The 72089-nt window shown below is 39.0% G+C and overlaps 2 protein-coding genes and 1 pseudogene across 4 annotated transcripts; all 3 read right to left on the reverse strand.

The window, feature by feature from the left end:
• Window positions 1–3613: 3613 nt before the first annotated feature.
• On the reverse strand, window positions 3614–17982 carry rtn4a (reticulon 4a). Of its 2 annotated transcripts, none has more exons than XM_083567701.1 (8): window positions 17962–17982; window positions 16686–16973; window positions 10409–10616; window positions 10170–10308; window positions 10008–10077; window positions 6955–7001; window positions 5985–6043; window positions 3614–4085 (listed from the first exon to the last, which is right to left on the reverse strand). In XM_083567701.1, exons 2-8 carry the CDS (start codon window positions 16960–16962, stop codon window positions 4043–4045), a joined length of 843 nt encoding a protein of 280 aa, XP_083423827.1. In that variant the 5' UTR covers window positions 16963–16973; window positions 17962–17982; the 3' UTR covers window positions 3614–4042. The 2 variants fall into 2 exon arrangements, with proteins under 2 accessions (XP_083423827.1, XP_083423826.1); XM_083567700.1 differs by lacking the exon at window positions 17962–17982 and adding an exon at window positions 17060–17143.
• A 20837-nt stretch (window positions 17983–38819) lies between these two features.
• Window positions 38820–41048, reverse strand: LOC310740745 (annotated as a pseudogene). Its single transcript has one exon. The product of its transcript is annotated as an uncharacterized misc_RNA (transcript).
• A 2305-nt stretch (window positions 41049–43353) lies between these two features.
• LOC310740524 (uncharacterized protein) lies at window positions 43354–45770 on the reverse strand. The gene is made up of 2 exons (XM_083567354.1): window positions 45438–45770; window positions 43354–44986 (listed from the first exon to the last, which is right to left on the reverse strand). The coding sequence occupies exon 2, from the start codon at window positions 44978–44980 to the stop codon at window positions 43412–43414; it is 1569 nt and encodes a 522-aa protein (XP_083423480.1). The 5' UTR covers window positions 44981–44986; window positions 45438–45770; the 3' UTR covers window positions 43354–43411.
• Window positions 45771–72089: the final 26319 nt, after the last annotated feature.

Consider the following 72089-nt stretch of genomic DNA (forward strand, 5'->3'; position numbering starts at 1 on the left):
CTTCTGAGGAAAAGATGCAGGAAGCAGAGCTTTTTGGTGATATCTCCATACTACCCTTCCCTCCTCCGAGAACGAGAAGCGTGTGGCTGAAGGTCCGTCGTAAGGCCTGGTGGGATAGGGTTGGAATGGAAAATAAACTTCGGTATAAGTCGCCGGTCATTCACGTTTGTGTGGACTGGTAGAGGAATTTATGGCCCCAGGAGAAGAGACCGTCAGAAATCCAATACAACTAATTACACATGTCGTGGTTGCTTTATGCAAACTCGGAAGCTTTGCGGAATTGCGTGTTGTGGCAAATCAACTGTTTACAAGAGCACAGTTTTCACATTTACCCATACGAGATCTGCTCCCGGTGCCAGATGAAGAGGAGGCTTCGGAAATCGCACAGAGATTTAAGGAAGCACATTTTGTCCCTCAAGTAATTGGTTTTTATCAATGCCAGTAATCGGTTTAATGGGTTTACATGGCTGATTTTTTTTGTTCGTTTTATAGAAAGGTTTATCCCACCCCTCTTAAACTGAATACAATTTCATTCGAGTTGGGCATTTTTATTCCGATTCTTTTTCTTCCGGCTGCTCCCATTAGGGGTCGCCACAGGGGATCTACCATCTCCACAACCCCCTGCACTCTACATCTGCCTCTGTCACACCAACTACCTGCATGTCTTCCTTAACCACATCCATTTACCTCCTCCTTGGCCCTTCTCTTTTCCTCCATCCTGGTGGCTCCATCCTCAGTATTCTCCTACCAATATAACTCATGTCCCTCCTCTGCACATGTCCAAACTCTCAATCTTGCCTTCCTCACCTTGTCTTCAAAACGTCCTACATGCGCTGTCCCTCTAATAAACTTATTTCTAATCTTGTCCACCCCCAACGAAAACCTCAACATCTTCAACTCTGCTAACTCCAGCTCCACTTGAGGTGTTTATATGGATTCGAATTTGACTTTTAAACCAATTACAATGCTCCGTGTAAACACACCTAGTAAGAAAGTGAATGAATGAGTAAATGAAGGGGAATGACTAATTCAATAACACGGGGTGCTCCACATTTTAAAACGATTAAATTTGTCAGCAGTCTCTTTACAATATTACCTTTTGTGCCCCAATATTTTATTTTAGATTAGTTTTTAGTTCAGATTTTTCCTTACAGTATATAATGCATATCATTCTGTAGCAAATAAACCACAGAAAGACCAGAGCTGATTTCTCTCACTTTCTCAATGAATATCTACAATGATTGCCTTTATTTTAAAGGATGGATCCTCACACACACACACACACACACACACACACAAACACACACACACACACACACACACACACACACACACACACACACGTGTGATTTTCAAAAGTACAACAGCAACACCAAGTGGAAGTAACTGGGAAATCTATGAAAGTACAAAATTAGAGAGAAAGGTGAAAATGATGTAATTGAAACCACACAATGAGATTCGCTGCTATTTGTACTACACTGGTGGCATGTAAATAGATTATTATAACGGTTCTGCATACATTAGAAAAATATTAAATGCATATGTAATATTGCAAATGTAATATATGCACACACGTGATATCACCTTAATATAAATCATACAAAGTTACACTGTAGAATATGCGGTTTATATATAAATCCGCATATGCTATAATTCTGTATGATTTATATTAAGGTGATACATTTATTTTGATCATTTTTATAGTAAAAACATGTGCAGTGACTGCGGACTGGTACGGCAGATGCGCCACATAAATCCCAAAGAAAATGAGGAATTACTGTTATGCGAATGCAAAGGGATGATCTCACTTTTGTGAGCTTTTTTTTATTATAAAACAGTTATAGTAATATAAGAGGATGTGTAGATATTACCCCCTTGAGACATATCTTAACTATAGTAGTATTCACCATTCATACTCTTATAGGTGTGGAAATCTGGGGTGCAGTCAGCATTCCACTTCCTGGCAAATGTGTTCAAAAGGGTTGAGTGCTATAGCAGGCCACTCAATATCTTCCCTGAATCCCTTCTACTTAGCCTCTTCCCATGGAACAGCAGTGTACTTAGTTTATTCACACATCGTGCAATAGATCATGTGGTGTTCATCTGAGGTTGGATTTACCTCAAGACTTGCTTATGAACATCCTGTTCAGCATTCAGTCCCCGTTTATCGTAATAATAACCTCCACTCTTCTGGGAAGATGTGAGATTTTTGGATCTTGCGGAGCTTCACGTTCATTCAGCCGCAAGGGCATTCTGGGTCTCCTAGTCCAAATTATAAACAAAATGCTACAGCAGCGAAACACATAATATACAATCGTGTGTCACAACTTTGTGGTAACAGTTCAGCGTCCCAGTACTTGCCATTAGCATTTATAGGATTTGACACCCTTATCTAGAGTGATTTACTTTTATCTCATTCAAACAACTGAGCATTTGAGGGTTAGGGGCCTTGCTCAAGAGCCCAGCAGTGGCATCATAGTGGAAGTGCAATTGGAACTCATGACCTTTTGATCAGAAGTCCAACATCTTAATCACCGAGTTATACCTTCCCTGTCCATGTAGTGTATTTAATCCTTTGCAACATTTCATTTACAATGCAAATGACTTCTGATATACTTCTAACTCTTTGTGCTACTCTAGATTTGCCTCTGGAATAAAATAAAGTGGTCCATCTATCTATTTATTTCTCTTATAGAACATTAGTCAATTGCAGGGTGGTAGAAGTAACTCCATTGCATGCAAGACAGCGTTACACCACCTGGTGATTAAAAACAATGTGCCCTCTGGTGGATTTATCCCTGGGCAAATTTTGCCCTTTATACCAGCGGTCCTTTTTTGCGCCACTGACCAATTTATGTTTTCACGGACTGGCCTTTAAGGTGAGGCGGATAAATACAACAAAATAAAATGATACGACCGAGATAAAAACTGGTATTTTCCAAATATTAATAATAAACGTAAATCCACCGTGTTGTTGTTTGTTCATTTTGCTCGCTTGGGGGTTTGAATTTAGCAGTAATGTATTATGTGTTAGGGGCCGGAGCAGCTCCTTTAGGAAGGTAAAGGATGGAGGTAAGACATGTGGCATCATGACATGCATCAAGTGTGAGTCATAGACAGATGTGGCGGAGAGAATGCGGTAATTTTCCAAAATAAAACATCGTTCAGAATCAGATAATAAATAAAACGGAAATAATGTAAGTTATGTATTCTTTCTGTGCGGCTCGGTAACAATTGACCCACAGACCGGTGCTGGTCAATGCTGGTCAATGGGTTGGGGACCACTGCTCGATACTATAAATATCCATTTTGTTCCCTTTCTCAATTATGGAGCTTAAGTATGATGTCATTCATCTCGTGCTCCAAAACCTTCTTCTCTCAGGCCCTACAAAGAGGACAAAGGGTCCACAAGTTCTTTTCTGTATTTCTTTTTTGTTAAATAATCTAAAATATAATATCTGGATTGCACCAAACTATTGTTTGAAATGATCATGTGATTTCACTAGATTTAACACACACACACACACACACACACACACACACACACACACACACACACACACACACACACACACACACACACACACACACGAAAGATTCCAACAAACATCACTAAATTCATCCCTCCGATTTATTTGCATCGACTGTATTTTCACAAACAGATGTGATACAAAGGAAAAAGAGAAACAAAATGAAATACGATCCGTTCCGATCTTCACAGTCGTAATGTTCGAGATGCGCTATGACCGATGCTGTTCTCATTAACGATACGGAGGCGTGGAAAAAAATGTGCCTCTCGTTTGATTCTTACATAAACACGTTTTCATTTACAAAAAAAAAAAAAATCAATGAAATAAACACTGCAGCAACCAGAAGTAATAAAGGAGGGCGAAATGAAAATATACAATCCATTTATATTTTTTAAGTGGATTTCCGTCCTTAATACGCAATTGATTAACACACTCACGCACTCACAAACGCACACGCTTTGCATAAAGACACACACCGTTTATTCGCTTACGATCTGTAAAGATGCTGCTTTCTATTCAGCTTTATTCTTCACTCCATGAATCTTCACCTGAATCCTGCAAAATAAAGTTAGAGAAACAAAATTAACACACACACATGAACACACAATTAGCTTTCGGTGTAAGTCTTTTTCAGCTTCTTTTGCATGAATAATTAAAGTGTATTGTTTTTTTCTATATTTCTACATCTTTTTTTAAAGGTTTGATTTCCTCTGTGTGTTTTTAGAGACTGACGTATACACAGATGTATATGAAAAATAAAAGAAAGTGTTTTAGTGAGGTATTGAGATACCAGCACAGCTTCAGTGCATCTTTGCAACAAGTCTCTGGAACAGCAATGGAGCCACAAACACTTTTCCTCCACTGAATTGACTGAAGACTTTGATCATGATGATGATGATGATGATGATGATGATTTTAATTGCTGTTTAAACTTCTAAAAATCTCAAAATCAGGTGATTGGGTGACTGTATGTCCTAACATCACATTCAGTCACAGTATGCAGTTATAATAACCTCCACTCTTCAGGGAGCCTCCACTCTTCACTCTTCTTGTGGTTGTGAAGATTTGGGTTCTGATGTAGGATGAGGAGCCTTTGAGTGCAGTTGGTGTTCATCCCAAAAAAATGTTCACCAGGGTTGAAATCCAGGGCATGCCTTTCAATATCTTGAGCTCCAACCCGTGTGTAAGTGCGAACGCCATGTTTAAAAAACCAACAAAGGATTAAATAAGCTTTCATGTCTTGAGGATGGAGGTGGAGTCATCCTGAGAGAGAGACCACGCCATTGATCCCAAAACATTCAGTACGGGTAAGTCCCCCTTCTTACCCAGACGTGTTCCGATGACCTCGTCGTAACTTAAATATAACTAAAATTATTGCGAGTTGAGAGATGGACAGACGAGCGGTATGAAGCTGTAGGTGATGAGACTAAGCAACGGGCTGTGTTTCAGTGTCTGGCCACGACCATGAAAAGGAGAGTAACAGAAGCTAAAATAAATAAAAAATAAATAAATAAAAAATGCACCGTACCACCGAGGCGACTGTCGACCTCTGGCGAGAGTAATTAATCTCACAAGGCAGGAGATGTTACATCCCTCTCTCAGCGTCTCTTATACGCTGCTACTTTTAACAAAGGAGTGGCTACGGGATGACCCTGTAAATGTCCTTGAGTGGCCCAGCCGGATCTCTGTAGCAATCTTTCCCGTTGTACAAATTTTTTGATAAATAAGCAAAGATTTCATCAAAAGTCCTCCGCGTTGTCGTTATAGGGTTTTGTTTGTAGAATTTTAAGGTTTGATTAAATTTGATCCATTCAGGAGAAAAAGTGAATACTTTCTGGATGCGCTGCATACGTGAGCCATGGTAGACTATTGAAGGCACTGCTTTTCCTTTTATTTTCTCTTCTCCTTCTGTCTTGTCGTCTTCCACACGCTCTTCTGCATTATCTTCATTTTCTTGATCATCTTCCTCTTATTATGATTGGAAAATTCCATATAAGCCACATTCTTCTTCCCCCCAGTCGAACTCAACTTCAAAGAATAGAATCTTCATGGGGTTGGCAAATCTGAGAGGCTTTGACAGTCCAGTCAGTTTGTGCTTAATAAAATGATAAAATTACTTTAGGGGGTAAGGAAGCATCACGTTAATTAGAGTGTCAAGTGCCACGGAGGAGGCGCCAGCTGTCACGCTGTAGCTCTGCCCCTGCTGTTTGACATCACATGTGTCACTACGGAAAATGCTGCTGAAGATAATATAATTGAAAGTGGAGTTTTAAGTCTTTGGCAAATAATGTGAAATGCTTAACCAAATTGTTCCCCTGTCGAAACCTTTTGTTTTGTTTTTGCAAATATAGTTTCTGTTCTTTTATAAATGTGATGAAGTGAATTCTGTTTAACTGCATCAATAGGTCTTTAAATGCTTAAAAGAACAAACAAACAGAAGGTCTTCAGTCTTACTTTTGCACTACATCTTTGAAGTAGCTTTGAACCAGTCCATAGTAATGATCAAACTGCACCTACGTGAGAGGAAACACAAGGAAGAATAAAAAAAATCATCATTTCTCTCTCTCGCTCGCTCGCTCTCGCTCGCTCTCTCTCGCTCGCATATATATATATATATAAATTATAAACATGATTATTCGTTGTGTTCTTTCTCTATACTCGGATATAAAAAGGAATTAAGGAAAAAAATCAGGCGAAAAAAAAAACACATTGAATCATTAAACATTTGTTTTACTGATGCGCTCGCTCTCGAATCGAGCACCGAAATCCGGCATGGGCACATCCGGCAATTAAAACCGTCCGTGTGGAAACATGGCAAAAGTTGGTGTCCTGATGATTTACGGAATTTTAAACATAATTGATTTCAAACATTTACAAGAATATTTTCAGTTTGGTTTCACTTTTAATAAACATACATTTGCATAAAGCATCCGTATTTGTCCGTGCCAGTGTTGATTAGAGTATTAAAAACGTGAAAAGTATTTATTGAAGGTACATTTAGAACAGATAAAAATGTGCGATTGAGTTGCGATTAATCACGAGTTAAAATCATACAATTAATAGCAATTAAATATTTGAATCGATTGACAAGACATCATTTATATGTAACAGAAGAACGCTGATATGCACTATATGGATAAAAGTATTGGGACGCCCGAGTGCCCCCCCAATACCCAATGAGCCTTAGGGTTAAGTGTACACAAAACTTTCAGCCATATAACTGGCATAACAATATAAATAAGAATGTGGACCCTAAGACCAGCGCAAAAAATTGTTAAAGGTGACTATAATTGGATAAAAACACAATGCGTTAACACATTGTCTAACTGTAATACGTCCAATCAGATTGCCTCGCGCCAACATGTTTTGGACTATTTTCTTATAACAACGTGGTTCGTCGTTTTTTTTTTGTTCTCAGTCTTACCTTGTATTTTTTATAGAGGACTGGGCAGGTGAACACTGCGACGTCACCTGCAAAAGAAAAGAGAAATCAATGATCACAGGTCTAAATAACCAGTTTCTTTGGGGGGGAAACAAAAACAACAGCAAACCTGTAAACACTGAACGTTCCCTGTTTCTCAACCCTCAACTGCTTGCTGCCTCTTTCTAACCTTTGTGTCATAACATTTACCTCTTTGTCCATTCCGTTAGAGGTCTCAAGAGGAGTACGAGTCAGAACCATTTCCTTTCGCATCATACAGTTGATGCCGTATAGAAAAGAAAAAAAAGTTACTGACTATAAGATTCGTATGTCCTTTTTGAACATCCCATTCCGCTTTTACTCTCCAGATGCTGTTTGTATGAACTTCACTCTTCTGGAATGATGTAGATTTTATTGTGGTTGGAAAGATTTGAGCTTATTCAGCCACAAGGTTGTGTTGGTAAAGTCAGGTACTGATGTCCGGTAAAGTGATTACCGTAATTTCCGGACTATTAAGCACACCCAAATATAAGCCACACCCACTGAATTTTACAAAGATTTTTATTTTGAACATAAATACGCTGCACCTGTCTATAAGCCGCAGGTGTCTACACTGAAACTAATGAACAGGCTTTAACAAAAGACAGTGACTGTTACAACGGCTTGTATCTAAACAGTAGCTCACCAAGAAAGTCATTGTTCACTGTCTTCCTCCTTCCTTTCACAACAATTTCTCTCTGGAGTTTATCTCTTGGCTTCGTCGTGCGTTTAAAAATCACCATCGGTGAAGCTTTTCTCCCGATGCCGTGCAGCTCAGAACACAGGTGAAGTGCGTTTTTTCCTGCCCGGTTGTTTTCAGCGTGACGAATGATTCGCATTTCCTGTAGACAGTCCGAGTGAGCGGCAGGTCAAACATCAGAGGAACATCATCCATATTTATGATGTGGTGCGGCCCGATTCAACGGTTCACCTAAACCCGTTCAGCAATTTCATTGGTCAAATGTTATGGGGCTCAGTTTTTGGCTTGAAGTTTGTGAAACCGGGAAAAACCCAGGAAAAATCCATTAATTAGCCGCTTCATTGTTTAAGCCGCGGGGTTCAAAACGTGGGAAAAAAAAAATGCCTTTTATAGTCCGGAAAATACGGTATTCTTATTTACGTTACTCATGTTCTTTTAAACATTAGAAGACAAATTGATGCCAATTGTAAGTCATTTCTAAACATACATCTGTGCAGATTAGGGTTAAGCGCCTTGCTTTAGGGCTCATAGTGGCATCTTGGTGATTCTGGGATTTGAACTCACGATCTTCCGTGTCAGATGAACAGGCACCGTTAATGATGATTACAGTTTTCTGGTTCCATTTTTACATTGTTCCTAGAAAAATACTGCTCATTTCTGCTTTAATATGAGTAATCTTGGGTCAACGGTGCTGAAAATAGCTTTCTGAGGCTTTTGGGATTTGAAAACAAAAAAAAAACCCTCCTTTACAGCAAGTCTCAAATATGCAAGCTTGATTGTACGAGTGTAAACACTCCAAGACATCGAATGCGACAGGACTCTAAAGAGCTTAAAATGTAAGTAGCGGTAATTTGTGCTTAACGCAGGATGACCCAGCCAGCCACAGGTGTAATCTGAGCTGAGCTGAGCACTCGGGTGGCCGTGAGACGAATTTCGAATAACTTGCAGTTTATTAAGCTTTACGCCAGATGAAGCCTTACTGATTGGAAGCACTAGCAAGAGGCTTAACAGTGACACAATGGCAACAGAAAGCTTAGAGGTTCTAATAAAGCCGGGGGCTTCGGGGTTCAGGGGTAAAATTGCGGTGCTGAAATTCAGCCGCTATTCTCGATCATGTATACGTGCATTCAATTATTCAAAAGGCATTACTGCGAGTGCCGTCGTAAATCCGGGTGACGTCTTTGCGCGACAGTCGAAGACGACATCGTCAAATTGTCTGACCGGGGAGGAGGGAAGAATATATATTGTGCAAGAGAAGGACTACGATCCGAAGCATGAGGGACCCTTTGTGAAAGAGACAGTAAAGGATTTATGGTTATCAATAGATCCAAAGTGGAGTCTGCCAGAGGCAGGATGTAAACCATGCCAGAAACTTGCTGGCGAGCAAGAGAGTTTAACTCCATCAATGGCAGCACTGAGGTCTAAAAGAGGAAGAATATTGAGGGTACCCGAGTCGACTGACATGAGGAGGGCATTAGCGGCTCTAACAAGAGCTGTCTCAGTGCTGTGCAGTGAAAAGAAACCAGACTGGAAAAGCTCAAAGGGGGTGCTGTAGCAAGGTCATTCTTTACCGCTGTATAGCTGAGAGGCTACAAGCCTTTTTCCTTTTTCCGTTTCAACAGAAAAACGTGGAGATTAGAAACAAGCCCACCGTTTGAGAGATAAAAGTGGATCAAAGCCAGGGGCGTCACTTTCAAAACTGATCCCAAATTCCACCATTTTTCTACATGATATAGCATTCAGATTTCACACGAGGCTTTCTTTGTCATGTTTGAAATGTTTGGTCCACGAAGAGGACTGCTGGATCTAAATGGGCTTTGGGAAGGAAAAAGTCTAAAAGACAAACTATAGGAAAGACGCAGAAATGGAAAAAGGCCGATACATGTAGCAAGACATGGTCGTGAGTGTCAAGGTCGCGAAGATCGAGGCTCCACTGTATAAGTTTTTTTGGTCTAGGGTGCTCTCTGCGAGAGACGGGGAAAATAAGAGACACAAATGAGTTATGTGGCGGGGGATTACTGTATAATACTTTTGACTACAACACACTGAGGAAATGATCATTTAATTCCAATCCCATTATCAGTGCTTAATTCTAGTACTAAAAAACAAAACAAAAAAATAACCTGCTGAAGAGATGAAGAAATCAGCGCAATGCAATGACTTTTGCAGTTCAGTGGGATAACGTTATCGACATGTTCCTAATTAAAGTGGGAACTGTGTTTCACATTTGATCAGTGGTGTGTTTGCGTATTATGCTCGGAATCTTTCCTATGAGAAAACAAACTTCCCTTCGGACGCAGCTGAGATGTAGACTTACCGATGATGAGAAGGGTGAGGCCGTTTAAGAATGATCCGACGTAGGTCAGAACCCACAGCTGCAATGCAAACTGTTTAACACACAGATACAACAGCATTATTATCATCATCAACTTCATCTTTATTATTATTATTATTATTATTATTATTATTAGAGCAATACCTTCAGAGAGTCAACCAAATTCTCCACCAGGAAGAGATGCATCAGCCGATGAACAGTGGCATTGATTTGCTTCAGCAGCATGTCACTGTGTTTATAAAATACATCAGCTGGTAGAGTACCGTCCCGCTCCAGATAAAATCTGAACACACACAGACACACACACACAAGTCAGCATCTATCTGCTTTATAGCTGTAAATAATCTTTCCAGGTTGCCAGGGTGTAAGTGCATGTTTCTTACTCAAACGGGTGTGTGGTTTGGCTCTTATGAAAAGCATCTGTGATTCCTCGGTAGATCCGGAAGCAGATGGTGACTGACAGCAGAGCCAAAGCGATGTAGGAAGATACACTGATGATGCTGAACAGACTCAGAGAGATCAATAGGGACAGCGTCGCTCCGAACACATACGCTGTCTTCTGTACGTCGTGCCAGTACAGCAGATCCCACACTGAAACACACACACACACACATTTCACAATGTGGCACAGCAGATCTTTTACTGAAACACCTAAGCCAACATTCTACCTGATGCTTAACTATGAGGATGACTGCCCACATCCTGCATACATCCCAAAAGGTTCTCTTGTCTGTCCGTCTGTCTGTTTGTTAGAGGTCTACTTTACCTTTACTCATATGGAATGTACTTGCTGATAACCGATTGGTTAAGTAAGTATCGGTTTACAATTGTTTTTAAAATTGATACTGGATATATATTTTCAAAAATAAAAATAAAAGGTCATTTCAAAGCTCTGGCCTTTTTGAAGAAATTTTAGTTAGCCATTTTAAGTATGACAGGATTTATGTGAAATGGTAACACAGCGTAAGATTCCATTTGTAACATCAACTGAAGGTAATAAATGCTTAAAGTGATTTTAACTGAGTTCATTTTGATTTCATCTCTTCACTTTAGTTGACACGAATGAGGCAGCATGCAGTCTTGTGAGTCAAAACAAACAGCACGTGGCGCCAACGATTCGCCTCTAGAGGCCGCTCTCGTACTGTATAACGACAGCGAATCTTCTCGGCTGCTCCAGCGCAGATGCGACCTGGAAAAACTATCGGTATGGATTTTTCGCAGATAGCTGATAGTCCCGGCTGTCAACGATTGGTGCAGATTAATTGCACAAATGAATGCATTTGTCGATTTCTACTATCTGTCTTTGTATGTATGCATGTATGTATCTGTCTCAGATGCACTCTTTACCCTTGCTAAGCTGTGTCTTAAACTGCATCACACTAACCTTGTACCTAAACCAGTCATTATGCACTGATCAACAAGGCCTTTCAGGTCTAAATACAGATAAGTCATATGTTGGATTAAAACTAATACGCGGTTGTTTCAACATTTATTACATAAATATTAAACCATTAAAAAAAAATTTTCCCTCTTTCGTATTGTATTACATGATTCTGTATAGCTGAAAAATCTTTTTTTTTTTTTTTTTTTTACTAACCAGATTTACTTTTTCAGTTTCTTGAAAATCTATGACTTAATAAAGGAGCAATTCAAAGTGGGCACATAAGCTGCAGCTTTTTTAATGCATTATTTTGACATAAAATGCATCGTAACAATCAGCTCTCTAGTTCAGTAATCAGGGTACTAATCAAGAAAGTCGGACATTTTAAGGCCTGTTTCGATCACAGAACCTTTTCAGTGCACTGGAACGTTCAAGTCCCTTAAAAACATCCCAGGATCCACAGAGCGTCAATGCTTATGATTTTCCCCTTCTAGAAATGATATCTAAAACTGCGAGTTTGAAGTAGATGGAAGTCGCTTGTTATGGTTGTTGTCGCTCTCAATAGATTATATTATAGTTACATACATACACATACATACATACATATACATATACAGTGAGGAAAAGAAGTATTTGAACACCCTTCTTTTTTGCAAGTTCTCCCACTTAGAAATCATGGAGGGGTCTGAAATTGTCATCGTAGGTGCATGTCCGCTGTGAGAGACATAATCTAAAAAATAAAATCCAGAAATCACAATGTATGATTTTTTAACTATTTATTTGTATGATACAGCTGCAAATAAGTATTTGAACACCTGAGAAAGTCAATGTTAATATTTGGTACAAGAGCCTTTGTTTGCAATTACAGAGGTCAAACGTTTCCTGTAGTTTTTCACCAGGTTTACACACTGCAGGAGGGATTTTAGCCCACTCCTCCACACAGATCTTCTCTAGATCAGTCAGGTTTCTGGCCTGTCGCTGAGAAACGCGGAGTTTGAGCTCTCTCCAAAGATTCTCTATTGGGTTTAGTTCTGGAGACTGGCTGGGCCACGCCAGAACCTTGATATGCTTCTTACAGAGCCACTCCTTGGTTATCCTGGCTGTGTGCTTCGGGTCATTGTCATGTTGGAAGACCCAGCCTCGACCCATCTTCAATGCTCTAACTGAGGGAAGGAGGTTGTTCCCCAAAATCTCGCAATACATGGTCCCGGTCAGCCTCTCCTTAATACAGTGCAGTCGCCCTGTCCCATGTGCAGAAAAACACCCCCAAAGCATGATGCTACCACCCCCATGCTTCACAGCAGGGATGGTGTTCTTGGGATGGTACTCATCATTCTTCTTCCTCCAAACACGTTTAGTGGAATTATGACCCAAAAGTTATATTTTGGTCTCATCTGACCACATGACTTTCTCCCATAACTCCTCTGGTTTATCCAAATGGTCATTGGCAAACTTAAGACGTGCCTGGACATATGCTGGTTTAAGCAGGGGAACCTTCCGTGCCATGCATGATTTCAAACCATGACGTCTTAGTGTATTACAAACAGTAACCTTGGAAACGGTGGTCCCAGCTCTTTTCAGGTCATTGACCAGCTCCTCCCGTGTAGTTCTGGGCTGATTTCTCACCTTCCTTAGGATCATTGAGACCCCACAAGGTGAGATCTTGCATGGAGCCCCAGTCCGAGGGAGATTGACAGTCATGTTTAGCTTCTTCCATTTTCGAATGATTGCTCCAACAGTGGACCTTTTTTCACCAAGCTGCTTGGCAATTTCCCCGTAGCCCTTTCCAGCCTTGTGGAGGTGTACAATTTTGTCTCTAGTGTCTTTGGACAGCTCTTTGGTCTTGGCCATGTTAGTAGTTGGATTCTTACTGATTGTATGGGGTGGACAGGTGTCTTTATGCAGCTAACGACCTCAAACAGGTGCATCTAATTTAGGATAATAAATGTAGTGGAGGTGGACATTTTAAAGGCAGACTAACAGGTCTTTGAGGGTCAGAATTCTAGCTGATAGACAGGTGTTCAAATACTTATTTGCAGCTGTATCATACAAATAAATAGTTTAAAAATCATACATTGTGATTTCTGGATTTTTTTTTTTAGATTATGTCTCTCACAGTGGACATGCACCTACGATGACAATTTCAGATCCCTCCATGATTTCTAAGTGGGAGAACTTGCAAAATAGCAGTGTGTTCAAATACTTATTTTCCTCACTGTATATATATATATATATATCGTTCTTTTTATAACTATTATTATTTATTTTGCTCAAAGTGCCATGACAGAAACATGTGTGATTACCCTAAAAGGTTTATATGGCACTGTGTCAGCAAATAGTGGGCAGAGCTGGAAGAAATGAGTGGTAAGGATCAAACACCTGTGTGTGGTTTTACGAAAACGTGTTCTCTGTTGCAGTGGGTAGCAGAGAGGATAAAATGAGAGAGATAGAAGCTGAGGAAAAGAGCCAGACAGGAAGAGCTCTGTGTGGGTGTGTGTGTGTGTGTGTGTGTATTAATAAAAAATAACGCTGAAAAGTGAAACTGAAGGGACTGTGGCAAATAAAACCAGCAGTCACCTGCCTCTGTTTCCTTCTCTCCACACTTGTACCAAAACCTGGGAGAAGTTATAGGTTTCAACCAACACTTGGTTCTATTAGCCGCAGTCAGTTTCACATTTCAGAGTCTCGCTTGAACACGCTGCCACAAGCACACAAACAAATGTGTTATGTTCTGCTTTTTGCAGTGTATGACAAACTCGAAGTTTCTCCAGCGTGTTGCTGATGCCAGTGGTGGACATTAAAAGTCTTGTGTAACCGGAAATAAAGACATAACTGATCCACAGTGTAGTAAGCCAGGTCCCAGTGCCACAACTTGCTTACTAGACATACCGATTCATGAGACAACAAGCTGGAGAGCTGATTGAGACGCACACAAATGCTCAAATCCAAATGAAAGCTTATTGTGTATTGACCAGCTTCATCTTTGGCTTCAAACACGAGTGAAATGCAAACATAAAAATCTACTTTTCATATGCACTTAACATTACATCATGATTAGTGCACTCAGGACTTCTCTGTCTCTCTCTCTTTTTATGTTTTGTTTCAGTGATGTTGCATTTACACTTTGCCTAATCTTTTTTTTGACAGTTATATATGTACACACAAGCATGTACGGGCATAAACTGTATTGGATGCAAAGTTGGAGTTGAGCCACTAGATGGCAGCACAGACCAAATATCTGCAGGCAGAGACAGAAGAGTTTTTTTGTTGTTGTTGTTGTTTTTTAGAAAAATCCTCCAACCAAGAGATCTGGGGTATCTGTTACAACAGTTTTTATGATGGAAGGTTACATTTCTTACCCTCCAGTCAGGCCGAATGCAGATCCTTTTACAAAGCGTAGCTACGGGGTGAGCTTTGAACAAAAACAAAAACGCATTTTTGATACGCTTCGTCGAACCCTTTTAACCTCCTGATCAACAAGGTCACAAGTTGCTGAGAAAATCAAATATAGAGGAGAGAATGCCGGTGAAAAACAACTTGTTCAAACTAGGAGGACATGTTGAAATAAAAAAAAATAATAATAATAAAAATGCAATTACCAACATCCCAATGCAGAAAAATACTACATCATATTATATTCGCAATATAAAAAATTAAATCAACTTACGCTACTCGTTCACAGGTTGCAATATCTAGGGGTGTTAACGTATATGTACATAACACACACACACACACACACACAAAGATGAAATAACATTCTATAAAACACTCCTATCACAGAGTAAAGTTTATAAACTGTTTATAAATAAAACGTATATGTTGTAGATCCACTGCAATCCAGACTTCAACCGAGTGCAAATTAAACATGATCTATGCTGAAATGTATAAACTAGTGTTCCTTGCAAATCTAATTTGACACGCCTCCTGTATATTGTAGTACTCAAGTTATATGATGTAACCTCTTTCAATGAAGCCCTAGTAGTAAAATCAGAAATCTGTCTATAGACCGTTGCGGTGTCCACTAGAAGCTAAAGAATGTCAGAAGAACCAATGGGAAACGTGTTAAATAAATAGGGAATACGACCAAAATCTAACGTCCATTTGTGTCAATCGGAAAACCGAGCAGCAGAGTGGTGGGATTTGAACTCATGACCTTTTGATACAAAAGACTTCAGACTTAACCACTAAGCTACCACTCCCTCTATTAAATGCCATATGTACAATGGCATTCTGGTGAATTCTCTATGCAGCCTATGACATAATATACAGACATATGAGTACTCGTCTGCTAAAGCATGTGCAGAGGACGACACTCCTGGGCCCTTGTGCAAGGCCCTTAACCCCTCCATTGGGGTTAAGGGCCTTGCCTTCTGACCCCAGCTTCTGAGCAATCTGGGATATGCGAAGTACAAATTGTACGTGTGTGAAAAAGTATGCAGATGTAGTCTGCAGGCAACGTTTGCATCGTGCCATGTGTACAAGTGTGTGTAGGCGATATGGAGGTTCCTCTAATGGTGTCTATTATATGTTTGGCACATATGGTGTAAATAATATACATGTAGCTTTACTCTGATTCGTTTCCTCACTTCCTGGATGACGAACGCACGTGAGAGTGACGTTCATCAGTGAACAGATAGACCTCATCAGTGATCTTTCACACGATTGTTCAATATGATGGAACAGGAAACGGGATGGTTTTCTTTTTTCTGGGATCTTTAGGAGGTTTGTGGAAGGTTCCAAATTTTATGGGGGGTGACTGTGTTCAAGTAACAGGTTTGTTTCAATCAATGTGTACTAAAGTGTTTTAATTCGGATTTTAGTGTGAACTAATATGATTTTGGAGGGTTTTTAATGGTCATATTTTAAGGAAGTCGTGGTGAAAATGCTGGTTTCTAAGTTCTGGGTTTTTAAGTTGCTGATCTGAACTTTGCATATGGGTTTCTGTGGATGACACTTTACTTATATTTATTAATAGACATACCTTATATCTATATAAACTTTTTTTTTACTTTTCATACAGAGGTGTAAATGTAATTTGATATCAGAGGAAACAAATGTACCCCAATAGTGGAATGGAATCTTCCAGACAGCAAGGTGCCCTTTAGCTTAGAGACAGCTGCCTGGAGACCCGGATGAGAAAGAAGCCTGTGATTGGTCCGTTGGTCTACAGGACTAATTGTAGAACTTATTGTTTTTGAATTGTCATTTCTGTAATTGTTGATTAAAAAACTTCACCGTTAATGTAAAGTGTAAATATTATGTTCATGGTTTCTACTCACACTGAGATGATAGTGCTTCAGCTTCCGCAGGTGCTTCCTCTTCTTCAGGTTGAGAGCTCGTGCTGTTTTCTATCTCCATGAGCTGATCTTCTGACTTTCGGTGTCTTTCAATGGCATCTTTCGCGCCTCCGGCTAAGTCCAAAATATCATCTATGTCGAAGTTACTACAATGGGAGAAATGTGACACCTCCGCCGTGAGCTCTTTGGGGGCGAGGTTCTCATCTGCCTGCTGCAGGTTCTTCAGGTCGTCTGTAGTGGAGCTGATCTGATCATCCATAGCGCAAAGAGCTGGTACAAGTAATGGCAAGTTTAGTTAGAGATCTTTAGTAAAAATGGCCGTTTCATAGTTTCTTGAACATTGAGCGAAAACTCACCGAGCCGGGAGTAAGAAAAGCCGGAAGTTACTCAACTTTCAAAGTGAGAACGTAACACCAAGGGGCGGGGCTTAATGTTCCGCGTTTTACCCAAGAGGGCGTGGTTAGCATACAACGGCGTACATGCGTGAGGTATACCTGGGGCACTAGACGTTTTTTGTTTTGTTTTGCTATAGGAAAATAATTATTTATAATATTATTATTAATAATAATAAATCATTTATATTTTAAAGAGGGGCTTAAGGTTCCAGTCCTTCTCAAGGGGGCGTGGTTTAGTGTTCAACGGTATACATGCATGGGGTATATCAGGGGCACTACAACTTATTTCAGCTATAGAAAAGTCACTGATAATAATAATAATAATAATAATAATAATAATAATAATAATAATAATAATAATAATAATAATAATAATAATTATAATAATTATAATAATTATAAATCATTTAGTTTTAAAAAAGGAGATTAACATTCCAATCTTACTCAAGGGGGCGTGGTTAAGTGTTCAAAGGCATACATGCATGCGGTATACCAGGGGCACTACAACTTTTTTTCAGCACTGATAATAATAATAATAATAATAATAATAATAATAATAATAATAATAATAATAATAATAATAATAATAATCTAAAGAGGGGATGAATGTTCCAGTTTTAATCGAGGGGGCGTGGTTAGGTGATTAATAACATACACGTGTGAGGTATACCAGCTTTTTAGCTATAGAAATGTAATTATTTTTAGCCATAGGAAAACTAGTAAATACTACTAATAATAATTAAGTATTACTACTACTAATAAAAAATAATAATGGCTAAAATACAGCTAAAACATTGTTTATCGAAAGACCACTGAAATCATATTTAGGCAACAACTTTTCAATCATAACATTAAAAGTTTACCTTGAAGTACTGTATCCAGGCGTGTATTATTATCTAGTTGAGACCGAGTGCGTCTACACTACAGTCTGGATGCCTACTGGTACTTCCTTAGCAGAAAAGTGGTAAAAATGTTGTGGTCACACAACGTCAACGTGGTTTAGATTGTGTATGACGAAGGCTGAAGGGTCCCTCGCTTTATAAAGTGTTTAAAAAGGAGAAGACCCTCCTCTGTTTGGGTCGTTGCTATGGTAACGGGAAAGGGGGGGGGAGGTTAGGGAAAATAGAAGAACAACAACAAATACACAACAGAAAATAAGACAGGATTCTTAAAATAAACAAGTAATTTGTTTCCTGTTTTTAGAGATAGTCACATTTTATTGCTGAAACTGCATACAAAAATATCTGTGAAATCTAAACCGATTTCATTGCCATATTACATCAAAATAGAAATAAAAAAAATATATAAATACATTTGTCTGTTTAATTTGTCTGTTTAGTGTCTGTTTAATCTCATTTTTATTCAATTGTAATTCATCATGTGGTTTCAGTTTGAGATAAAAGTAGATATCCTCGAGTTGCTAGTTGATATCTAGCCTTTATTTCTGCAATCCAAGCGTCACGTTGTGTTTTGTGTTTCAGAAATTGAAACACTTTCATTTCCGACAGGAAGTTACTTGCTGGTCTGAGAGAGCATAAACAACATGTATCGATATCAGTATAACAATATCACTGTGTATCAGCCGTCTCTCTCACCAACGGTTTCATGTTAGCGTTAGCTAACCGGGAAAAGTCCTCAGACCAAAGACATCATTTCCTCACATTAACGAATTGTCGTTAAAATGGATAAAATGAATGACTTAATAATTATAATAATAATAGTAATAATAATAGTAAATCAGTCAGATGTCTGTTCCATTCCTACTGAAGTAGGAAGTGTGATTAATTGTTCAATGGCATAGTTGTGAGAGGCATACCAGGGGCTTCTATAACTAAAAATTTTTTTAGCTATGAAAAGTAATAATAATAATAATAATAATAATAATAATAATAATAATAATAATAATAATAATGATAATGATAATAATAATATTATTATTATTTTATAATAATAATAATCTCTTTTGCACAACATTTTTGTTTACATTTTTGCTACTGTTCACTTTGTCTCTTTACAACAGGTTTACTGGCGGCACTATTTTGTATTTTGTGTATTTGTCTTGCACTGTCTTGTGTTGTCTTTGCACCGTTTGCACCAGGTTGCACACATGCACTTTATGCGGCGAGGACACTTACAAGTCCTTAGCCCTGTGTTTTTCTGTTTCTGTGATTGTTGTTGTGTGTAGCACCAGGGTTCAGGAGGAACGTTGTTTCATTTCACTGTTTACCGCGTCAGCTATATATGGTTGAAATGACAATAAAAGCTTCCTGACTTGACCTGACTTGACTTGTGTGTCTGAGAATACCAGGAACTTCTATAGCTAAAGCTTTTTAAGATTAATAAATGATCAAACAAACAAATAAATTAAATAATAATCATTAAATCCTTTTAGATATTTGTTTCACTGTATTGTATGTGACTTATGCAGGACATCCTCGTATTTAACTGATTTATTAATTATTCATGTATTGCTTTTGTATTAAAAATATAGCAGGTTTTATGGGCCTATGATGAACAGAGTGCCATTTGCTAACTATGTAATTTTGCCCTTAGAAGAACAAAGAACTGTTGCTTAAATTCTACCATTAATGCTCATTCTAATTAGCAGACAAGCTCCAGTGCACTTTTGCTGGAAATTAGTCATTAGCTGACTCTCTCTCTCTCTCTCTGCTGGTATCAGACTCAGGCCCCAGGATAGAGATTTGTTGATAGGACAACTCAGTTAGTCATCAGGCTGTAGGATGCTGTGGCAGAGACCTGATGCACCACAGGGAGATCCTGCTCCGGCTCTTAAATTCCTTCCAGGGGATCACAGTTAGTTCATGTAAATTGCTTAATTAGTTAGAAAATAACTTAACAGTAAATAACCTCATTTGCAACAGAAGAGATATTAAGCTGTTTGTGGGTGCAGTCTGCATATAATACTTAATGATTACCACTAAAACAACAAAAAAAATGATCCTACTAAATCAGGTAAAGTGGTATCCCGCTTATCGACCGGCTCGGACATCGACCTTTTTTCGATTAGCAGTTCTTTGACCGAAATTTGCGCCCACTGAACGACCAAATGCCCGCTTATCGACCTTTTTTTTACCCCGACCCACGTGGAGCATTTGTTTTGTTACCTTTGTAATGTTTTTAATTTATACTTTTTACTGTATTATTGTCAGAAATCCACCTGCCACTCCCCCGGCAGCTGTCAAAACCTCCGCTTTCACTGAAGCCCCCGGCTTCAACAATGCACACCTGGGGCTAATTATTCACTCATCCCCAGCTCCTATATAAACCCCTCATTCAGCCACACTCCTTGTCAGATATTGTTGGTATGTGAAGGTGTTTGGTGCATGGTTGTCTGTGTTTTCCCTGTCACACGTATTCCTATGCGTTTCTTTCTTTCCGGACTCCACGCGCTCTTCAGGGCTGCGCTTTCTTTCCAAAGCGCACCCCGGATTACCTTTTTCCTCCCGTGCCCCTTTAGGGCGTACCACTGATATCTCTCTCTCATTTGTCGGGATTCTATGGACTCCCGTGTGTGTGTGTGTTTTTGTGTTAATCTCTCCGTGTTTTCGACCAAAGCGAACTGTGCTCCGGCTTTGCCTCCACTCATTACGCTGCATAACAATTATATACAGTATTATTTATGTACCTGTATTAAAACTGCTAAAAACAGGGCAAACATTTTTAATAAATGGGTTTCGGTGGAGGTCGGGAACGGATTTATTGGTTTTCCATTATTTCTTATGGGATAATTACATTCGCTCTTACCACTGTATTTCAATTCTAAATGCAAAAGTATAACGTGTTGTAGCTGAGGTTGTAAATTTGAATTCTTTCCAAGTCTAGAACAAATATGCATAGCTACCTTGAAGACGTTCCGCCATCACTTACCATAGAGATTGACTGGCTTCACATCTCTCCACATAAAGAATCATATCTAGATTATTTTGAACATCACAAAATTCCAATGTATTTTACAACACTGGCACCAAGTGGCAAAAAAACCTCCATAATTAAAGACTTTCCAGGATTTTGTTTATAGCAAAAATAAATCTGTACATTTGACTGTATGACTGACTGACTGTGAATACTGGCATGTATTAATTATGCTATGAAAATGCACAGAAATAAATTAATATTCTAGAACGATTGCCCCGGATTTTTGCCTGTTTGATTGTATAGGCATATACCAAGAATTATATTTTATTACATTATGTGTATATGGTGGGGTGGTGGTCCAGGGTCCAGGGTCCAGGTCCTTGCTCCAATCCTGAACTCATTTTTTTGCATGTTCTTCCAATGTACACTATATTTCCAAAAGTATTGGGTCACCTGGTCCTAAGTACGGTATGTGATTTTTGAGCATTGCATTCCACATTTGGTCCCAAATTGCTCTTATAATTTCTTCCACTCTTCAGGGAAGACAAGATTTTGGAGTGTGCTTATGGATATTTGTGTCCATCAGCCAAAAGGGTGTTACAAAAGTCAGGTACTGATGTAGGTGAGGAGACCTGGGGTGCAGTCAGCATTCACATTCGTCCCAAAGGTGTTCAGTAGGGATGAGATCTTCCTCTCCAAACCATGGAAACCACTTTGCTTACTTTGTGCACAGGGGCATTGCCATGCTGGAACAGGTTTGGGCAAAAGGCAAAATTTTATTATAGCACATCCAAAGACGTTCTGTACAATTTAGCGCCTCCAGATTTGTGGTAACTGTTTGGAAAAGAACCACATATAGCAGGAAAGGTCAGGTGACCCAATACTTTTGGCAATATAGTGTATGTGCAAGTTGTTTTTTAAGTTTGCTGGTCTCTTCACATTCACATAAATTGCCCTTAGCTGTGTAAGAGCATGGTTATGTGTGTGTGTGTATGAACAATAGATTCAACAATAGATTTGTTTGCTTTCAAAATATGACTTTATTTAAGGATGACTGTACAAGCGTTATATAGAAATCATGGTGTTATACACAAAACGGGTATTTGGCACGGTAGTGTACATTACAATATAAAATTTTATTGTAATTGTATCATAAACAAATGTACTATTTGGAATAAAATATTAACACAGTAGTGCTCATATGCTGTAAATTGTGTAGTTAGACTAAAATGTAGTAATAGCACTATATATATTTTTCCCATTTTTATCAGAGAATAAAGCTGAATGTATATGGTTAGGGTTAAGGTAAGGGTTATACTGTAATAAATGTGTGCGTCTCTTATTAACGGAGTCTCCTTAATTACCCGGAAGAAAATATTTACTGTATTTTGACTCTAAGGGACCACTGACGATGGGTCATAATAGCGAGTAGCTTAACGAATATAAAGCAATAAGAACATTGATAACATTTCCTGCGTAAATGTTGAGTAATGGTGCTTAAAAAAGATACAAAAAATAAATGACAAACGAGAAAAAAAACATCAGTGGCAGAAAGAGAACTTTCGCGGAGGCACCAAAAACACTTCCTATTGTAGTACATTACATAGAAAGTCGTCAGTGACACGAAAACAGAGGGAAATTTGCGTCTATGAACACAAATTTATAGATTAAATTTTGTATATCACGAAATGCTGTGAGACTTGGCTGGACCATGCAACACTAGTGTACACTATATGGCCTCTACAAGAGCGTTAGTGAGATCTGGTACTGATGTTGGCTGAGGAGGGTGGAGACATCATTCCAGTTTACACCAACGAGGGCTTTATGCAAGTCATTCAAATTTGTCCACCATGTATTCATTGTCTTCTTAATTCACTTGAATAGAAATCTTATACTCACAGGGTACAAATACATTCTAGATGGTTTGCGTTCCACTTTTTTCAGGGAAAAGTTTGTGGAAGGTTCAAGATTGGCTAAGTTTGCTTATAAATGTAATAAATGTATTTTAAATGTATTTATTTATTTATTTATTGTTTTACATATATTGGTTTATTTGTTTGTTATTTTATTTCACAGGGACAATGCACCAGAACAGGGGGTACCAGGTAGTCCGCAAGGACAACATGAGTAGCCCGCCTTTTCTAAAAATAGCTGTTTCCTACTCTTTTAAATCATTGTTGATAATTATTATGAGAAATCATTAACATGATCAGTGTCTTCACATAGATGAATATCATTAATTATTAATAATAACATATAATAAAAGGTAAATTGAGCAAATCTGTTATTTCAGTTCAAACTGAAAACTGGTAGCCATTCACATTAATTGGTACCCAAGAAGTAGCTCCCAGTTTAAAAAAGGTTGGTGACCCCTGCACTAGACATTGTTGCACACTGGCAACTCATGCCGTGTAAATAGGGCATATAGCATAAAGCTAGTTTGCAGCCCCCGTCTCTATTTAGGCTTTTACATACGGTCAAAACTACCAAAAAAAAAAAAAAAAACAATCATCACAAAAAACAAAATGAGTACAATTAAACAAGTGTATACAAATAACTCTAGATGTATATGTTAATAACACAATGACATACCTAAGCACATATTTGCCTGAAAAATAGCTACTTTCCCGTGGCTGTTTCTGCACTGAACAGCTGATATGGTGTTAACAATCACCACTGCACTGCCACTTTTCCAATTTTTTTCTGTGTTTTGCACTATTTTGCACCACTTTAAAATCATGCATCCTTGCAACACCCAAAAACACTTCTGTATGTCCATCCATATTTATTCTGTTTCTTCTTCTTCTTCTTTTGGCTGCTCCCATTAGGGGATCATCCGTCTCCATACGACCTTGTCCTCTACATCTGCCTCTTTCACACCAACTACCTGCATGTCTTTCCTCACCACATCCATGAACCTCCTCCTTGGCCTTCCTCTTTTCCTCCTACCTGGTGGCTCCATCTTCAGCATTTTTCTACCAATATAATTCATGTCCCTTCTCTGCACATGTCTAAACCATCTCAATCTTGCCTCCCTCACCTTGTCACCAAAACATCCTACATGTGCTGTCCCTCTATTAAACTCATTTCTAATCTTGTCCATCCTCGTCACTCCCAACGAAAACCTTAACATACTCAGCTCTGCTACCTCCAGCTCCACCTCCTGTCTTTTATTTAATGCCACTGTCTCTAATCCATACAACATCGCAGGTCTTACCACAGTCCTATAAACTTTCCCTTTCATTCTTGCAGATACCCTACTATCACAAATCACTCCTGTCACTCTTCTCCACCCACTCCACCCTGCCTGCACTCTTTTCTTTACTTCACTAACACACTCTCCATTACTTTGCACTGTTGACCCCAGGTACCTGAACTCCTCCACCTTCTCCACCACTTCTCCCTGTAACCGCACCACTCCACTGCCCTCCCTCTTATTTACTCACATGTACTTTGTCTTACTCCTACTGACTTTCATTCCCCTTCTCTCCAGCGCATATCTCCACCTCTCCAGGCTCTTCTCAACCTGCTCTCTACTCTCACCACAAATCACAATATCATCTGCAAACATCATAGTCCAGGGAGACTCCTGTCTGACCTCGTCCATCAACCTGTCCATCACCACTGCAAACAGGAAAGGGCTCAGGGCCGATCCTTGATGCAGTCCAACCTTCACCCTGAACCAGTCTGTCGTACCTACTGCACACTTCACTGCCGTCACACTGTCCTCATACATGTCCTGCACCACCCTCACATACTTCTCTGACACACCTGACTTCCTCATACAATACCACAACTCCTCTCTCGGCACCCTGTCGTACGCTTTCTCTAAATCCACAAATACACAATGCAATTCCTTCTGTCCTTCTCTATACTTCTCCATCAACATCCTCAAAGCAAATAAGGCATCTGTGGTGCTCTTCCTCGGCATGAAACCATACTGTTGCTCACAGATGGTCACCTCTTCTCTCAGCCTGGCTTCCACTACTCTTTCCCATAACTTCATGGTGTGACAGATCAACTTAATTCCCCTGTAGTTACTGCAGGTCTGCACATCTCCCTTATGCTTAAAGATCGGTATCAGCACACTCCTTCTCCATTCCTCAGGCATCCTCTCCCCTTCCAGAATCCTATTAAACAATCTGGTTAAAAACTCCACTGCCATCTCTCCTAAACATCTCCACGCTTCTACCGGTATGTCATCGACCATAGATTGACCAACCTTCTCTCTCTCTGGTTTTCCTCATTCATCAGCTGCTCAAAATACTCCCGCCACCTTCTCAACACCCTCTCTTTACTAGTCAACACATTTCCATCTCCATCCTTTATTGCTCTAACTTGCAGTACATCCTTCCCAGCTCGGTCCCTCTGCCTGGCCAATCGGTACAAATCCTTTTCTCCTCCTTTAGTGTCCAACCTCTCATACAGCTCCTCATATGCCTTTTCCTTGGCTTTCGCCACATCCCTCTTTACCTGCTGCCGCATCTCCCTGTATTCCTGTCTACTTTTCTCATCACTCTGTCGATCCCACTTCTGTTTTGCCAACCTCTTTTTCCTTATGCTCTCCTGCACGTCCTCATTCCACCACCACGTCTCCTTGTCTTGCTTTCTATTTCCAGATGTCACACCAAGTACTTTTCTAGCTGCCTCCCTCATTACTCCTGCAGTAGTTACCCAATCATCCAACACCTCTTCACCACCACCGAGCCCCTGTCTGAACTCTTCCCTGTACCTCATACTACACTCTTTCTCCTTCAGCTTCCACCATTTTATTCTTCTTTCAGTCCTCACTCTTTTCCTCTTCTTCTTCGACTCCAAAACCATCCTACAGACCACCATCCGATGCTGTCTAGCTACACTGTCCTCCGACAAACACCTTACAGTCTCCAATCTCCTTCAGGTTGCATCTCCTGCATAGAACTTAGTCCACCTGTGTGCACCTTCCTCCACTCTTATGGGTCACCCTATGATCATCCTTCTTCTTAAAATACGTATTCACCACTGCCATTTCCATCCTTTAAGCAAAATCCACCACCATCTGCCCTTCCACATTCCTCTCCTTAAGGCCATACCTACCCATCACCTCCTCATCACCTCTGTTCCCTTTACCTACATGCCCATTAAAGTCTGCCCCAATCACCAATCGTTCTTTCCTAGGTACACCATCTACCACTTCATCTAATTCACTCCAGAATCTTTTCTTCTCCTCTGTCTCACAGCCGACTTGGGGAGCATAGGCAATGATGACATCATCATCCCTTCAACTTCCAGCTTCACGATCATCAGCCTATCAGAAACTCTCTTCACCTCCACTACACTTTTACTGTACTCTTCCTTTTTTTTTCCTTGTCCTCTTTCCATCCACACCATGATAGAACAGTATAAACCCACCTCCAATGTTCCTGGCCTTACTCCCTTTCCACTTGGTCTCCTGAACACACAACATATCTACCTTTCTCCTTTCCATCATAACAGCTACCTCTCTCCCTTTACCAGTCATAGTGCCAACATTTAAAGTACCAACCCCAACCTCCACTCTCCTACACTTCTCCTTTTCTTGCCATCTCTGTAGTCGTCTTCCTCCTCTCCTTCTCCTTCTTCGGCCAACAGTAGCCCAATTTCCACAGGTACCCTGTCGGCTAACGATACCTGTGGCAGTCGTTGTTAACCCGGGCCTCGACCTATCCGGTATGAAATTCTTATTCGTGACCCACATATTCGATTTGGCACATGTTTTACGCTGGATGCCCTTCCTAACGCAACCCTCCCAATTTATCCGGGCTTGGGACCGGCACTAAGAGTGCACTGACTTGTGCCTCCCTAATGGCTGGGTTAGCCAATTACTATAGTAATAAAAGAAAAAAAGATAAATAAGCATAAAACATGCTTTATACCAGGGTTTCCCAATACATCGATAGCAACGGTAGTGTGGCTGGATCGCATAACATTAATAAACTAAATATTTATTTATGCATATTTATAGTAGGTAGGTCATGCTGACGGTTATTTTATAAGTAGCTCTCGCATGCTGAAAAAGTGTGTTCACCCCTGCTCTATCAATACGGACAAGAAGGAGGCAAAAGATACAGGTAGCCTCCGACTTACGAAATAGATAGGGGCCGGGAAAAATTTTCGTAAGTCGATTATTTATAGGTCTCGGTCGCACACTGCATGCCTGCCAAACGTTTTTCTTCTTCCTTACCCCCTTTGCGGCGTTGTCAAATCTGAATAGCGCGTCTGGATTTTGAAAGTTTTCTTGAATATATTTTGATTTCCTTTTTCTTTTTTTTTTTGGGTGGCCATGTTCGTATCTCCGAAAAATGACGGTGCTTCCAATGAAAAGTGAGAATTCTGCAGCTCAAATTAAAATAAGTTGTTTTATAAGTAAGTATACCCATATAGGCATCACCATCAGGCATCAACCCCATTCCCACTACCATGCTAGACATAACATTATATTAAAAGTTTATAACTGAGTGCTATACAGTATAACTGAATATATAACTGAACTTGGCTGATAATTGATTACAATTTATTTTGTTTTGAGATTGTACAAAAAATCCAAATTAGTAAATAATTTTATATCTAGTTTTATAAAGCCACAGTCTCAGTTTCTATGAGTGGTCTGAGTGTAACAGATTTAGTGTAGGAAAAGTGTGTGAGGCTGACAGTGCAGTAGAACTTTTCACGTTCCTGGAGCAGACAATACAGTGTGCAGAATAACTTGACAAGTACTACTGTACAAAATACTTCTATTCCCAGCAATATTGTATAGAAAATCAGCAAGGTCTTACATGAAGAAGCTCCTTTTAGTGAGGAGGAAAACACATGTGAAGAAGCATGCTGGGAGTTGGAGAAACTAGTACATACAAATGTCTTGAGCATGGTGGGGGTTGGTGTTGTTTGTCTTGTTGTATGTGTAGTAAGGAATGTTGTAGTTGTGGCCTCAGAAGTTGTAACTTCGGTAAGTAACGTTGTTAAAGCTGTAGAAGTGGTGGTTTCCTCTGTAGATGTTGGTGTGGTGGTTGCTATAGTGGTGTACACAGTAGTTGGAGTTGTGGTTGTTATAAGAGCAGTTGTGGAAGGAGAAGTGGTTGATGGTGTTGTTGTAGGCTGAGTGGTGTCTAATGGAGTGGTGAAGGTTGTTGTTGGAACAGTTGTGGAAGGAGAAGTGGTTGATGGTGTAGTTGTAGGCTGAGTGGTTTCCAATGGAGTGGTAAATGTTGTTGTTGGAACAGTTGTGGAAGGAGCAGTGGTTGACGGTGTAGTTGTAGGCTGAGTGGTTTCTAAAGGAGTGGTAAAGGTTGTTGTTGGAACAGTTGTGGAAGGAGAAGTGGTTGATGGTGTAGTTGTAGGCTGAGTGGTTTCTAACGTAGTGGTGAATGTTGTTGTTGGAACAGTTGTGGAAGGAGAAGTGGTTGATGGTGTAGTTGTAGGCTGAGTGGTTTCCAAAGGAGTGGTAAATGTTGTTGTTGGAACAGTTGTGGAAGGAGCAGTGGTTGACGGTGTAGTTGTAGGCTGAGTGGTTTCTAAAGGAGTGGTAAAGGTTGTTGTTGGAACAGTTGTGGAAGGAGAAGTGGTTGATGGTGAAGTTGTAGGCTGAGTGGTTTCTAACGTAGTGGTGAATGTTGTTGTTGGAACAGTTGCCGAAGGAAAAGTGGTTGATGGTGTAGTTGAAGTAGTGGTTGGTGATAAAGTTGTTATGGTTGGAGTTGTGGGACATATCAGTTGATCGATTTGTAATGATGTGATTGGTTGGCCTTTTAAATACTCAGGATACTCACAAACCTCTGGAAAAGTAGACTTTATCTTACTTGGATTTGACTTCATCCACGTATACATGGGCAGTAGGTTACAGTCACATTCCCATGTGTTTTTTTCCAAATATACCTTACTGAGCTTTTCTGGCAGAGATTCAATTACCTCATTTGAAATCATTCTCAGTTTATTGTTATCCAGTTTGAGGGTAGAAAGAGATCGGAGTTTAGTGAAGTCTTCAGGCTTTAGAGATTCGATGAGATTATTCTGAAGATTGAGCTCCGAAAGTTTCTCAAGTCCTTCGAAAAAGTCTCCAGATAGAGTTGAAAACTGATTTGAGGACAGGTCTAATTTCTTAAGCTGTGACAGTGACTGAAAAACCCCAGCAGGTAAAGATGTAAGGTTGTTGTTGTTCAGAAATAATTCAGACATTATATTTGCATCTTTGAAAAGATGAGTTGGGATAGTGGTGAGCTGATTGTGATTTAATGTCAACTTTTTGAGTGCAGAGAAACCCACAAATAGTTCAGCTGGAAGTTCAGTCAAGAGATTATTGTCTAACAAAATAAATGCCAATGTCTTCTTGTGTGGAAACAGATTTGGTTGTATTTGTGTGAGTCTGTTCATATGGAGGTCTATTTCCCTCAGATTAGGCAGATTATCAAAAATTCGATCAGGGAGTGAAGACAGCTGGTTCTCATACAACCTGAATATCTTCAGCTTACTGAGCTTTGAGAAAAGGGATGATGAGAAGGAAGAAAGAAGGTTCTTTGCGAGATTAAGCTCTGTGAGTTTCTCCAAGTGATCAAATGTTCCCTCGTCAATTGTTGAAATGTTGTTCTCTTGCATGCGGAGTGTTTCAAGATTCTTGGTATCATCGAACAGTCCCTTTTCAAGCTTCTGAATTTTGTTCGATTTCAGAATCAGTTTTCTAAGATTGGACAGATCCTTAAAGACATCAACATGTAGAGATGTAAGGTTGGTTTTTGAAATGTCAATGGTATGCAGATGTTCTAAACCTTCAAATGCACCTTCTTCAATAGAATATGTACTTGTCATAAAAAATTCAATTTTTGTTAATTGAGGGTTATTGGAAAATGCTCCTTTCGGTATGATATCAATCAGACTCTCGATGAAAAGGAACTCTTTGATTTCAGGCTTCAGTGTTTCTGGAATTGCTGTCACCTCTTTGCCATAAAGAGCCGATTCATTCTTCTGAGTAGCAGAGACACAGATGAAATGGAGTAGAATGCAGAGATATAGCAATTTTTCCATTATTTTACCTGCAAATAACCAATAAGCATTGATGAAGTGTCAAAGAATGCAGAATGTTGCACTGTGTGCTTCTCTGAACAGCAATTTTATTATTAGCTTAAAAAAAAAGTGAGGAAATGTACATAGATGTTATATGTATATGTACATATAACAGATGTATGTGATAATAGGAAATAACTTGTTTCACACACAATGGTTGTTTTCTTTTAAACACACATACACAACACTATATTTAATTTCACCAATAGAATGTATACTTATAAAAAAAAAACACTAAATATTAATTAATTTACCCAACCAATATAATATAAGAAGATACGCTCTAAAACACATCACTGTCACAAGATTCACAATATTAATCTTCTAATATTTGTATCAGTTTAGTAGGATAGTTAGCAATTGAAAAAAAAAGAAAGATCAAGTATTAATGAGATCTAAAAAATATTTACCTTGTACTATATTGCTCCAAAATTTTGACTTGTGTCAGCGCGTACTGCAGTGCAATGTGTTTATCTTCTTTTCCCAGCATACATGAAAACCTGAGGATGTGTGGGCGGGTCATTTTCTGTTTTTAGAGATAACAGCTGGACATTTAACTGTACTTTAAAAGAATATTAGACTTAAAAAGTACACATTTGTTTATAATAATGTTTATACATATTTTTTTTTATTCCACTATTGAATCTTTACACTGCAATACATGGAAGTAGAACATTTATTGTAAAGAGTGGTGTTTGGACTATTAAGTATATTAAGTATAAAACAGCACCTTAACTGATTCTCAACAACATATCACATTATGTTTCAAGACCTTGCAACAACATGTCCTTAAATTTTTTAGTAGTTTTCAAATGAACTGATTTTAAAACTAGAAAGGGTCTAGGTGCTGTCTAATTGGCTGCATATACAGAATCTCACAAAAGTGAGTGCACCCCTCACATTTCAGCAATCATTTTAGTATATTTTCTCAAGGGACACTACTATAGAAATGAAACGTGGATATATTATAGAGCAGTCAATTTGCAGATTGTACAGCAGTACAGATTTACTGTCAAGCAGACAAAAACATGAACATGATTATAGGACATGTGACTTTGCATGGTCACATGACACACCACTATTATCACTTCGTGCTGTGATCCCCAACCTTTTTTGCACCACGGCCTGGTTCAATGTAAGACAATATTTTCACAGGCCGGCCTTTAAGGTGTGGCGGATAAATAAAAAAAAATAAAATGATACGACCGGCATAAAAACTGGTATTTTCTAAATATAATAATAAACGTGAATCCACTGTGTTGTTTTTCCAATTTAGCGTTAATGTATTATGTGTTAGCGGCCTGAGCAGCACCTTTAAGAAGGTAGAGGATGGAGGTAAGACATGTGACAGAGGCATCTTCACATGCATCAAGAGTGAGTCATAGACAGATGTGGCGGAGAGAATCCGGGCATTTTCTAAAATAAAACATTGTTCAGAATCAGATAATAAATAAAAATAAATTAATGTAAGTTATTTATTCGGTCAGTGCAGCCCTGTACCAATTGACCCACGGACCGGTAACGGCACAGGGTTTGGGGACCACTGATTTTGTTTTCAGTTTTTTTGACCATAATGGCTGAATGTTGTTACATACTGTTACTGTCAGACGACAGTAAATCTGTACTGATATACAAGCTGCACATTAACTACTCTATAATATATCCAATTTTCATGTCTATAATAGTGTCACTTGAGAACATATACTAAAATAATTGCTGAAATGTGAGGGGTGCACTAACTTTTGTGAGATTCTGTGTAATTTTCAACATCAATAACTATAATTTGGTTGCATATTGTTTCAAATTAACTGATTAATTGTAGAAAAGTTTTAACTGATGCTCCCCAAAATTCTATTTTAAAACTAAAATTGTTAAATTTAAAAATCAACATTTTATAGACTCCTTCGATATCAAATGTGTAATGTAAATAAAAATAAAAGCATACATACTGATATAATGTAATACCTTATAATGTTAGTTCAATCCATTCCAAAGACTTTTACAAAAATAATAATACGCATCCCACATGTTTTTTTCTTTCACATAACTCTTAACAATTAACATCCACATTGAAGTAAAGACAAAATAAATGTAATGGAGCTGAATTTGCTGAATTTACATATACTCTTTAAAATATTGTGTAGAAGTTTTAGAAACATGGAGGAAGCGCAACGCGGAGGCAGCGACGGAGAGGCGTCGGAAATCCGAGGTGCGCTGGGGAAGAAAGCCGTCACCGTGGGGAAAGCGGGGAATCCGGGAACAGAAGGTGCGTAGCGGGAAAGGCTGACGCGGAGAAACACCACCGGGAACCTGCACAGACACAAACACACGAGCATAACCACGTACATGTAATAACCGACAACCCGTGTGTGTGTGTGAGGGAGTTTTATAGGTGGCCTGGGATTGATCCCAGGTGTTCGGGATGAGCCCGATTGCACTGAGCCTCATGCGGGCGGGGCATGCACGAGAACCGGAGCGAGGTGGACACAGCAGGACCCAGGACCGGAACACTTCCCAACGCTGCGGCCAGTAACAGAGCAAAACCCCCGGCGTCGACCGGAGACGGAGAGACGTCACCTACGGGGACCAGGAGCGGTGTACATTCCAGCACCGCGGCCCGAAGCGGAGCGAAACCCCCCGCGTCGACTGAAGACGGAGAGACGTCTCCTAAGGGGGCTAGGAGCTGCACGAGGCACTCAGGGGAGGCTGGAGGCAGAGCAACGCCCTCAGTGGAAGCCGGAGGCGGAGGAATGCCTTCGGCAGAGACCGGATGGAGGAGGACGTCCACCACGGAGACCTGGGGCTGACCGACGACATCCAGGAGGGCCGGGAACGGAGCCCTGTCCACCATGTGGACCTGGACACCGACTTCGGCGAGGACCGGAGGCTGAGCGACGACCACCCTAATGTCCTGGAACGGGACGACGTTGTTCCGGATGGTCTGGTTAGGCGCTCTCTCTCCCACGGAGACCTGTAAGGGAGAGACAACCCTGGTGACTGCCGGAAGCGGGGTAGAGCAGTTTGCGGGGCTTACCGGAAACGGAGCCCCGTTCTCGTCGAAGGCCGGAGGCTGAGTGAAGCCCCTGGCGGACCGCCGAGGCGGAGCCACCTCCACGGCGGGGAACCGGAACTGGACAGTGCCTTCGGTGCCGACTGGAGGTTGGAGGACGTCCCCGGCAGAGTCAGGAGGCCGAGCGACGCCCTTGAAGGCCCCCTGGAGCGCCCTATCCTCCTCTGAGGAATCTGAAGGCCTGGCGTCACCTTTAGAGGGACCGGGAGGACCGACGTCACCTCCAGCGAGTCTGTAGGGCGAAACGTCGCCGTGGGAGGAGCTCGGGAGCGGGACGTCGCCATGGGAGGAGCTCGGGAGCGGGTTGTCGCCGTGGGAGGAGCTCTGGAGCGGGTCGTCGCCGTGGGAGGAGTTGGGGAGAGGGACCTGGTTCTCTAAGTGCTCCTGGTGCAAGCCGTCACCTTCTGGGAGACTGTAGGGCGAGCCGTCGCCGGTGGAGGAAGCCAGGGGCAGCGGTTCGACCTCCCTTTCGCAGTCCCGGAGCTGAGGTGAGTGCTCTGAGGTTTCTTTAGGCAAAGAGGAGATCTGTGTCGTAGCTTCACCTTCAGAGTGCTCGTAGGGCGAGTCGTCACCTTCTGGGAGACTGTGGGGCGAGCCGTCGCCTTTGGAGGAAGCCAGGGGCAGTGGTTCGACATCCCTTTCGCAGTCTCGGAGCTGAGTTGAGAGCTCTGGGGATCCTTTGAGTGAAGCGGGGCTCTGAGAGGTAGCATCGCCTTTAGGGAGACCGTGGGGTGAGCCGTCGCCTTCGGTGGAGCCCAGAGGCATCGGGACGACTCCCCCGTTGCAGTCTCGGAGGCGAGCTGTGTACTTCGGGATCCCATTGGACAAAGAGGTGTTCTTCTTGGGATACTGGCGCGGAACCGAACGCTTCTGGAGATTCTGGAATGGAGCTTGACTTTCTCGGGAGTTCTGGGACGAAACCGAGCTCTCGGGGACTCTCTGGAGCGGAACCGGGTTCTCGGGGACTCTCTGGGACAGAGAGGAGCACACTGGGTCGCTCAGGGACAGAGAGGAGCACACTGGGTCGCTCAGGGACAGAGAGGAGCACACTGGGTCGCGCAGGGACAGAGAGGAGCACACTGGGTCGCGCAGGGACAGAGAGGAGCACACTGGGTCGCGCAGGGACAGAGAAGAGCACACTGGCGGAGCCTGGAACTGGGCGTGGCTCCCTGGCGGTGCCTGGAACAGGGCGTGGCTCTCTGGCGGTGCCTGGAACAGGGCGTGGCTCTCTGGCGGTGCCTGGAACAGGGCGTGGCTCTCTGGCGGTGCCTGGAACAGGGCGTGGCTCTCTGGCGGTGCCTGGAACAGGGCGTGGCTCTCGTCAGGGACCGGGAGCGAAGAGGATCTCGAGGGGTCGTTCGGAGGCGGAGAGGAGCTCGGCGGGAGGTCCTGGGACGGAACCGAGCTCGCGGGGTCGCTCAGGGACGGAGAGGAGCTCGCGGGGTCGCTCGGAGGCGGAGCTCTCGGGGTCGCTCGGAGGCGGAGAGGAGCTTTCGGGGTCGCTCGGAGGCAGAGAGGAGCTCTCGGGGTCGCTCGGAGGCGGAGAGGAGCTCTCGGGAGAAGCCTGGAGCGGAGAGGAGCTCTCGGGAGGAGCCTGGAGCGGAGAGGAGCTCTCGGGAGGAGCCTGGAGCTGGGCCGAGCGCTTTTGAGGGACCTGGAGCTGGGCCGAGCGTTCTTGAGGGACCTGGAGCTGGGCCGAGCTATCCTGCGGGACCTGGAGCTGGGCCGAGCTATCCGGCGGGACCTGGAGCTTGGCAGAGCTATCCGGCGGGACCTGGAGCTTGGCAGAGCTATCCGGCGGGACCTGGGGCGGAGCCGAGCTTTCCGGAGGGACCTGGGGCGGAGCCGAGCTTTCCGGAAGGTCCTGGGGCGGAGCCGAGCTTTCCGGTAGGTCCTGGGGCGGAGCCGAGCTCCCGGGACGGGCCTGGAGCGGAGCCGAGCTCCCGGGACGGGCCTGGAGCGGAGCCGAGCTCTCTGGACGGGCCTGGGGCGGAGCCGAGCTCTCTGGAAGGGCCTGGGGCGGAGCCGAGCTCTCCTCTGGAATCTGGAGCGGAACTGGGCCTTCCCGGAGATTCTGGAGCAGGACGGAGAGCTCTTGGAGGTCCTGAAGCGGAACAGAGCCGTTTCGGATGGCCTGGAGCACGGCGGAGATCCCCTGGAGAACCTGAGGCGGAGCGGAGCTTTCCTGGAGGTCTCGAAGCAGGGCGGAGATCTCTATGAGACTCAGGTGCGGAACCGTGCTCTTGGAGGTGGAGGTGAGGAGATGGAGATCAGCCGTGACCATCCCGAGTTCCCTGGTGAGAAGCTGGATTGAGAGCGATTGAGAGCGATTTCCCCGTTAGAAGAGACATGACCCACGCGACCCTGGCTCTCTCCATCGGGAAACGGGACGGATTCGTCTCCATATACTTTCTCACGCTCCGTACAAATTCGCCCCATTCATGTCTGTTGCCCGAGAAGCGGTTTGGGAGATCCGTGACGTCATCGGAGAGGTGTGGCGCCGCCGAACATGACCGCGAGCCGGCCGCGAGCTTCCGGGTTTTCCTGGAGGCGGGGCTTGGCTGCTTCGGCATCGCGGCCGAGCGAACCCACCCACCGAGGTGCGATTCGCGCCGGGAACACGGCGTTAGTCCGATCATGTCCCCTCCTCCTTCTTTGTTTCTCTTTCGTTTTAGTCCTTTTCGTTAGGTCGGTTATTCTGTCACGCGGCGAACACGGAGGCGGAGGCAGAAGTAGAAGCCGGCGTCTTTATTAAATGAAGAAGGCAGAGCCAAAACACCCGCAGAGCGGGATAAAACCGGCAAAAGGCAGTCCTTGGGTAATATCCGTGGTGAGGCGTGGAGGAAGCGCAACGCGGAGGCAGCGACGGAGAGGCGTCGGAAATCCGAGGTGCGCTGGGGAAGAAAGCCGTCACCGTGGGGAAAGCGGGGAATCCGGGAACAGAAGGTGCGTAGCGGGAAAGGCTGACGGGGAGAAACACCACCGGGAACCTGCACAGACACACACACGAGCATAACCACGTACATGTAATAACCGACAACCCGTGTGTGTGTGTGAGGGAGTTTTATAGGTGGCCTGGGATTGATCCCAGGTGTTCGGGATGAGCCCGATTGCACTGAGCCTCGTGCGGGCGGGGCATGCACGAGAACCGGAGCGAGGTGCGGCCGGGAATCCCGGGTTATGACAGCCTCCGCAGGGGGCGTGGCAGGGGGATTCCTGACACATATTTTGTCATATTTAATCTTGGTTCGCATTTAATATGCTATGGTTAGCTAACCTGTAAGGCACTTTTTATTATAATCATATTACCTCATACAAGTTTAGTTTTTCAATGTCAAAATACAGCAATATTAAAATAATACTACATTTTATATTATTATTGATAATAATAATAATAATAATAATAATAATAATAATAATAATAATAATAATACTTAGGTCAAGGGCCTTAACCCTCTATGCTCCAGGGGACCCTTACGAGAAAAATAAATCAAAGACCGTGACGTCGGAGCGACGTGGGTCCGCCTTCCCGTGGGCTCACCACCTGCAGGAGGGACCGTAAGGGACCGGTGCTGAGAGGATTGGGCAGCAGTTGAAGGCGGGGGCCTTGACAGCCCGATCCCTGGACACGGAGAAGTGTCTGAGGAATTAGCTTAGACTGCTGCCCCCGCGACCCGAATTACGGATAAGCGGGAGAAGATGAAAAATGAAATACTTAGGTCACTGTACAATTTGTGAGGCTTTTAACAAGTAAGTTATAAAATTTCTATTTCATATTCAAATCAAATCAAATTTTATTTGTCACATACACATACATACAGAGTACGACATGCAGTGAAATGCTTTATACGACTGTCCGGCATGAGGGAATAAGATGGGAAGAAAAATGTGGTGTGGCGATGGAGAGAGTGGACCAGTTTTAGATCAATTTAAATCAAATCAAATTTTATTCATCACATACACATACATACAGGGTACGACATGTAGTGAAATGTTTTGTACGATGGTCCGGCATGAGGGAATAGGATGGGGGAAAGAAAAGGAGGCAGATAAATAACTATAAGGTATAAGAAAAAAGAAAAACTATTAAAATAAAATAAAATAAATAAATAAAATAAAGTAAAAGAATATAAGGTATAAAGATATATAGATATATAGATATATAGATATATATATATATAAAAGGATAATGTATGAGCAAATATACATATAAACAGATCCTGGGTGTTTCCTGGTTCAAACTCCGAATGGCCTGCGGGATGAAGCTCCTCCTCATTCCCTCTGTGTTCGCTTTCAGGGAGATAAGGCGTTTCCCTGAACGCAACAAAGAAAAGAGTCCATTGTTGGGATGGCTGAGGTCCTACACAATCTTCCTGGCTCTGGTCCAGCACCGCGTGCTGTAGCTGTCCTGCAGATTAGGGAGCTAGGTGTGGATGGTACATTCAGCTGAACGCACCACCCTCTGGAGGGCTCGCCTGTCCTGCATGGTGCTTTTCCTGAACCAGGAAGTGATTTTACAGCTTGTGGTCTGTCTGTCAGGAAGTTAGAGATCCATTGACACAGCGACAGGCTGAGTCCCAGGACCTCCAACTTATGGTGTTGAAATGATGGTGTTAAACGCTGAACTGTAGTCCACAAACAGCATCTTTGTATAATTCCCTTTTCTGTAGTCCAGGTGGCTTATCATAGTGTGGAGGAGATGAGCAATGGCATCCTCAATAGAACGGTTCTGGCGGTACACAAACTGTAGAGGGTCCAGTGTGTCTGGTAGTGATGCAGTGATGAAGTCTATGACCAGTCTCTCAAAGCACTTCATCACTACTGAGGTCAAGGCTACAGGGTGGTAGTCGTTGAGGCAGGTGGGCTGGGGTTTCTCCGGGACAGGAACAATGGTGGACTGTTTAAAGCATGAGGGGACAACAGACTGTTCCAGTGAGAGGTTGAATATCCCCAGTGAGAGTTTGAATATTCAATACAAAGTTTTTATTTTTCAATGCATTTTAGAAACTCAACATATTGTGTAGTTGTAGGCTAAGTGGATTCTAACGTAGTGGTGAAGGTTGTTGTTGGAACATTTGTGGAAGAAGAAGTGGTTGATGGAGTAGTTGTAGGCTGAGTGGTTTCTAAAAGAGTGGTGAATGTTGTTTTTTGAACAGTTGTGGAAGGAGAAGTGGTTAATGGTGTCGTTGTAGGCTGAGTGGTTTCTAACGTAGTGGTGAATGTTGTTGTTGTTGTTGGAACAGTTGTGGAAGGAAAAGTGGTTGATGGTGTAGGGTGCAAACCCAATGGCCCAATAATGGAATCCACTGGTGTGGGTGAAGGTATGCTGCTCAATGCTTGCTCAATTATAAAGAACTATTGATTTAGTTACTTGGTCATAACTTGCTAAGTCAGTGATAGCCGCTACACATGCTCACGGACACAAACTCGCCAGACTGTCCCTTAGTCAGAGGATATAACGGTAAACTAATATTCTTTAAGTAGGCCACCCAATGCTTGCTCATGCATAAAGAATACTGTATTTAGTCACTTAGTTATAACTTGCTAAAGTCAGAGATAGTCAGAAATCAGTAGGTCCCAGACGTTGTGATCTATGCTCCATCCGTTCATGAGCCTTCAGTTTGTATTATCCTGGTCACAGATTTGCGGTAACGCCAGACTACGTAATCAATTAGATATAAATGATTTCAGGAAATTTCAGAGTTAATCAAGAATTTTTCATTTATTTGCCAGCCAATAATCAACAAAAAAATGTCACATCTAAAACAAATAATAGAAAAAAGTTACATAACATGATCAGCGTAAAACCAAATATTTTAGCAATACAGTTTACTAAGGAAATGTTAAAAATCACTATGCCTGGCAATAGAGACACACAGAGACTGTGCGGGAGGTTTTGACTATTGAATGCTTCCCTGAGTGTTTTGCCAAATTTCCTTAAATACCCAAACCATCGTAAACACTTGTAAATTCAAAGTGATAAAAGCTTTGCACACCCTTTCTTGGGACAGGATGTGACCTAAAAACCAAATGTCACCTAGACCACCTGGTAAGGATCTTCTCCGGGGCAACCCTTATGTCAGTAGGACAGAATTTCCCCAAACCTGGGGTCTGTTCTACTGATATGGGACTAAGATCATATTTCCAATTACACTGAGACCTAAAATGATACTAAACATGTAAAGGTAAAATGTATACAATACTAAATTGTAATTATTACATTATGCAAGTAAAGTAGCTTGAATTCCGGGACCTTCTCAGTCACCTTTCCATGATCTTTACCATGATCTCCCCAGGAGGGGAAGAGGGGTCTCAAGGATGGGTGACTGGGCAGCTGAACAAATGGCTTTCTTCTTCTCAGATCAAAGAGATCCTCTCCTCAGATTAGAAGGTTTATTGTTTTGTTGCATGGTAGTTCTCGGGGTCTGGCCTCATGAAGTTGCATGGCAGTTCTCGGGGTCTGGTACCATGAACAGATCTAACCATCCTTACAATGGTGTAGTTGTAGGCTGAGTGGTTTCTAATGTAGTGGTGAATGTTGTTGGAACAATTGTGGAAGGAAAAGTGATTGATGGTGTAGTTGATGGTGTAGTAGTGGTTGGTGATAAGGTTGTTATGGTTTAGTTGTGGGACATACCAGTTGATCGTTTTGTAATGATGAGATTGGTTGGCCTTTTAAATACTCAGGATACTCACAAACCTCTGGAAAAGTAGACTTTATCTTACTTGGTTGTGACTTCATCCACGTATACATGTGCAGTAGGTTACAGTCACATTCCCATGTGTTGTTTTCCAAATATACCTTACTGAGCTTTTCTGGCAGAGATTCATTTACCTCATTTGAAATAATTCTCAGTTTATTGTTATCCAGTTTGAGGGTAGAAAGAGATCGGAGTTTAGTGAAGTCTTCAGGCTTTAGAGATTCGATGAGATTATTCTGAAGATTGAGCTCTGAAAGTTTCTCAAGTCCTTCAAAAAAGTCTCCAGATAGAGTTGAAAACTGATTTGAGGACAGGTCTAATTTCTTAAGCTGTGACAGTGACTGAAAAACCCCAGCAGGTAAAGATGTAAGGTTGTTGTTGTTCAGAAATAATTCAGACATTATATTTGCATCTTTGAAAAGATGAGTTGGGATAGTGGTGAGCTGATTGTGATTTAATGTCAACTTTCGAGTGCAGAGAAACCCACAAATAGTTCAGCTGGAAGTTCAGTCAAGAGATTATTGTCTAACAAAATAAATGCGAATGTCTTCTTGTGTGGGAACAGATTTGCTTGTATTTGTGTGAGTTTGTTCATATGGAGGTCTATTTCCCTCAGATTAGGCAGATTATCAAAAATTCCATCAGGGAGTGAAGACAGCTGGTTCTCATACAACCTGAATATCTTCAACTTACTGAGCTTTGAGAAAAGGGATGATGAGAAGGAAGAAAGAAGGTTCTTTGCGAGATTAAGCTCTGTGAGTTTCTCCAAGTGATCAAATGTTCCCTCGTCAATTGTTGAAATGTTGTTCTCTTGCATGCGGAGTGTTTCAAGATTCTTGGTATCATCGAACAGTCCCTTTTCAAGCTTCTGAATTTTGTTCGATTTCAGAATCAGTTTTCTAAGATTGGACAGATCCTTAAAGACATCAACATGTAGAGATGTAAGGTTGGTTTTTGAAATGTCAATGGTATGCAGATGTTCTAAACCTTCAAATGCACCTTCTTCAATAGAATATGTACTTGTCATAAAAAATTCAATTTTTGTTAATTGAGGGTTATTGGAAAATGCTCCTTTCGGTATGATATCAATCAGACTCTCGATGAAAAGGAACTCTTTGATTTCAGGCTTCAGTGTTTCTGGAATTGCTGTCACCTCTTTGCCATAAAGAGCTGATTCATTCTTCTGAGTAGCAGAGCCACAGATGAAATGGAGTAGAATGCAGAGATATAGCAATTTTGTCCATTATTTTACCTGCAATTACCAAATAAGCATTGAGGAAATGTCAAAGAATGCAGAATGTTGCACTTTGTGCTTCTCTGAAACTGCATTTTTTATTACCTTCAAAATAAACTGAGGAAATGTATATAGATGATATAATGTATATGATAAAAGGAAATAACTTTCACACACAATAGTTAAGTTTTCTTTTAAACACACACATACACAACACTATATTTAATTTCACCAATAGAATGTATACCACTAAATATTAATACAATTACACAACCAATAAAATATAAGAAGATACGCTCTAAAACACATCACTGTCACAAGATTCACAATATTAATCTTTTAATATTTGTATCAGTTTAGTAGGATAGTTAGCAATTGAAAAAAATGGAAAGATCAGGTATTATTGAGATCTAAAAAATATTTACCGTGGACTCTATTGCTCTAAAATTTTGACTTGTGTCAGCGCGTACTGCAGTGCAATGTGTTTATCTTCTTTTCCCAGCATACATGAAAACCTGAGGATGTGTGGGCGGGTCATTTTCTGTTTTTAGAGATAACAGATGGACATTTTACTGTACTTTAAAAGAATATTAGACTTAAAAAGTACACATTTATTTCTCTTAATGTTTATACATATTTAATTATTCTACTATTTGATCTTTACATTGCAATACATAAAAGTGGAACATTTATTATAAAGAGTGGTGTTGGGACGATTAAGTATTTCTTTCTTTTCGGCTTCTCCCATTAGGGGTCGCCACAGCAGATCCTCCGCACGTTTGATTTGGCACATGTTTTCCGCTGGATGCCCTTCCTAACGCAACCCTCCCCAATTTATCCGGGCTTGGGACCGGCACTAAGAGTGGCTGGGGATGGGTCCCTGACCGGGAATCGAACCCGGGTCGCAGCGGTGGGAGCGCTGCATCTTAACCACTAGACCACCAGGGGACCGGGACGATTAAGTATATTAAGTATAAAACAGCACATTAACTTATTCTCAACAACATATTACATTATGTTTCAAGACCTTGCAACAACATGTCCTTAAATATTTTAGTAGTTTTCACATGAACTGATTTTAAAACTAGAAAGGGTCTAGGTGCTGTCTAATTGGCTGCATATACAGAATCTCACAAAAGTGAGTGATGTAGCAGCATACAGCCATGTTTTCATCTACATTACACATTTGATATTGGAAGGAGTCTTTAGAAATGTTGATTTTTAAATAAAACCATTTCAGTTTTATAATATAATTTTGGGTCACATCAGTTAAAACGTATTTCCAATTTATCAGTTAATTTGAAACAAAATGCAACCAGATTATGGTTATTGATGTTGGATATTATACAGAATCTCACAAATGTGCACTCCTCACATTTCAGCAATCATTTTAGTATATTTTCTCAAGGGACACTACTATAGACATGAAACGTGGATATATTTTAGAGTAGTCAATTTGCAGAACATCTTTAAACATTCTCTGGTTGCATATTGTTTCAAATTAACTAATAAATAAAGGAAAAGTTTTAACTGATGCTACCCTAAATTCTATTATAAAACTGAAAAGGTTTCTTTGAAAAACAACATTTTATAGACTCCGTCCGATATCAAACGTGTAATGTAAATAAAAATAAAAGCATTCATACTGATATAATTTGATACCTTCTTAATGTTCAATCCATTTCAAAGACCTTTTCAAGAATAATACGCCTCCCAAATGTATTTTCTTCCACATAATTCTTAACAATCAACATCCACATTGAAGTAAAGACAAAATAAATGTAATGGCGCTGAATTTGGATTCTTCGGAACAACACTCTAAGTAAATATTACACATACTCTTTTAAATACTGTGTAGAAGTTTTAGAAACATGTAAAGCAAAAATGGCTGATTAAGTGCAAGAAACATTAAACTGACCAGAGTCGATGTTGGGTGTGAGAAATCTTGTTCTTAAACTCAAGATCTTTGTTTTTACAGGGAATTCCTTCTTTTCTTTTCAAACAGAAAAATGGTATTTGATAATACATTCAATTCTTCGCTGACAAACATATTTTGTCATATTTAATCTTATGGTTAGCTAACCTGTAAGGCACTTTTTATTATAATCATATTACCTCATACAAGTTTAGTTTTCCAGTGTCAAAATACAGCAATATTTAAATAATAATAAAATGAATAATAATAATTATTATTTTAATAATTATTTTTATAATAATTATTATAATAATAATACTTAGGTCACTGTACAATTTGTGAGGCTTTTAACAAGTAGGTTTTTGTAAAAGGTCTATCAAAAATACAAAGTTATATTTTTCCATGACTTACATTTTTTAATGCATTTTAGAAACACAACATTATATTAAATTTTTTTTTGACTGTCCAGTTTGTTCTTCCTACAGCAGACAAAAGAAGTGATAATAATAACATTGACCATAGTGCAAACTGCTGCGACGATGATCATATCCTTTCCCCGTGCGTCGATGATGAGCTCTCTTTTCTCTAAAAGTACTGTTGTGCTATCTGTGGGAAAGTTATTCCTGGAAAGAAAGTTTATTATACTGATGTTTTTCCAGTCTAAAGGACTAGCGCACACAAGAGTGACATTTTTTACTTTATGTTGGTTTTGCTTTAACCATTTTTGAAGGGGTTCAATGCCATGGTCACACCTCCAAGGATTTTCAGTCAACACCACACTGTCAACTTTGATTAATGAGTCTAGAAATTTCTTTGGTAAAGAGAATAGAGAGTTGTTTTGTAGCTCCAGTTGGTTTAAAAAAGGAATAGCATCGAGCAGATTCTCTGGAATATACTCAAGTTTGTTGTTTTCCAATGATATTTTAACCAACTGTGGAAGCCCCATGAACACTCCTTCATCGAGCCTCGCTAGGCAGTTAGTGTGCAAAGAAATTTCTTTTAGCGCAGTCAATCCATTAAAAGCACCTGGAGAAATATGCAAGATCTTGTTTCTGCTCAGCACCAGAAGTCGTACGTGGGATAAATTGCTAAAAACGTTTTCCTCAAGCCGGGTTAACATGTTGTCATACAGCCACAGCTCCTGCAGTAGCATAGGCCCAAAGGTGTTAATAGACAGACTCTGCAGATGGTTGTCAAAAAGTGAGATCTGCTGTAGCTTCGGGAGCCTCAAGAAAATGCCTTCAGGAAGAAAAGCCAACTGATTATTAGAAAGGTAGAGTTTCTGGAGCTTCTGCTGTTGTGCAAAAAGTTGTGCTGGAAGATTTGTGATAGCATTATGCTGCAGATGCAAGGTCTCCAGATTAACCAGGTGCTCAAATGCATTGCCAGGGATCACTTTTAGTTTGTTATGTTGAAGGGATAACACTTTAAGCGTTTTAAGTCCATGGAAAGTTCCATTTTGTAGTACTCTGATGCCATTGCTATGCAGTACAATCTTCTCCAAGTTAACTAAACCCTGGAATGCATCCTCTGGGATGGAGCGAAAGTTGTTTTTGCTTAGGTCTAAGCTTTTCAGAGACCAAAGAGATGTTAGCAAAGACGAAGGAAGTTGATTTAGCTTGTTGTTGCTCAGAATCAGATTGGAGAGTGAGTATAGTTGTTGAAACAAATCCTCTGGTAGAGAAACCAGCTCAGTTCCTGAACACACTAAAGTAGTGAGTTTAATTGTTTTGTCAAATGTGTGAGGTTGCACCTCATTTATCTTTGAATTATTGATTTTGAGAATTGTTAGAGTCTCAGAAAATGCATCAAAATCAGCAGGCTGCAGGGAGTACAGGTTCGTATATAAAATGTTTATAGACTTTGTTGTTGGTGGAATAGGGGATGGAAATTCTTTAATATCATAGCCTGTGCAATCAGTATTGCCATCTTTGCACTGGCAACTCGGAGGGCAACCCCAAACAGCAGCATTTCCAGCATAGATACAAATAATTATATACCATCTCAGATCCATGGGCTCCTGAAAGGGAATAAGAAACTGTAATCAATTTGATTTCTACATGATTTTAACACATTCTCCATTGGCACTATATACGATACAAAACTATAAAGTTACAAGTTTCTATTTAAGTTTGATTTAAAAGTTTTACAATTAAAAAAAATAATAATAATAATTTTATATATATATATATATATATATATATATATATATATATATATATATATATATATATATATATATATATATATATAATTTTTTATATTTTATTTATTGCCCAATTAAATTTAATATTTTATGCTGTGTTTCTCTATATCTCTACAGACAATTCTGATGTCTACATGTAAGTGTAAAGAATAACCAGTTCACTTTCATGCTTATATATATTGCACGGATGTTCAAGTACAGTCTAAATAATCTGTTATTGTAGCTCATTATAGTCTCACTTTTATAAATGCAAACAAAACCTTACCTCAAGCAGTTGATTTTTCACAGATATGTGGATCTGCTTTTCACTCTTTGACTCCTGTTAAGGTTCCACGCTAATCTTTTAAACAGTTAAGCGTTTAAACAGCTGCGGCGCTTGTCACAAAAAAAGATAGACATAGTGCCCAGTCATCCCTTCTGACATCAGCTCCTCAGATATGGTATAGCGGACACTCGACTGCTTTAAGACTCCTCCCTTTCACATGATTGGGATCCTAGTTCTTCTTGTTAGCTCTTCAAGAATTTTTCAGTGTTATTCCGCCTTTTACACTGTTCACTATATCCCCCTCCATTTTCTTTTCTAATTTGTATGTTTAATTTGAAATGTCTCTCTCTCTCTCTCTCTCTCTCTCTCTCTCTCTCTCTCTCTCTCTCTCTCTCTCTCTCTCTCTCTCTCTCTCTCTCGCTTCGCTCTCTCTCTCACATTCCCTTATTCTATCCATTTGATCTCCTCTTCTTTTATCCATCTCACTCTTCCTTCATCCATCACCTGCTTTCCCCCCCTCATCTCTGCATCCCCTTCTTTCTTCTTCCCTCTCCCTCTTTTTTTTCCCATCTTTTATGTTTTCCATCTATATTTCATGTAGTACATCTGTGATTACCACACAGATAATAATAATACTAATACTAATACTAATAATAAAATTAATAATAATAATAATAATAATAATAATAATAATAATAATAATAATAATATTATAAACTCTTAAACATGTTCCTGTACTTACTTCAGATTTACTGAATTTTTTTTTTTTTTACACATTTTTCACAGTTGCACAGTTATGTGAAATTTTTCTTTGAATATCCCAGGGATAAAGCTGCGGTCAGAGTGCAAGGTTACCCATGATACAACAAGACTGTGGCACAGAGGGTTAAAGGCCTTGTTTAAGGGCCCAAGATTGGCAGCTTCGTGATACTGGAGCTCGTACCCTCGACCCTTCAGATCAGTAACCCAGTAATACAGAGCCTTAACCACTTAGTTAATAAAAAAATTTCTATCACTATATTATCATATTCATAATAATTACTTAGCGCTGATTGGTTGAAGAATCTTGATTATATTTCTTTAATGGAAATATAGTTTTTGTTGATGATAATGAATAATGTTTTCATTGTTATAAAAAATACAAATGGATTTGGTTTTATGATATGTTAAATAAAAACTCATTGTACCTTTGCATTTTTAAAGATATGATCTTTGGCAGTATGCTGTGATGTTTGAGGACTTGCTGTTGTTAAAAGCTAATTCATTAACGGTAGTTATTGTAAGATGCCTCATAGTAGGCTGTTCCCTGATCATTTTCCAAAAACATCACTCCATCTTATGGTTAATTCCTTACATATTATAAGAAAAAATATTGTGCTATTGATCACCATGGCCTATTATCAGTCAGTTATTTACATTATTACTAAGAAGTAATGGCAACTATATTATGCAAAATATGAATTTGATTATATAGTATTATTTGTTATATTTGCTGATTGAGGGAACAATCATGTATGATTTTTACATGTGCAGCATGTAATTCCATTGAATATTCAAAGCAATTCTGTGACAGCAATAATGTTTGGTCATCTGTAGTCTGTTTCTCCTTATCATGATTTGGCACAGTGAGGGAGGGTGAAGACTGCAAGCTGCACATTTTCTTCATATGGATTCTGTATGTGTGTGTATGTGTGAATGTGCATGTGTGTGTGTGTGTGAAGATGGGTGTGTGTACGTGTTGGCAGCGTTTATGCTGTCTTATCTATCTTATTTTGAGTGTCTTTGGCGATTAAGATAGTTGGAAGTTCCTTGTGGTGGCAAGAAGCAAACCCATCCAGTATGTGTCAAGCGTGACGAATGAACAGTAGACAACTTTTATTCCTAGCGTAGAATGTCCCTGAATTATCATCATATTTTGTTGTGTATACCGGAAAGTATTCACAGCACTTCACTTATTCCACATTTTATGTTGCAGCCTTATTCCAAAATGGATTAAATTCATTATTTTCCTCAAACCTCTATAAACAATATTCCATAATGACAACATAAAAGAAGTGTTTGAAGTCTTTGTAAATTTATAAAAAAAAAAAAAATAATAAAAAAAAAAAAAAAAAAATTGAGCCTTTGCTCAATATTTTGTTGAAGCACCTTTGGCACCAATTACAGCCTCAAGTCTTGGAACGCCTATTTTTGGGCGGTTTCTTCCGTTTCTCTTCATCAGGGTAGATGGGAAGCGTTGTTGCACAGTCATTTTCAGATCTCTCCAGAGATGTTCAATCGGGTTCAAGTCTGAGCTCTGGCTGAGCAACTCAGGACATTCACAAAGTCGTCCCATAGCCACTCCTTCGTTATCTTGGCTGTGTGCTTAGAGTCATTGTCCTGTTGGAAGATTAACCATCTTCCCAATCTCCACAGAGGTCCAGAGCACTCTGAAGCAGGTTTTTATCAAGGCTGTCTGTAAATTGCTGCATTCACCTGTAGCTCCATTCTGACTAGTCTCCCAGATCATGCTGCTGAAAACATCCCCACAGCATGATGCAGCCACCACCTTGCTTCACAGTAGGGAAGCTATTGGCCAGGTGATTAGCGGTGCCTGGTTTCCTTCAGACATGACACTTGGTATTAAGGCCAAAGAGTTCAATATTTGTTTCTCATGGTCTGAGAGTCCTTTAGGCGCCTTTTGGCAAACGCCAGACAGGCTGTCATGTGCCTTTTACTAAAGAACTCTACCATACAGGCCTGATAGGTGGAGTGCTGCAGAGATGGTTATTCTTCTGGAAGGTTCTCCTCTCTTCACAAAGAAATGCTGGAGCTCTTTTAGAGTGACCATCGAGTTTTTGGTCACCTCCCTGACTAAGGCCCTTCTCCCCAATCGCTCAGTTGGCAAAAAGGTTAATGGACAGCTCACATTGCATTCCTTATTTAGTTCCCATTTGCTGTTATAATAATTTAAACCTCTCTGGGAAGATGTTCTACTAGATTATGTAGTGTAATTGTGGAGATTTGTGGTCATTCAGCCACAAGTGCATAAGTAAGGTCAGGTACTGATTTAGGTGAAGTGAAGAGTCCTGGGGTACAGTCAGCATTCCAATTCATCCCAAAGGTGTTCAGTAGGGTTGAGATCAAAACTTTGTTGCAGGTTGTTTAAGATCTTTCACCCCAATTCATGTAAACTATTTTTTCAGGGAGCTTGTTTTTGTGTACAAGGATATTGTTGGAGCTGGTTTGGGTTTCCTAATTCAGGTAAAAGAGAGATTTAATGCTACAACCTAAAAAATACATTCTATACAGTATGTGTGCCTCCCGCTTTGTGGTAACAGTTTGTGGAAGAACCACATATGACCTGAAAAAGTCAGGTGGCCCAATAGTTGTTTAATAGTTTTTAAATATATTTTTGTCCTTTATGATCAATTTGAAACAATTATGAGGTAATTTTCTGGCAAACATTTTATCAAAAGTATGTCCTATAATTGTAGGAGAGCTTCACAGTTTCAGTCCTGAAGGAAATCTGAACTGCACATGTCAGTGGTTTATCTGTCTAGCACCTGCCTCATGAAGGGAATAATTATCAACTGATGAGTTGAAGCAGCTCCCTGCGTCTGATGAGTACATTATTAAAGAGCGATTAGGCATAATCTCACAGGAAGCAGCTGTTTTAGCAGTGCAGGCTCCGAATCTAATGAGTCAAAAGAATTAAAGCAAAACTGCTTATTGTAACATCTCTGTTTTATAATCCCACCCCCAGACACCATCTTCTGAACTTATTTTAGCACTAATTGTTTGCTTGTTTAAGCAGCAAATCTGGAACTTGTCTGTGAAGACTTGCCAAATCTGTGCATTTTGCCTATGAGCGCATTTCTGAGACTCTGTTTATAACATTTTGTAAATGTTATGACCCTGCCCCTTTTGTGCCTAATTTCAACTTGATTTATATTAGATTTTTTCACTGATATCTCTGATTGCAAATTGCAGATGCTGTGCTTATAACCAGAGTTCGGGGAGTTTCAATCCCCAGCACTGCCAAGTTGCCATTTTTGGGCCCTTAAGCAAGACTCTTAATCCTTTCTTCTATACAGGTGCTATATCAATGCTGACCTGCTCGCTGACCTCAAACCACAACAAGCTGGATTATGCAAAGAAAGAATTTGTGTGCTGTGATCTATATGTGACAAATAAATGACTTGTGTAAGCATTTATAATGGTCACAATTATAGTACATTTAATATTGCATGCATTTTAATTAATTTGTAATTTCAATACAAAAAAAAAAATAAATTTAATTGCTCCCCATTTTACTTGATTGCTGAATGTAAAAAAGTTATATTCTGATTAAAAAGTTTACAATAATGGCAATTAAAAAATTATTGAATGAAGAGAAACTTGTCAAGTATTGAGACAGAGGGTGGATGCAAGTAGAGATAGCGCAAGAGTTATAGCTTGAAGGTTATGAAGAATTTGATAAACATAGTAAAATGCTAAGAAATACCTGAAATCTGCAAACACAAGTAGAGAGAGCTGTCAGAAAGTTGCTATCAAAATAAATATGTAAGTGACCCCCATGTTATATTGTTAAATTCAATTTATATATTCTTGTACATATTATTTGGCTCTTAATATCAGAATCACCACAGGATCCACTAGAAATAAGAAATGTTCAATTTAAATATATTTGTAAATAGCTTTAACCAGTGGTGGGTATTCAGGGCCAGCAAAGGCTTCTCTGGCGGCCTAAACACTATCAGAAGCACTAACCTACATTTGCAACCTAAATTTTAATATTTGTTCCATGAAATTGTATTTATTTATTCCCAACAGTTTATTTTCTTAAGTTCGTAGCATTTCTCTTGGCTGCACTGCTTCCAGTACGTGTATGTTAGATTTTTTGTCCAATCAGATTTCAGCCTCTATGTGCTGCCATGCCAATCTAATCTGCCCAGGGCCTGCAAAGTCTATACTGCTGGCCTTTTTACCTCAGAGAATATTAGCAATGAGTCTGTTTCTTTAACCAATCAGATTTTATATTCACCTCACAGGGCCAGCTAGCTGGCACAGAATAGCATCAGCATTTTTCTGTCCTCTGATTGGTTGGTCAGAGGGAAACTGTTACAGCCAAATTCGACTGGCAAAATCAGCAGTAGAGCTGCACACATTAATACATCTGACTTCTTTATGCTTTCGAAGAAAGAGAAAATTATGTGGTTTCGGACATACTTAAAAATTTATTTTCCAGAAAAGCTAGACATCATGAGAAGAGGTCGGCCCGGGAAAGGGTTTTTTCTGCACTTCCAGACCAGTGAATATGAGCGGTACCACTGGATTACAGCCTCTGAGGAGCGGTGCAAATTATAAGTCTGCCTCTCTGGTGAGTAGGTTGTTATTTTATTTACATTTTTATGTTTTTGTCACGTTATTAGACAAAAATGGATTCTAAACTCCTACAGATAATGTAGGTGCACAGTTGCGGTTGTAGTGTAGAGGTTTGGAGTTGCATTAACTGGCTTTCTTGCTTTAGTAAAATGGTATTCACCATTCATATGTGAAATGCTTCTCTCTCTGTGCTGTTATATTGTGTTTTTGTATAGTATTGTAGGTTTCTCTAATTGGGCCGTGATAGTGGTGGTATTCAGAGGTGGATTAAATCGGGTAAGTCCCCACTGAAGGCCCAGATACCAAATGCATGGCCTGCCAATGGCTATAACAATGGACACCATCCCAAAACAGCATCACAGAAATACATACAAGAACATTCTATGAACTGGTAATCTTTTTTATTTCTTTTATTTTTTTAATATCTAGGGTCCATCAAATAAAGCAGGTAAATGGTTCCCTCACCAGAAACATTTTATCTATCCAAAGTAAACTATCAAGGTTCAGCTAAAACATCCAGTCTATCACACATCACTTGTTGAATTAAAAAAAACTCTCCATATTATTCTTGCAATGGATGCTCTTGTAAAGCTAAAAAGGACATGGCTGTGACTTCCCATATTATCTCACTTATAAAACCATGTATTAATCCTGTTACTGTGGAAAAAGCCTGCTACCAAGCAAGAGTGAGTTAATGGATCTGTTGCAATGACAGCATCTTTAGGGTGATCTTTTGAAGAACCTGGACCATTTGAAATCTTCAACAATAAAATCCAGCTAACTGAGTAATGCATGTACAGAGAAGGGGATACAACAAACGTGAACCTAAACATAAGCATGAACAACAATCAAAAGCAATAACCAGGGAAAGTAAAAGTGGGACCATGAATAAGTGCTAATGATCAAATTACATGATTCAGATGCTTTGATTCAGAAGTCATGTGACATGTTATGTTATATTATATTATATTATATTATATTATATTATATTATATTATATTATATTATATTATATTATATTATATTATATTATAAGAATTTTATACTCAATGTTTGCTTGAATATAAATATTCTGTGAGCCTGCTTGATGGACACAACAAAAGGGAAAGCTGAAGATACCATAAAGTAAAGGCACTATGGATCTATAAGCTCATTTTCTAAAAAAAGATTTAAACACAATGTAAAGTCTGAACTTTTGTACTTGGAACAATTAATCTATTGTTTTGAGAACACTTAAACATCCTAAACATGGGTTTGTGTAGCAGATGCTTGACACAACTGGTATAAAAAAATTCTAAATTGTTTATATGGTGAAATTTTCCTTTAAAAAGCCACGTAAGTGAAATATAAAATATATTAATTGATAAATGTCTTAGAATCAATGAAACAGGGAAAGTGGAAGGTTTTTGGGTAAAGCAAGGACACAAGTGTACAAATTAAGCCATTGATATACTCTAATATTAAACCAGTGTAGCCATTATCTAAAATTGAGACACAGGTATGAGTATCAAACTACTAATCTATTATTTAACAGATTTAATCAGATTTAACCTCTGGTGAGCCCATCAATGGATCCACTCCAGATTGCCTACCAACCTGGCATTGGAGACTGTGAGTCTGACATGATTGTCTGCAACACTGGAGCCCTGCAGGGAACGGTTCTGGGCCCGTTCTTCATCACCATCTACACTACAGACTTCATGTTGAGCTCAGCAACCTTTCACCTGCAGATGTCACGGATAATGATTACAGGGAGTACAGAGGACTGATCCAGAACTTTGTGGACTGGTGCCAACAGAGCTGCCACCAGATAAAAGCAGGGAAAACAAAAAAAATGGTGGTGGATTTCCGTAGGCACAAACAAACTTCATTACCACCAGTGAACATTCAGGGAAAGGACATTGTGAGAGTGGACTTTTACAAATACCTGGGTGTACATCTGAACCGCAAACTGGACTGGACAGATGATACTGAAGCAATTCACAAGAAAGATCAGAGCAAATCAAGAAACTAAAGAGACTAAGGTCTTTTGGAGTACAATGAGAGCTACTGAAGACCATTTTTGACTCTGTGGTGGCCTTAGGCAGCTTCTATAGTGTGGTCTGCTGGTGCAGCAGCATCTTTACTGCAGACAGGAAGAAACTGGACAAGCTGATCAGGAAGGCCAGCTGAGTCCTGGGGATTTCCCTGGACAATGTACAGAAGGTGGTAAAAAGGAGGACGGTAGCTAAACTATCATCATTGCTAGAGAACGTCTCTCACCCCCTGTATGGAACAGTTTCATCTCTAAACGATACAGACGGTCTTTTCTCCTTGTTGCTATTAGACTTTACAATCAGAGCTGCTCCCAGTCACCAAAAATTTATAATAACACATTTAAAGGCGTACAATATTATACATGTATGTGCAATATTACCCATGCGCAATATTTTTGGACGCGTAACTACTTATTGAAGGTCTCTTTTTTTGTATTTATATACTGAATTGTATATACTTTTAATATGTTGTCATTTCTTTTATATATTTGCACATTTCTTTTTCTTTACTGCTGTAACAGAAATTTTCCCACTGAATAAAGGTATATCTTATTTGATCTTATCTTATAATATCTTATCTTATTTGATCTTATCTTATAAAGAGCACAGAAAACAGGAAAATACAACTCAAACTTACATGAAGAAGGAAACAGAAAAAAACAGAGTGCTTGCAATAACACTTGGACTTGCATCTAAATAGAGCATTAACATAAATAGAGGTGTCTTGGATGAGCTCTGCATTAAGGTGTTTTGCTGCGTTGTTACATACAAACAAACATACAGAGATGTATTATTTTATTCGTTTTTTTAATCCTAAATTATATCATCCTGTATGCACTTTATTAGAATAAAAAAAATCACAGTGCATCAACAGCATTGTGTATGTATCAGGAATACACCAGAGATTGAATGACACATAATTACAGGGTCCCTTCCCACACATACTGTACACACATTGTCACCTAGGGGAAATTTGACAGTTCACCCACTGGCAAGGCTTATTACAAACAGCATGAAACCTAAAAGGCCCCGAAATGAACTGGAAAACTGTGGCTCATTAGGCTCATTATACACCAAACAGCATTACAATTCACTATTTAGAATAAAATTGCTGGATGCACATATGCTAACATTTGCAATATCAGCATTATAAATCTGCCCAGATGGCAGCTAGGCACAAAGTGTAAACTCAGCTAAACCTCATAAACTTCATAATCACAGCTTTGCTGACTGTCTTACATTCATTGCTTGAATGGAATGTATGTAGTGAACAAAAAAAGTCCTAAATATTCAGGTGTTTAGGAAAATCACTTAGTTTCAATTATAGCAAAAAAACAAGTTTTTATTTTTCATACTTTTTTTTGGCCAATTTGCAAATACCATGTTTTAATACTGAACCAGTTCAATTTTTTGAACCAGTTCAAGTTCAGTTTTTTGTTAAAACAGGAAATTCACACAAAAAAGAATATATATATATATATATATATATATATATATATATATATATATATATATATATATATATATATATATATATATATATATATAAAATTTAACAATTTTGCATAGTGTTTACAGTTTTGGTATCATTTATGCTGCATACTATGCGTAGGAAGGAGTGTACAGCTAGAATTGTATTTTATATACATAATTTAAGTACTAGTATGTACATGAAAAAAAAAAAACCTTGGACTTGAAACTGAAATCACACACTCACTAAAAGCCCAAGTAAAGTTTGTAATTTTAATTTGCAAATTACAGCCACTCTCAAAAACCACAACATTCAGTTTAGACATAGCACTGCAAATCCACCAGGGGGCGATACAGGTCTAATTTGTTATAATCTTTGATCTTAATTTCCTTTCTTTTATTTGCATTCTGGTGTTAATTTTGTTAATTTTGTTGTATTGTATCTATCTATCTATCTATCTATCTATCTATCTATCTATCTATCTATCTATCTATCTATCTATCTATCTATCTATCTATCTATCTATCTATCTATCTGATGTGGGGAGTAGAAAAATTAGCAGCAGGTGATTTGGACTGATGAGTCAAAATCTTAAAAATGTGACTGTAGCAAAAAAAAGTAAGTTGTTTGCCAAAGCGCTGGAGATTTGTACAATAATGACTGTTTTCAGACAACAGTGAAGCATGGTGGAGGTTTCTTGTAAGTTTGGAGCTGCATTTCTGCAAATTCTGGAATTGGAGATTTGGTCAGGATTAATGGCGTCCTTAGTGCGGAGAAATACAGGCAGATAGCTACCCATCATGCAGTACCATCAGGAAGGCATCTGTTTGCCCCTAAACATATTCTGCAGCAGAACAATGACCCCAAGCATACAGCCAATGTCATTAAGAATTATTTTCAGCATAGAGAAGAACACATGAAAGTGATGGTTTGGGCCACACAGTTTAAATCTCAACATCATCGAACTTTTAGGTCATCTGAGGCATACTCTAGTAGTGCAAGTGAACCTAGAAGAATTGATGTTTTGCAGGCAAAGGGTGGTCACACCAAATATTGATTTGATATGGATTTTTCTTCTGTTCATTTACTTGATATTTTGTTAATTGGTTAAAAATAATTATTAACACTTCTCTTTTTGAAATCATTCTTACTTTACAACATTTTTGGCACCTGCCTTTTGCTTTTGCACAGTCCTGTATATATCTAAGGTATGAGGTTGTGAGTAGAGACCAGCTCAGTACAATCTCTATATCAAACATGCAGCATATAATATTCACCACAAGAGGGCTGCATAAGACTGCACTTTGGCTACATTTCTGGTACACAGGTAAAGGAATGAGATTAGTCAATTAAATATCTCAAAGCCATCTGTCATACAAAGTACAATTATATGAATTGAGGTAAAACAAAAACCAATTTAAACCCATAAATGACACTAATACACTACAGTAAACTTCTGTACAGTAGTACAGTAAACTTCATACATTTTTTTAATACAAGTTTTTTTTTTTTTAGACTGCATGTCACACTCCTGATTCTTCTTCTTCTTCTTCTTCTTCTTCTTCTTCTTCTTCTTCTTCTTCTTCTTCTTCTTCTTCTTCCTCTTTCGGCTGCTCCCATTAGGGGTCACCACATCATTTGTCTCCATACCACCATGTCCTCTACCACTTTCAAATTAACTTCCCTCACCACATCCATAAACCTCTTCCTTGGTCTTCCTCTTTTCCTCCTTCCTGGTGGCTCCATCCTCAGCATTCTCCTACAGATATACCCCATGTCCCTTCTCTGCACATGTCCAAACCATCTCAATCTCGCCTCCCTCACCTTGTCTTCAAAACGTCCTACATGCACTTTCCTTCTTATTAACTCATTTCTAATCCTGTCCAACATCTTCAGCTCTGCTACCTCCAGCTCCACCTCCTGTCTTCTACTCAATGCCACTGTCTCTAATTCATACAACATCGCAGGTCTCACCACAGTCCTATAAACTTTCCCTTTCACTCTATCACAAATCACTCCTGTCACTCTTCTCCACCCACTCCACCCTGCCTGCACTCTTTTCTTCACTTCTCTAACACACTCTCCATTACTTTTCACTGTTGACCCCAGGTACCTGAACTCCTTCACATTCTCCACCTCTTCTCCCTGCAACCGCACCACTTTACTGCCCTCCCTCTCATTCACACACATGTACTCTGTCTTACTCCTACTGACTTTCATTCCCCTTCTCTCCAGCGTGCACCTCCACCTTTTCATGCTCTTCTCAACCTGCTCCCTACTCTCACCACAAATCACAATATCATCCGCAAACATCGCAGTCCATGAAGACTCCTGTCTGACCTCGTCCGTCAACCTGTCCATCATCACTGCAAACAGGAAAGGGCTCAGAGCCGATCTTTGATGCAGCCCCACCTCCACCTTGAACCAGTCTGTCATTCCTACTGCACACTTCACTGCTGTCACACTGTCCTTAAACATGTCCTCCAGCTTGTTGTTTAAATAAAATATTTTACAGTATAGTACTGTGCTGTTAAATGCATGACCCTTGTTCAAAAGGCATCAATCTATTGCACAACCACAGATCCGACAACATTCATGTTTATAACTGAAATGAATTATGATTTATATTAATGCAGTTCTCATCTCAATGTTATAATTTCTACATTAACAAATAATAATTAACATTGTTTCAGCATTTGACAGTTAAAAAAAGAAAAATCTCTAATTATTTGATTATGATATGATATACAATATGACATAAGTCTGTTGTCAGATTTTTTAAGAATATACCTGAGTGCATAGTCTGATGCTATCCAGAAGCTCCTGAGGCTAGTCAAACACGTAAAGTAAGACAAAAGAAGGAAAAAAGAAAAGCAAGATCAGCTCATTGTTTCTTTACGACAACAAAATGGATGTAGCACAAATATACAATGCATAGTCATCAAGTAATTATGTAAATGTTGTTTTTCATTGCAGGCCTTCATTTTTCTTTACAGACATTATTGTGTTATTGAATTAGACAGTCATGATATTTATTGCAAGCAAAGTAACGTATGGAGTTTTTTCTTTTCTTTTCTTTTCTTTTCTTTTCTTTTCTTTTCTTTTCTTTTCTTTTCTTTTCTTTTCTTTTCTTTTCTTTTCTTTTCTTTTCTTTCCGAGCCACAATACTGATTAATTCTTCATTCAGAGTAATTAAAAGGTTGATCGATTGAAACTTTTTTAATGTTAAATGATTATTCTATTATTCTATATTCTATTTATTTATTTGTATTATTTTATTTTATATTTTTATTAAGCTTACATTAAAATGCTCAACCTAATAACACCACTCCACCTCATGTCTCCTTTTTGGCACTTTTATGGTCTCTTTTAATTTGCACATTATACAATATTATTGTAATAAATATTGCACTCCCATAATATGTTTATTGTATATTTGTATACAGTGCAACCTCGAAACTCGCGGGGGTTACGTCCTATTATGTTTGCGATTAATATAAAATCTCCTTCTGATTGTTCTTTTTAAGGGGAATTGTACATGTACTGTAGAGTAAACGCAACAATAAGTGTGAATTACTTGTCAAATGTTTTATTTACTACTTTAAATGAATAATACAATAATAAAATAGTTTTTCAGATTTGTATGTAATTTATAAGTACAAACTCTGTTTTAAAATGTTACTCTGAACTTTGGAGCCACTCACGGCTTCTCGTGAACCATCAGATTTACTCTTAGTCCGGTTCCAAATGAAAAGCTGCGGTATCGAGGTTCCACTGTAAATATTCATATTAGATTTATATTTTTTTTCTATACAGTACATTGCTGATTGCAATTTTGTTAAGAAGTTAACTGCATTTTACTCGCTCTGTACTTATATTCTGCATAATGACAAAGTTTGATCGAATCTAATCTCATATAATACTGCACATTTATTTCTATAGGAAAAGATACACAAGGACATGAAGGGCGAACATACCAACAGAACTTGTGTCGCAGATATTCCAAGTGTTTGTACTGTATATATAAATTGACAAATAAATTGTGTGAATTAATGTATTATTATTTTTTTATTAAAGCCAGACATTTATTTTCAGTTGTATAGTATATACAGTGTATATGTTACAGTGAAAGATGTGCTGTAAAAGCCAAACCCACACTCCACATCTACAATTAAGTTCCATCCCCCAGTGCTATAATCATTTTTGTAGTTGAATACACATTATACAGTACATTGTTCTGGTCTAGATGACCGATGACATGGACTAAATGATAAACTTTATTGCAGTTAGTCAAATGGTTCAAATCTATTAATTAGCTAGAGCACTATGGTTTATCCTGAAAACACCAAAAGATTGCTGGAGGTAGTCAAAAAAAGAACGTCAGTGACATAATAACAAAATAAGCACTAAAGGGAAGAGATCCTGCAGCGCACAGCAAGCCTCTGCGTTGCGACTCCATTTTGGCTAAGATCACCTGCTGGGAGTGATTCATAACAGTTTGATAGAAAGTAAGCCAGAACACACTGACAGCAGCAGCAGAGTCTCTTGTATACGGACAGCGTAAAATGGACACTATTAGAGTAATCTCTCCAAAATTTCAGGGGGCTAAGCCGAATGAATGGCTTTTAGAAATGCCAAAGAAGTCTGTGGGAAGATAAGTGCTGAATTTGGGCTATTAAATCGTATGTCTGAAGAATGCCCTTCACTGAGCATGTGAAGGAATTTGCACTAAGGTCAAAGAATATTTGATTTACACATATATATATATATATATATATATATATATATATATATATATATATATATATATATATATATATATATATATATATATATATATATATATTTATATATGCAATGGTGTAAAAAGGTGTTTGCCCCCTTCCTGATTTTATTTTTTTTTTTCATGTTTGTCACACTTTAATGTTTGAAGTCATGTAGTTGTCATTCAGCCACATATATCCAATGTTGCACAATTCTTTATAGATGAGTGGACCAGAATTCCTCCACAGCGCTGTAACAGCAATCTTGATTGCAGTTGTTGATGCTAAGGGTTGCCCAACCAGGTATTAGGTTTAGGGGGCAAACACTGGATTTTTTTTCCCCCTCAATAATTAAAACCTTCATTTAAAAACTGCATGTTGCATCCACTTGTGTTATCTTTTACTAATATTTAAATTAGTTTGATGATCTGAAACATTAAAGTGTGACAAACATGCCAAAAAATAAAAAATTAGGACGGGGCAAACACTTTTACACACCACTGTATGTGTCATTCACTCATTAATTTTCTCCCGCTTATCCGTAATTCGGGTCGCGGTCCTCACAGCACCGTCCCTTACGGTCCCTCCTGCAGGTGGTGAGCCCACGGGAAGGCGGCCCCACGTCACTCCGATGTCACGGACCTTGATATTTCCCTCGTAAGGGACCCCCGGAGCATAGAGGGTTAAGAGCCTTGCTCAAGGGCCCAAGAGTGGCAGCTTGGCGATACCGGGGCTTGAACCCCAGACCTTCTGATCGGCAACCCAGCACCTTAACCGCTGGGGCCACCACTCCCCCCACTGTATGTGTATTGTACTTATTTTTGTCCTTTTTTTCTTCACAGATGGTTTGGGTTTAAGTAGTGGTTTAAATCGAAGCGTGTGCGTGACTAAAACACATTGGATGAAATTGCCTTTTAAAAGTAACAGGTTGCCACATAAAATAATTGTCTTATCTATTTAGTACTTATTTGGTTAAAGTAGCATGTTTCATTGCTAACCACACATTTCACACCACTGTATATATATATATATATATATATATATATATATATATATATATATATATATATATATATATATATATATATATATATATATATATATATATATATATAAATATATATATATATATATATTGCTGAAAGCTATTATCAAATTTGACTAAAGACCTTTTGGTAAATTTCAAGACATTCCTAAATTTCCTTCTGAGATTAATAAAATGATCTATATATCTATTAGTTTGCAGCAAGAGTTACAAAATAAAGCTGTCATCATTTAGGTAATCATTCCCTGGAAACTTAGTACAAGTCTACGCTAGATCAGTAGTAGTTTCTGAATTACATGAATTCTTTTATTCAGAGCTAATTATTCAGAGCTCTATAGTAATAGTACACAATTTTTTTTTCTGCATTTTATCCCTGTCCGAACCGACAGGGGTGGCGAGAATTACCTGGACTGGATTTCATGCCTCCAACCAATCAAACAAAAGGCAAACAACTTAGTAAAAGCTTCATATTTTTATAAATCCAAAATAAATGATGTTAAATGCTGATCATAGCACATTCAGTTACACCCACAAAATATTCAGAAAAAGCAAAGTGACAAAAGAGTGAAAGATGACCTATATATGGTGTGTGATAAATTTCCTGTAAAGCACTGCAGCAACCAGTCTACCCTGCACACACACTACAGTCTACCCTGGACACACACTACAGTCTACCCTGGACACACACTAGCATTTCCTTCTTTTAATAATCAGCTGAATTTTTGTCATTTATTAAATAATAGGTAGGTTTATTTGTCTAAAGTAAATAGAATATAAAATTGGACTTGTCACCAATTATAAATAATTAAGTTAATCATCTATTGTAAGTCTCCCTACACATACATTCACACTTAAAAGCTCTTATAAGACACATCTTCCAAACTAATATCGTCTTGAACATTTTTTTTTCCTGTATTTCCTTGTATAAAAGCTTTTATGAGTTATGTATAAAATACATCCATTCATATGCTTCCTGAAAAATGTAAAAAAGAACACGTTTCCTTGGATGACCGTGAATTGTAACCTTCTATTAAGGAGAACTTTGCTGTCCTTATTCACACTAAGTGTAGGAAATATAGATTTGCAAAGTTTGACAGAGACAGTCCTTGGCCTCAGCTAAGTCTTTTGCTGATTGTGTTGAGAAGATGTACAGAATAATAATTATAGCGCAAGATGTAGCAAGAATAAAAAATATAAACTGATTAAATACTTACTTCCCCCTTAAGCTACAAGGACCAATTAAGGACATAAAAAGATAAGGGTTTGCAATTAGGGATGACACAATGATGAAAAGTGCAATAATATGTAAGCACATAATACAAGGAAAATGAAATATAGTTATTATTTCTGCTTTGCTATGCAGGCAAAATGAAAGCAAATAAAAACGCTATATATGATTGCAAAATATACATTTTAAACAGTTGTACAAAGGAATTTCAAGATTTTTATGTCACATAGTTATATACAGTACAGAATACAACTTGCAGTAAAATGTAAACCTGCTTGCCTACTCAGAGAATTGTGCATTAAATAAAATATTATATTAATATTATATTAATGAGATATAAAATATATTAGATAAAGATGTAGTTAAAAATAGTGCAACTTTATAAACAGGACAATTTGCTTTATATTATATTTGTGATCCATCATGTTACGCTTGTTTATTGGCTAAAAGTAAATCATAACTGCTTCATTATTGCAAATTCATAATAATTAAATGAAAATTTTAATATGGTTCTATTTAGCAAAAAGGTGGGTTCCCAGTTAGCCCAATAGAAAACTGTCTCTATTGCAGTGGTAAATTTGAGTAACCCCTCTGTCCTATTTAGAGTTGTGGTAGATCTGCAGCCTATTCTGGGAAAACTGGAAGTAATGTGGGAATACACACTGGATGGGCCACAAACATAAACCATGATTCACAGCTAGCTGCGATTTATCATCATCTGCATGAAATTCGTCTAGCATAAATATATAATTTATTCATCTTCAGTAAGCGCTTTATTTTAGTCAGGGTTGTGGTAGATCCAAAGCCTGTCCCAAAAACTCTGGACACAAGGGAAGGAGTCCAATAAATGTGACATCAATCGCCAATCCGCTTACTGGCATATCTTTTGGGAAGAGGGGGGTAGAGGAAGCCAAAGACCCCAAAGGAAAATCAAACAGACATTGTAGAACATGCAAAGAACATGTATGGAAAGATCTGAACCAAGGATGGAAAAAAAATACTTACTATATATATATATAGATTTTTCTTTTTAACAAATAGCACCAGTGCATTGCGTTTAGCAAACATACCATTTCCCAGTTTGGCTTTAATCAGAGATTCCAAATATTTCAGTATTTGCCTCTAAACATGACTTTGGATTGCTATGAATAACTGTCTGGTCAGGTAATTATGGATATCTGGTGATAAATAGTATTGACCTAACTGATTTTTGAAAAAAAAAAAAAGGTTATCATAAAGCTAGAGGACTTTTCAGACATTTTAGCTAATTAAAGCAAAACCAGTATCATTTGTTGGTTTACCCATCTATTGTTAAGCACTGATAAAGAGACAATAAAGTCAAGTCAGAAATATAGTGTGCTGTGATAAACATGTAATTGCTTTGCCTTCCAGTCTTTAAAACTTATTGAAAGCGTAAAAATGCAGAACTGGTTGAATTCACTGTGACTGCAAATTTCTATCGGTGGTGTTCTCAGCTGTTTCTTCGTACAATATTTAGCCTAGTTATAGATCTGAGCAGGTGTCTAATCTTTCAGTGGTCATTTGGGAGAACAAACAAACACGCGCTGACATTACTCATGCTAATGGCTTTACATAAATCACAGTGAGGAGAGTGACACTAATCACTGAAAGATGAAATGTGCACTATGGTAACCCTGCTTCCTGTTTGTCGTTTTCCTGCAGTTTTCTTTGACGTATATCTGGGGCATTTAGAGACTAAACTCTTTTAGAAATTCTCTCTGGAAAATCTAGGAGTGTTATGCACTAGAAACCAAACGCAAATGTAGTTCATGAACCATATAAAGTTAAAAAAAGTAAAGACTGGGAAAAACTGATTCATTCCAAAGGAAATGATTGATCTTGATCAGGGTTGTTATGGATCTGGATTCTGATTCAGAAATACTTGGCTTGAGGTGGGGATACATCCTGGAAGGGATTCCAGTCTAAAAGAAGGACTCCGTCTATAAATACACAAACACAAACGTGCTCATTTAAAATAGGGCATTGTAGCATAGCCAATCCACCTACTGCCCTTATTTAAGAGGTGGAAGGTAATCGATGAAGACACGGGGTAAACACACACTATTCTATACAGACTAACAGTCAACGATCAAACTATGGATCCTGGAAAAGCTTCAGTGGTACCCAAGATAACGGTGTGTACAATTTCGTAAAATTATGAAATTATGATTCAAATAAAAATGCACATACGCTAGCGGCTAGCCATATTGTTCACCTTTCTTAGCTCTTGTAATGGTTGGATTTCTGCTTCAACGTCTGTGTCCCAGTGGCCTGCTGATGTTATATTTCCACTGTAATGATGATACTGTTAAATAGCAATACAAATCATGCTCATTGGTTTGTTTTAACGAGGCTTTTGTGAGCCATTCAAGGTAGATCTACTCTTTCTGAAATAGGATATAAACGTGTTATGACTCTGTTATCACATTTGACTCTAAGGTGATATAAACATTTTCCATCAAAGCTAAATGACTGAGAGAGAGGAAGTGAGTGGGAGATTGGATTATGACCACAGCTCATGGAGCTCTTTTTTTTTTTTTTCAAGCCGTAGTCACGTCATTATACATATTACTATACAAACAACATCATTAGCACAGGCCAACAGTGGGCAGAAGCACATTATCAAAGATTATGATGGTTGCATGTAGATGAGAGAAATACAGGAACACAAAGACCTCACATTAGCAGGGGAATTAGCTGAACTTTATGTGTTGCCAGGGTGTAAAAAAACAAACCAGGCTTTGTTCGGGTGAAACAAAGAATTATAACTGTTCTGCTTCATTATCACACGGTGCTGCTGAATTCTCTCATCTGATTGGTCAGAACTTGTTCATTACGTTTTTGGAACAGAAACTTGTACAATAGGAGCATCTTTCACAGAATGAAATCCAAATCTAAGAAAGATTGTCTTGATATTTAACAAATAAAAACTCAGTTTCAGTGTGTTGCTGAAGTTTAATTCCAAAAAAAAAAAATTTAACATTTATGCAAGAAGCCTATAGTGTTATTTTTTACTGGTCAGGACGTTTCTCAACATTAAGGTTGTTGAATGTACCTTACAAGACACTGAAATTCTTTCTTTGCATATTCCAGAAATGTTAGAAAGCTGGCGTTAGAGCGCACAGTCAGAAATGATACAGCACCCTGAAAGGGGTAAGGGCCTTGCTCAAGGGCCCCAAAGGTGGCAGCTTGGCGATACTGGGGCTTGAAACCCTGACCTTCAGATCAGCAACCCAGAACCTCAAACACTGAGCTTTCACTTATCCCTTTATTAGAAAGATCTCAGCAATGAGCTATGCAAAAAGATGGCATGGTGAGGATAGACAAGTTTATAGCTACTGTTATTTAAGTGAATTAACTGAATTTGTAGACAGTGTATAACTATAATATTAAAGATAACTATGAATGGTTATATGTAGGTTTTTTTATAAATAAAAACACAATAATTGCCAAACTTATGTAGAATAAGATTAATAAAACTACTCTATCTTTTATAATTTTTATATATTTCTCTATATTTAAATGCTCTACTATGGATTATTCCTTACTTAATCATTTAATATTCAGAAACTGCTATTAATTTTTCCCAGTGAAGCTACTAAAGATTGTATTTACTGCACGACAGTGAGAAATTGGCAGCACATGACCCTAACTAGACCAATCCTAAAGCAGTACACATAGCTGCTCTTTTTTTTCTCCTTTTGAAGCACACTGTGGAGCCTTGAAGTAGCTTAAAGGTGTTTGACCCACTTCATGGCAAACCTTTTAACAATCAATCACATTCAAGGACAAATGTAAGGAGCACAGAGGACAGAAAGTCTGTGAAAGGGTTACGAAAATGAATGATGACTAAATGAATGGCTTTGCCATGTGTGCGTGCGCGTGTGTGTGTGTGTGTGTGTGTGTGTGTGTGTGTGTGTGTGTGTGTGGACGAAGTCTATCTGCACATCTCTCTTTTACACCAGGCTTTATTCAAGATTGCAAAACAAGTTAAAACTTAAAAAAAAAAAAAAGAAGGTAACGCTTTTGGGGATCTATAATATAATTATAAATTATAGTTATATATAGTTATTAAATATAAAGATGAATTTAAAAAAAGAAGAAGAAAAACCAAAAGAAATTATTCCTATAAACAGATTTCTTCATTTTGTCTGCTTGTCTGCTTTGTTTGACCAGTTTTAAACCCCGTCCTTTATTAGAGACACCATTAGGAGGAAAAACAGAGTGATAATAGAGTTTTTTTGTTCTGAGAACTGACCCATTGTTCTGCTTCAAACTTTTACAACTAAAGCTACACTGAGAAATGCTGAATTAATAATGCAGTGGGATCCTTATTAAAAACACAATTCTATATTTGTTTCAACTGTGCGTAAAAGGTGGAAAGCTGAATTAGCCAGAGGAATAGAATAATTCATTTCCTAATTACATTTTGGAATACAGTGGGGAAACTCGAAATGAATTGTCTAGTTGTCCTTTATCTTTTCAACAGACAAAGGGATCTAGGTTATGAGCCATTATTTAACAACAATAATTTTGGTTCTTGAAAGAAATGAATTACCACCCAATAACAGACAGACAGACAGACAGACAGACAGACAGACAGACAGACAGACAGACAGACAGACAGACAGACACACTATAGTTGAGTTTGTGATTAAAAGATACATATCGCCGAATACACTATATGTATAAGGTATTGGGACACCTGACATTTTCACCCTTATGTGGTTCCTCCCCAAACCGGTACCAGAAGTCTGGAGGCATACAATTGTACAGGACGTCTTTGGTTGCAAGTGAAATATCTTGAGTGACCTGCTCAAGCCTATTGAACACCTTTGGGATGAATTGGAACGCTGACTGCACCCCAGGTCTCCTCACCTTACATTAGAACCGGACTTTACTAACAACCTTGTGGCTGAATGAGCACAAATCTCCACAACCACACTCCAGAATCTAGAGGAACATCTTCCCAGAAGAGTTGAGGTTATCATAACAGGATATGAGATGCATAAAAGCACATTTTTATGCTCATTGCCTCACACTGTTCTATAGCTGTTGTTGGGTTCCTCAGGTCTTCATGGGCAGGTTTTGTTTTCTTTGTATTAGTTATTAGGATTTCTCCTACCTTGTTACATGATACAATGCTTTACATTGAATACATTTAAGGACATTAAGACTTAAGCCACATCCCCTAAAAAAGTATAAAAACATACAAAAACATTGGGTATTATATGATGGTCTAATATTATATGATGGTTAGTTTTTATAATGGTTGCAAATAGGGACCAAATGTGGAATGAGATGTTCCATTCTATTCCATCTTCTCCCGCTTATCCGTAATTCGTGTCGCGGGGGCAGCAGTCTAAGCAGATTGTCCACTGTAAGCACTTGTCAGTGTCCAGGGATCGGGCTGTCAAGGCCCCTGCCTTCAACTGCTGCCCAATCCTCTCAGCACCGGTCCCTTACGGTCCCTCCTGCAGGTGGTGAGCCCACGGGAAGAGAATGAGATGTTCAGAAGGCTTATAGGTATCTTATGGTCAGGTGTCCATAAACATTTGTCTTTATAGTCTATATTGTGTAGATAGAAAGATAGAAATGTACACATTGAAGCTGCAAGTAACAGGATCCCCGAAGTTTAGATTAGAAAAAAGCTCACCTAATGTGATATCGATCAACTTGGATAACAAATTCTCACAAATCTGGACCATCTATGAAATATGGCATATTATAGTTTACCACAGTGTGGCACTCTGTCTCTAGCTTGTTCTAGTTTACACTATCGCTTGCTAAAATGAGGACCTGAACATTTTTCAGATCAATATCTCTTATGTAAAAGCGATGTTTCTTGAATTACTACTCTGAGAATCTCTCACTCAGGATTATGCAGCAATATCTTAAACATAACAAGGCCATGAACACTGATACTTACACTACAATGACACTTTGTGTCACTACAGAACATTGAAGAAAAACCCTACAGCCTGGCTGTAGCACTTCGTAGTTGTTGCTGTTTCATTTTCTTTTTTTTCTTTTTTATTATTATTCCGTTTTCTGTTGTTAGGCAAATCCCATGTTCAAATGAATGCACTCTAATACCCTATTGCTCCTATTTTTACATCTCATTCTCTGGCACTTAAATAAAATAAGCACATTTTTAAAAAAGATATCATTATTTACAGCCATTTCTAAAATGACTGAAAATGCAAGTTTAATTATTTTGTTTTTGCTACACAAAGACATTTGGGTTTGTAATCAAAAGCTAAATATGACAGAATACATTATACGGAGAAAACATTTTATTTAAAAACTTGCGGCCATATGTGGTTTTTCCACAAACTGTTGCCACGAAACTGTACACAATTGTATAGGATGTCATTAGGATGCAGTATAATTACTTTTTCCCTTCACTTGAACTTGGAGACTCAAACCTGTTCCAGCAGGACTATACCCCTTTGCACAAATCCAGCTTCATGAGATTTAACATGCCTAAGAAGGAAAGCTCTCAAATGTCCTGCTATAGAGCTCTGATCTCAAACGTATTGAACACCTTTGGGATGCATTGGAACACTGACTGCACCCCAGGCCTCCTCACCTCACCCTACATCAGTACCTGACTTTAATAATGAAGACTGTAAGACTTTCCCCCCAAAAGAAGAAAAAAGAAACACAAACATTGGATATTATATGACGGTCTAAAGCATTTTGTTTTCAGATAATTGAAACCCCACTGCCACCCTGAGCAGGCAGGCAATAAAAATGTGCAGTGCTGCACATTCAGGTTAATGGTCTTTCTTTGTCCCACAAGCTTCATATCTGACCGCTTGCTTGTGCCCGCATAAAAATAAAAACCTCACACTTCGATGACCTTTTTTGTTGCGTCCCAAAGGAACCTGGCATGATTCATAACTCCAGCCTTAACATGATGCCATGTGAACCAGGCAAGAATACAAATAATGGTGGGGTTTTTTTTGGGTTATAAAACTTTCGCTATTCAAATAATATATTCATATTTTAGTTCCTGACATGGGTGGGACAGCACAGAAGGGGGTGTGACATTCTAAATCTAACACACAGTGGGGTTTTCTGCTCTATTTTGGAGGAAAGTGTGTGTTTTGCAGTCTCTCAAGACCCTGGCTTAGCAGAGATGAAGGTGGGAAATGGTGTTTTCATGACCCCATGCACATTATAAGTAAAGCTGTACATTAGTGTTGCTTTCAATAACATGATTAATTGTACATTTAAATAAATTATAAGTAAATTCTAAGAAAATAAATGAATAATACATGTATGAATTCACAGGATAAACTTCTAAATGACGTGTATTCAATCCATGGCTTTTTGGTTTCTTCATGATCTTGTGGATGGCAACAGTTTGTCAACTCATTTTAATGGAACATGCTACTTTAACCAAATACTAAAGTACTAAATAGATAAGACAATTATTTAACGTGGCAACCTGTTACTTTTAAAAGCCAATTTCATCAAATGTGTTTTAGTCACGCACACGCTTCGATTTAAACCAGTGCTTAAACCCAAACCATTTGTGACTGTGAGGAAAAAAAGGAGAAAAATAAGTACAATACATATACAGTGGTGTGAAAAAGTTGATTTCTTATTTTTTATTCAGATCATCAAACTAATTTGAATATTAGTAGAAGATAACACAAATTACATGTAATTGCAATGTTATTAGAATTTAAATATAGGTCAGTTTTTCACTTCACATGAGGTCAGATCTCTCTGAAATGTACAGCTCTGTGATGTCATAACCGAGGAGTGGAAAAGACCCCAGCAACAAGCTGTGCAGTTTTGGTTTTCTTACGAAGCTTTCTAATGTGCTTTTACACTGATATGCTATGTATACTGTATTTAAAACTATTTTTTAAAAAAAACTTCTGTTGTGCTGGAGTGAAGCAGCTGATTAATAGAACTTGCCCTGAAATAAATAGATAAATATAGAATTATTCAAATAAAAAATAAAAATAATCTATTATGGTAAATGAACATGGCAGAAATAAACGTTTGCTTGATATGAAGGTTGTACACAAGAATAGACTGAGAGTAAGCATTTATTTTTGTCTTGGAGAAAAAAGTTATTAAAACAATTTATATTAAGTATATACTGCATTTAAACTTTTTTATATGCAGTGCTTAACTTTAAGTTTTCATTTAAATCAGGGTTAAGAATATCCAATGAATCCTGTCATTTATACTGTTTATAATAGGAAACCACGCAGAGAGGAAGAATATTCTCTCTGCACGTGTCTGCAATTTCCTCTTGTGAAAATTGACATTATAATCTGCAGTGTATCTAGTGCAATCTAGAGTGCAAGATTTCTTTTTAATGCCTCTTGAATTCCTCTGTGGTCTGAATTTAATTAGTACCTTACTCATGTTTTAGGCAATTGTGAATTTTGGTGTATGTGTCATGGTTATGCTGAGTTCAGCACATATTCTACACATATTCTACAGCCCCAGTGTATATTTTCCTGTTTGTCCTTAATCAGTACTAATATTTAAGTTTTTCAGTTTTACAGTGTCTTACTGTAAAGCTTTTCTTAATGTCTAGTATGATTCATTCTTTTTTGATTTTTTTCTTGCTTTGTGTTCCCACATGTTGTATGTTGCACTTGTTGTATTCCAAGGTTGTTGCCTTGTTATGTGGTTTTAGTTCATGTTCATAGGCAGGTTCATGTTTATGTTTGTCATTTATTGTACTGTGTCTTCATGTCTATGTATTTTGTATATTTCATTTATTAAAAACAAAAAAATATCCAGACTTTCCCCTTTATTACATTGTTTACAGTTTCTTGCATTTTCCTTGACTTTTAAGTTTTTTTTTTCTTTGCTTGCAGATTAGCATGGTTTTATTTATTTGCAGTATTAAATATATTTTAATATTAAATATATACTTTGCCTTAATTATACACCATCACCTTCGTTGACACTATTGCCTTTAATAGTAAAAACAAAACGTCTACATTTATTTAATTGTAAAAATTGCCTATATAGTGCTCAGGATAGAGAAAAACACATTAATGTGTCAACTGTTTGTCTGGATATTCACAAAATTGTCACGTTTTTCTGAACCTGTTTCATGTTCACTGATTACTATTGCTTAATAATCCTTATTTCTCTTTTCCTATTACACCTCTTCTCTCCTTCTTTACTTCTTCCTCTCGCTCTTCCCCTCTTTGTTGAGTTAAACATGACCCTGAGGTACCACTAACCAGTGTTCCTGTCTCTTTTCTCTCTTCGGATGTGCCGGATTCATCACGACGCCCACTGTCTGGATGGAGCTCTCTTCAATTGGAGACCACTCCAATGGTTTTATTTCAACAGCCTACAAATCTATGAAGTTACTGTAACTGAACTGTAATGAATAGAACTTCAGTGCCACTCAGATGAGGATTGGTTTCCTATTTTGAGTCTGGTTCCTCTTAAGGTTTGTTCTTCATCTCAGGGGTTCCTTTCCACAGTTACCACTGGGTTGCTAATTTGGGATAAACTTATAATTATATACATATATACATTGTTTATCCGCAGATAAAGCTGCTTTGAGACTTTGGGGTAAAAGCCTTAGTCAAATTAAAATTAATTAAACTAAATTGGATTATTAGCGCTTGTATTTAAATGAACAATTCACCGCACCCTTTGTCTCTCGTTTGTCTTTTCTTGTCATCTGTTTATCCTCGTGGTCAGGTCTCGATATTTAATCAATGTTTATGCTCGTTTTCTGCATCTTGGTGATTACTTTATTTGTTTGATTTAATCTCGACTCCATTAATACTTTTCCCGCACTCGCATCTCAAGTCAAGTCAAGAGGCTTTTATTGTCATTTCTACTATACACAGTGGTACACAGTACACAGTAAAAACAAGACAACGTTTCTCCAGAACCCTGGTGCTATACTAAACAACATAGAGCTATAGTGCAACCGAGTGCAAACAGTGCAGACAAAAAACAGTACAGACATTCAACACAAGACAACACAAGACAGTGTGGGACAAGACATATAACTCAAGATAGTGCCGACCAGAAACCTACTGTATACTCTGGATATACAGTACTGTGCAAACGGGACTATAAAAACTATAACCGAGAGTATATGTAAACAAACACAAGCGGTGCAAAAACAGCATGTAAACAGTGTAATATGGTTAAGTATAAATAATTAATAAATGATGGTGGAATGGATTGAGATGAGTAATGAGTAATGAGTGTGTGTTTAGTTCAGGTTGTCCAGTTCGGTAGCACATAGCTGAGTGAGTGAGTGTGTGTGTGTGTGTGTGTGTGTGTGTGTGTGTGTGTGTGTGTGTGTGTGTGTGTGTGTGTGTGTGTGTGTGTGTGTGTGTGTGTGTGTGTGTGAGAGTTCCAGTTCAGTTTTGTGTATAGAGGAGTCTGATGGCACACTGAACAGCTCAGTGTGGTGATGCTGGAGATGCTGTTCCCGATCCGGACTGACTCAGGTCTCCCAGTCAGGAAGTCCAGTAACCAGTTGCAGAGCGAGGTGTTAAATCCCAATAGGCTCAACTTTTCAGCTGAGGGATGATTGTGTTGAATGCTGAAGTCAATGAGCAGCATTCATACATAGGAGTCCTTGTTGTGCAGGTGGGTAAGTGCCAAATGGACGATACGCAAACTGCATGGCGTCCAGTGAGTGTGAAAGCTGTGTCTTAATAGTGCCTTATGACGAGCCTCTCAGAACACCTCATTACAAT

The sequence above is a fragment of the Silurus aristotelis genome, assembly GCF_946808225.1.
Source record: "Silurus aristotelis genome assembly, chromosome: 2".
Taxonomy (NCBI): domain Eukaryota; kingdom Metazoa; phylum Chordata; class Actinopteri; order Siluriformes; family Siluridae; genus Silurus; species Silurus aristotelis.

What these genes read in the sequence shown, in the direction of transcription:
- rtn4a (XM_083567701.1), bottom strand. Translation starts at nt 16,962, where the DNA reads ATGGATGATCAGATCAGCTCCACTACAGACGACCTGAAGAACCTGCAG. An exon ending in CCTCACCCTTCTCATCATCG is followed by an intron (nt 7,002 to 10,007) that starts GTAAGTCTACAT and finishes TTTCTTTTGCAG; the next exon opens with GTGACGTCGCAGTGTTCACC. An exon ending in TTCAAAGATGTAGTGCAAAA is followed by an intron (nt 4,086 to 5,984) that starts GTAAGACTGAAG and finishes TTTATTTTGCAG; the next exon opens with GATTCAGGTGAAGATTCATG.
- LOC310740524 (XM_083567354.1), bottom strand. Translation starts at nt 44,980, where the DNA reads ATGGATCTGAGATGGTATATAATTATTTGTATCTATGCTGGAAATGCT.